Raw genomic sequence first — 64,779 nt, forward strand, 5'->3', positions numbered from 1 at the left:
AACAAAGAATAAAATAACAGAACTATGGTCAGAACGTGACAGATATATATGGTAATAGTTCTCTTTGAAAAAACATTTAATGACAGCATGCATTTTTGTAGGCATTTCATGTCAGCTGTGTCCTGGACATTGTTGATTGTAAGTCATAAAACATTTGAAATGAACATATTGAAATGCCCCTTGCCTCAAGTATCTTGTTTAGTCCTTTTAGTACTTCAAACCAATTTGTCAAGTTTTAAATATTCATTCAACGTTCAAAGCATCCTGAATACACCGGACTTGTGATTGTATTTTCATTCCATTCTGGTCAAAATCGTATATGTTCGCTTTGCTATTTTCTAATACTGAACATAGCATACCCCTTCTTAACATTTAACAAGTTGACCCCTGGTTATGATAGTGATAATAATGTGTCTGTGTCTTTCCCCAGCTCCGTGGCTTGAAACTTCCCACTGGCTTGACTCCACCCTTCCACCAGTGATTCTTCCCCTTAGCAACCACACGGTGAAGACATTGACTAGTAACCAGTCCTGTAGCGGTGAGGATGAGGTCTTTAAATACAGAGCCTACACCGTCACCTATCTACTTGTGTTCCCTATAGCATTGCTTTTCAACAGTGGAGCGCTGTTCGTGTTCCTGCGACTGAAGTCCAAACGCTCTCCCTCTTCCATTCTCATGACCAACCTTGCCCTATCAGACGCATGCTTCTCCCTAACCCTGCCGTTTCGATTGGCCTACTACTTCAGGGGCGCTCACTGGGACCTCCCTGATTGGCTGTGCCGACTCTGTGTGTTCTGCTTCTACCTCAACCTCTACACCAGGTACGCATGTGCACACACACTGCAAAACAGCTATTCACTAAAAAACACACATACACACACACAGTTATTATAATGTGAGGTGACCCTGCTTGCCCAGAAAGGCACCTAACTAATAAGCTATATTATTATTCCCTTTCCCTATAGCATTCTCTTCCTGACTGGACTGAGCGTGCTCCGTTGGCTGGCCGTGCTGAAGCCCCTTCATCATCGAGCCTTGGCCACGCCCCACCGAGCTTCATTGGCCTGTTTGGGCATCTGGTTGTTTGTGGGTGGAACTTCGGTACCCTTCCTATTTTCGGGGACCAGGGTGAGGGCGGGACTAACACGCTGCTTCGAGCCCCGTAACTCCGCCTCCTGGAAGAGGATCTTCATTCTCAACTACGTGGGCGTGACATTTGGCTTCCTGATCCCATTCGTCACCATCCTTGGTTGCTACAGCAGCATCATCCGCCGACTGACAGCTACAGCCATAAGCCAGAAGCTACAGACAGGAAGCCTGAAGAGTAGCCATGGGAGACGTCATCGCCAGTCTCTGTGTCTAGTCGCCATGGTGATCTGCACATTTCTACTGTGCTTCCTGCCCTATCACGTGGCTCGCTCGATGCACCTGCACGCGGTGGTGGGCGGGTGGGGCTGCGTTGTTACTGCAACACAGCAGCGGGTGTTGGTGGTGACGCTATGTCTGGCGGCGGCCAACAGCGTGCTGAACCCTCTGTTGTATTACTGTGCCGGGGAGTCCTTCAGAACGACCATACGCAATGCCTCGTCACGACGACGGTCCCTCTCCTCCCTCACTCAGGGCAGCTTGCTGAACTCTCACAGGAAGAGGAGTATTCCAACAAAACTCACAATGCTAGCCACACCCCTCGCTCAACCCCTATCCCTTCCTGAGTCCATACCAGACACACTCAGCCCTGTGAACAACAGTCCATAAAGGATTCAAAACCTCTCCAGAATCAGAGACACTTTTCTGCATGTGTAAAATGGAGCCCTGAAGCCTGAACCAGAAACACACACACTCACCGAAGACTGAACCCTAACATCCTCTGGGAACATAAGACACTAAAGGTTACTACTGTACAAGCGCCACTCTGTTGATCTACGTGCGTGCATGCACGTGGGTGGTTGGATTCTTGGAGTGGCAGAAACATTTTGGTAACATGATATCCCAATTCCATTCACAAGGGGACGATAGAAATGTTTTTTTATTTGTTTATTTTAATTTTGTAAACAACAAGGAAGAGTCACTTTCCCTTGCTAATAGTAGCCAGCCATTACCTAGCTGGCAGCCTGGCTAGCTGGCTTTTGCCTGGCTAAAAACATAGCAAGCTAGCCTTTTTAGCTTTCTCATCTTCATGTGATATAAATCAGAAAAAGTCACATGGCTAGCTAGTTGGCTACTGTCATGACTGTCCTGTGAGGATCACAAAGGGTCAGATCAGCTTGGCAATGGTTGACAATAACCAGACCTTATCTCACCCACAGAAGAGGTGGGGGGGAACTGGGCCGGTTTGACAGTTCACACCCTGTTGTAAGTTACAGGAGAGGGGGGGGGGTCTCGTTCTCCCCCTCCAGTAAAATCCACAAGAGGAATCTCTTTGTTAACAGGCTTTTCCTGACGAAACTCTAACAGGGTAAAAAGTGGACACTGGAACAATAATTCTAACATAAGAATGTGGGTAATGGTCAGTGGGGAGCTAATGAAAACTAATGTCATAATGGTTTTGATTTTGTGATGTCGTTAAAAATCATATGGACGAAATACTGTAACTTGGAAAGTATATCCCCTTTATCTGCCAAGTTTCCATCCAATACGTTGTGCATATAATATGAAAAGATGAAAGTATTTTTTGTTAAGATAGGGACATGATTTTAAGAGCCATAATAGAAAATAGTTTTACATAACTTTGTGCATAGTAAGTAGCCACGCCCCAAGTGAGGTCAGAGAGCATGTCAGACTGACAGAACTGTCCCCTTTGGCCAGAGGGCATAAAAGGACTGATAACATAGATTAACATTAGACCAGGAAAGACAGGGAGTTGCAGCCCACATCTAAAGTGGTATAAAAGCTGAATCTCAGAGACCAGGAAATGTGAGGCGGGAGCTACATGTTTGAAATGGTTGCAACATTGAACCTGAATACGAGGTGAAGAAATAAACTCACCTTCCTTTAGACCAGAGAGAAGGCGAGCTGCAGGTCATTTCCATCGTGGTGCGAATCCTGAATAACAACATGAGGGGGAAAACAAACTCCCCTCTCAGACAATCACTGAGACAGCTGATTAGCTATCTTGAGTCAAATATCTAGAAAAGCAAAGTGAGACTATCCTACTACGCTCATCACCAATGGGAACTGTCGACATGTCTGGCTAGCTATCTTCCAGAGTGAACAACAGTAGAAGAGGGGGAAAGGGAAGATCCCTTTCGGACAATCAGAGCCATACAGCTTGCCAATGAAAAGCCAACAACCTTCCCAAGGAGGGATGGTTCCGACCGATAAAAGGCTCTCACATGTAAATACATTCATGATTTCTTGTTCAAAATGGGCAGCGGTTCGTGTGCAAACTATATGATTACTGTGAGAACATTTATTGACGATATGACATTTATTGACGATATGTGTATTTTTCTCTCCCTCTCTCTTCCTCTCCATGTCGTTGTGTAAAAAGCCACCATATTGTAAAAGTCCGCTAGGGACCTTTGTCTCATGTATTAAGTGTGTATGTTAGCCTGTTATTATTTAGTTAGCTAGTAAATAAATAATTAAATCAATTTGTGTAGTACTGAATCATGAGTAAGGCTGGGGTTTTTGCAGATGCATGAGCTTCCGAATTAGGATATGATAAGATGCCCTGATCTGTTTCACCTGTCTTTGTGATTGTCTCCCCCCCTCCAGGTGTCGGCCATCTTCCCCATTATCCCCTGTGTTCGTCTTGTTTATTCAAGCCTACCAGCGTTTTGTGTCTCAGCTCCTGCTTTTTCCAGTTTCTCTTTTTCTCGTCCTCCTGGTTTTTGCCCTTGCTTGTCCTGACCCTGTACCCGCCCGCCTGACCACTCTGCCTGTCCCTGAATTTTCCTGCCATCCTGTACCTTGGCCTCTACTCTGGATTATCGAACCCCTGCCTGCCTTGACCTGTCCGTTTGCCTGCCCGTTACAATAAACATTGTTACTTCACACAGTCTGCACTTGGGTCTTACCTTGGTACCTGATATATACCTTAGAGTTTAATTTTTGAGATGGTAACTGTTTAAACAACCTCTTCCGTGGTGTCTCAAATCCTAATGAGTTAATTGTTACATGATTCATTTAATTGGGTAACAATTAAACATAGTGGATTAAATAAATAAGTCATCAGATTAATGAACATAAAGTCACGACACCACAGCAGGTTCTACCATTTCACAATAGCCTGTAATCACTAGTTATTACATGTATTATTATTATTAAACAAAATACATTTTTGGGTGGATTCTTGTTATCTTCTCATTTGTGGTGAAAGCAAAAGAATGGTCTCTTGTCCTCCATTGCTTACAAGTTTGCTAAACACTGCAAGCTAGCTAACCTTTTTGCTTCCCATATCGCCATGTGAAATAACCAGATTTATAATGAAACATACAGTATGCCCTGGAAAATATTCTTATACAATGAGTGTACAAAATACCTGCTCTTTCCATGACATAGACTGATCAGGGGAATCCAGGTGAAACTATGATCCCTTATTGATGTCACTTGTTAAATCCACTTCAATCAGTGTAGATGAAGCGGAGGAGACAGGTTAATGAAGGATTGTTAGGCCTTGAAACAATTGAGACATGGATTGTGTATGTGTGCCATTCAGGGGGTGAATGTGCAAGACCAAATATTTAAGTGCCTTTGAACAGGGTATGGTAGCAGGTGCCAGGTGCACCGGTTTGTGTCAAGAAATGCAACGCAGGGGCCTCTCGAGTGGCACAGTTGTCTAAGGTACTGCATCGCAGTGCTAGAGGTGTCACTACAGACCCGGGTTCAATCCCAGGCTGTGTCACAACCGGACGTGATCGGGAGTCCCATAGGGCAACACACAATTGGCCGAGTGTCGTCCTGGTTAGGGGAGGGTTTGGCCAGGGGGGGCCTTACCTGGCTCATCACACTCTAGCGACTCCTTGTGGTGTGATTTTGGTTGTTAGTTGAATGGTATTTCCTCCGACATATTGGTGCATCTGGCTTCTGGGTTAAGCGGGCGGTTGTTAAGAAGCGCAGCTTGGCGGGTCATGTTTCGGAGGACTAATGACTCGACCTTTGCCTCCCGAGCCTGTTGGGGAGTTGCAGAGATGAGACAAGATCGAAAAAAGGGGTAAAAAAAATTGTTTTGGTATTCGCGCTCAACAGTTTCCTGTGTGTATCAAGAATAGATATTCTTAAATCTGCTTAAAAGTGCAGATAGTAGTGCAGATAAAAATAACTTTTGCTGTTAAATTCCCATGTACCGAATGAAAAATACATGTTAAATGGGTTTCCATTGCATTTTCAACTATAATGATAGTAACAAAAACTGTTGCGTTATATTGCGAATGTCTTGGAATGTCTTTGGTCTTGGAACATGCGCTTTAGCCAACAGCTCGCAGATACAGTGCAGGTAGACTACCTACATGCTGAGATTATTATGGATAACAGCGATATTATTTGCATTTGTCAAACTTCAGCCAAGCATCAATCATCATGACACCAGAATAGGAGCATCAAGCTCATCACCTTGCACATTCACTACCCTCTGAAGTTCATCACAATTTATTTAATCTGTAACCTAATAAACTGCATGGTTTCCAGAGTCGTAGAGGGAGGACAACATAACATATCATCACGTGACTTTACTTCGATATGAAGGTTATTAGATCAATATTTGCGCATAAAGGTGTTTCCACCACAATTTCTCACATAATTAATTTTAATAAATTTTACCAACACAAATAGTGAATAGATCCTTGCGACATGGGGCCGTGCATTATCATGCTGAAACATGAGGTGATGACGGCGGATGAATGGTACAACAATGGGCCTCGGGATCTCGTCACGGTATCCCTGTGCATTCAAATAGCCATCGACCAGCAAACTGCTCGCCCACACAAACATTGGCACAGACACATGCATACACACACACACACACACACACACACACACACACACACACACACACACACACACACACACACACACACACACACACACACACACACACACACACACACACACACACAACACACACACACACACACGATAACATACGCACTATACATACACATGGATTTAGTACTGTAGATATGTGGTAGTTGTGGAGTAGGGGCCTGAGGGCACACAGTGTGTTGTGAAATCTGTGAATGTATTGTAATGTTTTTAAAATGGTATAAAGTGCCTTAATTTTGCTGGACCCCAGGAAGAGTAGCTACTGCTTTGACAGCAGCTAATGGGGATCCATAATAAATACAAATGCACAATGCCATACATGGTCTGCGGTTGTGAGGCCAGTTGGACCTACTGACAAATTTGCTAAAACGACATTGGAGGTGGCTTTTGGTAGAGAAATTAACATTTAATTATATGGCAACAGCCTTGGTGGACATTCCTGCATTCAGCATGCCAATTACACGCTCCCTCAAAACTTGAGACATGTGTGGCATTGTGTTGTGTGGCCTTTTAGCACAAGGTGTACCTGTGTAATGATCATGCTGTTTAATCAGCTTATTGATATGCCACAGAAATGCTCACTGACAGAGATGTAAACAAATTTGTGCACAAAATTTGAGATAAATATTTTTGGGTTGCATATTGAACATTTCTGTGATCTATTATTTCAACTCATGAAACATGGAACCAACACTTTACATGGTGCGTTTATATTTTGGTTAGTATTTTTTACAATGGTGGAGGAGTGCCAATTTGTAGTCATTTTTACAATTTGTATTTAAAATGTAACCTTTATTTAACGAAGCAAGTCAGAGAAACCCGGTCGACGCTGGGCCAATTGTGTGCCGCCCTATGGGACAAACAAATCACAGCCGGTTGTGAGATGCAGTGCCCAAAAGCCATGGTGGTGACGCGCGGCTCCCGCAGCGTGTCGACGCCAGCCTTGAGGATGACCCAGGGGGCGAGGCGCAGGTCGATCCGGATGGAGGCTGTGGAACTCACTCAGCAGAAATTAGTCCAAGATGTCCCCCACCGGCACCCAGCACCTCTCCTCCAGACCGTACCCCTCCCAATCAACGAGGTACTGCAGGCCCCCCACCCAACGCCTAGAGTCCAGGATGGAACGCACCGTGTACGTCGGGGCCTCTTCGATGTCCAGAAGGGGAGGAGGCACTGGACCAGCTACCACCGGCCTGAGGAGAGACACATGAAACGAGGGGTTAATATGATAGTAAGGGGGAGCTGTAACCTATAACACACCTCGTTTATTCCCCTCTGGACTTTAAATGGCCCCAGCTCTCTCCTTCTGCCGCCCACCAGCCTGTTTCAGGGATTCCTCCAACGCAGTAGCCTCGGTCTGACTGATGCCACGGTACCAGGACCGGCTGATAGCCCAACACTCACTGAAACGGCGACAGGTTCATGGAGGAGTGGCGGAGTGAATTTTGGGCCATCTCGGCCCATGGGACGAACCTCGCCCACTCTCCTGGCCGGTCCTGGCAATACGACCGCAGAAACCTACCCATATCCTGGTTAACTCTCTCCACCTGCCCATTACTCTCGGGGTGAAATCCCGAGGTCAGGCTGATCGAGACCCCCAGACGCTCCATGAACGCCCTCCAAACCAGGGACGTGAACTGGGGACCCCGATCAGAAACTATGTCCTCAGGCACCCAGTAGTGCCGGAAAACGTGTGTAAACAGGGCCTCCGCAGTCTGTAGGGCCGTAGGGAGATCGGGCAAAGGGAGGAGATGGCAGAACTTAGAAAACCGATCCACAACGACCAGGATCGTGGTGTTCCCCTGTGACGGAGGAAGATCAGTGAGGAAGTCCAACGACAGGTGTGACCAAGGCCGCTGTGGAACGGTGAGGGGCTGTAACTTCCCTCTAGGCAGGTGTCTAGGAGCCTTACACATGGCGCACACCGAACAGGAGGAGACATAAAACCCTCAAGTCCTTGGCCAAGGTGGGCCACCAATACTTCCCCCTAAAATCTGCACCGTCCTGTGTGGGCCCACCTGATCAATCTGTCGCGAACACCAAGCGGGACGTACCTCCGACCAGCTGGACACTGTGGTGGAGTAGGTTCTAACCGTGACTCCCGCTCAATGTCCGCGTCCACCTCCCATGCCACGAAACAAGAGGCCGGAAGTACGGGGGTGGGCTCGATGGACCACTCGTCGGTATCATAGAGACAGGACAGTGCGTCGGCCTTAGCGTTACGGGAACCTGGTCTATATGAGATGGTGAAACGAAATCTTGTGAAAAACATCACCCACCTTGCCTGGCGAGGATTCAGTCTCCTCGCCACCCGGATGTACTCGCCGCCCGGATGTGGTCAGTCCAGATGAGAAAAGAGTGTTGCGCCCCCTCAAGCCAATGTCTCCACACCTTCAGAGCCTTTACCACAGCCAGCAACTCCCGGTCCCCCACATCATAGTTTCGCTCCCTCGAAAAGAAAGCACAGGGTCGAAGCTTCAGTGGCGTGCCCAAGCGCTGTGATAGCACAGCTCCAACACCAGCCTCGGACGCGTCCACCTCCACTCTGAATGCCAAAGAGGGGTCCGGATGAGCCAATACGGGAGCATCGGTAAACAAAGCCTTCAGACAACCAAAAGCTCTGCCCGCCTCCGCCGACCACCGCAAAAGCACCGGCTCCCCCTTCAGCAGTGAGGTAATGGGAGCAGACACCTGCCCAAAACCCCGGATAAACGTCTGGTAGTAATTGGCAAACCCTAAAAACCGCTGCACCTCCTTTACCGTACCGCAATGCGGTCACACTCCATCACCACTCCAGATGTGGAAATGCGATACCACAGGAAAGAGACGGCTTGTTTGGAGAACACACATTTCTCGGCCTTGACGTACAGGTCATGCTCCAACAGTTGCCCAAGTACCCTGCGCACCAGAGACACATGTGCGGCGTGTGTGGCGGAATAGATCAGAATTTCATCAATATAATATACCACACCGTGCCCGTGCAGGTCCCGGAGAATATCGTCTACAAAGGATTGGAAGACGGCTGGAGCATTTTTCAACCCATATGGCATGACGAGGTACTCATAAGGTCTGCGTCCGTGCAAATGATTTATAAAAAATAACTTGAGGAGGCGGATGACTTGGAGGGCCGAATGTACCCCTATCCCAGAGATTCGGTGACATATGTCTCCATAGCCACTGTCTCCTCCTGTGACAGGGGATACACATGACTCCTGGGAAGTGCGGCGTTTACCTGGAGGTTTATCGCACAATCCACTCAACGATGAGGTGGTAATTGGGTCACCCTCTTTTTACAGAAACCCAATGCTGGATGATTCTCTTCTCATCAATCCGTCATCAATAACACAATGAAAATTTCGAATTATGTATTAAATTGGTAAAAATGTAAGGCCATGTGGCAAATAATAATGCAGGCACTGGGGATGAGGGTGTGAGCATGTGGGTCTGGGCAGATGAGATGTAATAGTTGTTTCTGTGCGTCTGTAAGTTCAATTGTTGTTCGTATGTGTGTGTTATGTTTGTATCTAGTGTGGGGGCAATTTTTTTTAAATTAAGACAAAAAATGAATGACAACACCTTGTCTTGAATGCAACCATCTAATCCAGCCTACAACAAGGGGAGACACAAATTGTAAAATATGATGTCCATCTAGTCTGAAGGAGGAAATTATTGTCCCCCAAAAAACCTTCCAGTGGATCTGGTTTTAAATGTACTTAAGTAGGCTACTGTGGGAAAAATACTACATTTTCATACTTAATTAAAAGTAAATGCTATACATCAAATTCCAGTTAAAGGAAACCAGACGGCATGATTTTCTTTACAGAAAGAGAGGAGAATACTAGTCTTTCGAACACCAGCCACTGTGTAGTCAAGTGTGTCGCGCGTCAGCCAAGTAAGGAGGGCGGGACTAGACGCCCTTGATCCAATGAACGAGCACTGTGAGAACGTGATGCGATGACGTAATGAGGCGAACAGAGAACGCGCAAAATTCGAAAGTGGACCGGAAGTAAAATCAACCGCAGGTCCGCAGACAGCAGGAGGATCCTAATGTTTTCTTTCTTTTTTTTAAGTATATTGTCCGTTGGCTAAATTTTAGATAGGCTACATTACGTTTTTATTATATGTACGTACTAGGTTGGAAAGTTCATTCGTATTCTATCTCTGTTAGTTTGCTTGCAATGAATGTGTTGAATTATCCAGGGCAAGATAGCTAGTTGACTAGCTGTTATTGCTGCTCATAGCTAACGTACCAGCTGATTTTGTGATTCTAAAACTGATCCTGCTGTGTCAATCTCTGTTGGATTAGGAAAGAGTCAAGGCGTCGGTATGTTTAAATTCAAATATCAAGGGAGTGTGAAAGATCTGGCGTCTCTCGATCCAATGACCAGTCGCTGCTCCCGCCTCAACCACCTACTGCAGGTGAATATTACTGTCTGGTGTAGCTACTTGATGTACTGCCTTTATATATGGGCTAGTAAGAGAGAATAATCAAAACAACAGTAGAAATACATACTCCTAATCATTTGGTTATAAACTTTCTAGCGACTAATATGGCTAATTAGCTCAACAGTTCAATGCAGATAAAGGTTCAGCAAGGTCTGAGATGGTCGTTGGCAAGCCTCGTTTAATTGATAAGAATGATTAATGTATGCCCCTGTTGCTTTAACACTCCAGGGAAAGACATCCAACCATGGCCTACAGGGTGGGGTGAATGTGACGAGGGAGGAGCTGTTGGACGCTCTGCTCCTTCTCTACCAGGAGTGCTCTTCCCCAGACCTGATGAAGATAGAATATGTGGCCAACTTTGTCAACAAGTGTAAGCATTTGATTTGCATCTATCATTTACTACTGAAGTGTTTTAGTAGTAAAGGATATCATCTTATTATACTCCTATGTTTAATAGGGATGGGTATTTTACATGTTTTGACTGTTGGAGTACTTGCTTGTAAAACAAATGTGTGTGCATTTGTCTATAGGCCTATGCCAACAGTGTGCAACAATGCCTAATTTTTCATAACCATTACAGATAACATGGCCCATTTATATATTCAGTCAAGAAAAAAGCAAGTGCCGTTTTAATATTCATTTATTGAAACCGTAATATCAACTGGTTATATCATATTGTGGAACACAATCTTCAGAACCTCAGCAGTGGCGCTTGCTTGTCGAAGCCTATTGCTGTGTAATAGCATAGCCTTGCTTTGTTAATTTAGCAGACAATAGATTCTTATTTCCTTTAGCCCTTATCACAGTCAATTTTATAGAAGAAGAAAAATATTGTGTAATATAACAGAATAAAATAGAACCTCATATTTTTCCCAAGTGACAGAACAGTTAGACCGTGCGAAGGGATGCGCATCTCACGTCTGGAACAGTTATTCTCAGTGATCATTTGAAACAGGGCTCAATTTGGCAAGTTGAAATACCTTTTTTCAGGGTTACAAACCAAGATCTGTTTTTTCGATATACAGGCATTCAATTTAGTTTGTCCTGCCTGTTCTTTGGAGTTTTCTAAATTGGATTAACAATTCCACATTGAACTCTGCATGGTGGTGAATTATGGCCATGACATCAGTTTGGTGAGTTGGCCTATGCTTAATGATTGTGATGAAAATGTAGTTTTTGTTTTAATCAAACAAATGTTTTTGCGTATTTTCAGTTTCGAACTTGTCTATGTTTAGGGTGGTTATAAGCTAAGCTAACCAATTCTTAATGGCACTAGCAGTTTGCAAAGGAGCCTACGCGGATAATAGATAGGAAGCAATTAGTCCAAAACTGCAGCTTGTGGTTGGAACACATATTTTCCTACTTCATTCAACAAGTCCATTTTGAATTTGTGAACTGTCATCATTTGGCAAGGAATGTAGCTTGTGTATCCCATTAGTTAGATAATGTTTTTATAGGCATTGATTTCTGGAGGCCTAATGGGAGCTTGTATGCTCACTCAGCACATGTGTGTGTGTAAGGAGCGGTCAGAACGCAGTTGAGTGAATGAGACACTGAGAGGAAAGGGAATTTAGGGAGAAGAACTTGCAATGCTTGGCTTGGTTTCTTTTTTGTTGTGCCCCTGCAAATGTACATGTACAAATGGAACACTAGAGTCAAAGCAAGTTTATGTTGTCTTCTAGGTGAAATTACACTTGCCTGTTTGGGCAACCACAAAGCGCATTGCACAAAATAGTTTGACAGTATTTGTTGAAAAAAGTTATCTCTGGTTAAAGATTGAGCTTTGACGTCTGTTCGAATACTCAATTACTAATGTTTAACTGTGTATGTGTGTGTGACTCTCAGACTCTGAGGTGGTGTCAGAGTTACATGAGTTGCAGCCTGGGTTGCGGGACTTTGAGAAGCGCGGGGTGGTTGGACGAGGCCGCTTTGCTGAAGTACAGGTGGTCCGAGAGAGATCCACAGGAGATGTGTGTGCCTTGAAGGTCATGGAGAAGGCAGGCCTGCGCTCCAAAGAAAATGTAAGCTACACAATTTTTCACTCTGCTCCAAAAATAGCTATTCGTTGTGGGGGTGGGTCCTCACTTCCATGTAAATCATAGAATTTTCACTTAGTCATGCGTCAATGTCGAAGAGAGACTTTGAAAGTCAACTTAAATGGAAGTAAGTATACACCTTTGACTGAGGAGTCAATCTGTGAAAACTGTACCATGTTTGGAAAATATCCGTTGTTTGTGGTTTCCTGAAATGTAGTTGACAGGCAGGTGCATTCCCTTCCTCTGTAACTCATGTTCTGTTCCTCCCTCAGGTGTTCTATGAGGAGGAGAGGAAGATACTGGCACTGAGCTGCAGCCCCTGGATCCCACGGCTCCTGTATGCCTTCCAGGACCAAGACAATGTCTACCTGGTAACAGTATTGAAATACATAGGTTATTGCCTATGAATTATTTGTTGTGTGATTGACACCACAATGCAATATCAATATTCGACACAATTTGTCAAATCTATAGATATTACTAGCGAGAATGCCCCTAAGACAACGCTGAAAATGATGGCCATGGCCACTCGTCTGTCTCGCTCGAAAACATTCCGTCGACCTTGCTTTCACAGAAAAGTCTCGTTAAAAACAAGGCAATTTGGCTGGGAACAAATCAGATTCCAGATTGGTTATGGGTCAGTACAGCGGTGGGCAATCTATGGCCCTAGGGCCAAACGTGGCCTGTTTTGTACTTCAATATGGCCTGGGACCCTATATTTACATCCGTAGTTAAATGAATTCATCATGGCATTGCGCTCTGTCAATCCAAATGGAACCCGGGTTGCTTTTCAATTTTCTTACATAGTCTCATGCCTCTCCACTGCTATCCATCAGATGTCCAATAGATGGCGTCATGTACCATATTTTGTTTTGGGCTGATAAACAGTACTATAGATTTTCAAAACATGTTATCGAAGCATAGTGTTTGCAGGGTATGGATGCCGCCATGTCTTCCTTTTCATAACAACAACAATAATATAAACCGAATGCATGCATAAATAGCATCTATAGACCTTAGTAGGCCGATAGTAAATAAGAATTTGTTCTTAACTGACTTGCGTAGCTAAATAAAAATAAATAATCAAATTGGTTTTGTTCAAACCGTTCATTAGTTTAATTTTCGTTCCTTTGCAGCCTTCTTTGAGCCGCTATTACAATTTTGTGGCTTGTAATTCAATTTCGAAATCCCAAATGTGTCCCTTCAGCCAAAAATTTGGCATTTTAGTTGTTTTTTTCCCACTTTACCTAATCAGTACAATTGTGTGTTTCCCTCACTGTACTCCGTTTGCTGCTGGAACGCTCTGTCCACTTCTTCCTGTGAATTTAGTGGGATTAGAATATCCAAAACAAATGCCAAGTGAGCAATGCATTGCTGCTCGGAAAGCGAACTGAGTGGCTTAAATTAGAAATGAGTTATTTTCCATGTCTGCTTCAGCTCAGTCAGCCCCCACTCCCAGCTCTGATCTCTGCCCACACTTCCATACTGAGCCCAGAGAAAATACAAAGAATCCATCTCTACCCAAGTGTTAGACTGCTCCAAAGTGTCTCTCAGTACCCTGTTGCTAGGTAACCTCTTTAGAATGCTGCTGTTCATTCAGACTCCCCGACCATTCATGCGCTGCGGTATGCTCCTCCTCGTTGCTGAACTTTTAACACCCCTACTGATAGCTGCTGCCTTTATTGCTTCCTGTTTATATTTAGAATGCATGGAACAACGGCAGCACTGGTAGAATTAATTAGAAACGGTTGCTTTGTTATTTTCTACTCCCTATATATAGCCATGTTATTTTTACTTATTATTTATAGTTGTTATTCACAGTGTATTTATTCCTCACTATTTATATTTTTTATAAAAATGTTATCTTATCTTTAACTCTGTATTGTTGGAAATGGACCCGTAAGTAAGCATTTCACTTTTAGTCTACAGCTGTTGTCTACAAAGCATGTGACAAGTATTTCAATTTAATTTCCAGACACATTTTGGAGCTCTTGGTGGTTTAATATGGGACCAATGACCATAGAAACTGTGTTGTCTGCAATGTGGCGTGGTGATACTTGTCTTTTTTCGCAGGGTTTCAAATAAACACAAAATGAATGAAGCTGTTTGGCCAGGCTGTTGCAAGACAGTTTCCTGTTTGTCTGAAAACATGATTGTCACGTTACTATGCACATGGCCGTGTTTGTGTTTAATTTCCGTGTGTGTGTGTTGATAGGCGATGGATTACCTCCCGGGTGGGGACCTGATGGCCCTGATGAACAGATATGAGGAGCAATTTGACGAGGCCATGGCCCAGTTTTACCTGGCCGAACTAGTGGAGGCCATCCACGCTGTGCATCAGATGGGTTTTGTCCACAGGTGACTTCCAAATTCCACACTTTTAATACACTCAAATGGGCTTCACACCTCTGTACCGCTAATGTGAATCCCCAGAATAACAACGTGACTACTAGTGTCAATGTTCATATACGGTTAATACACCACAGGTATAAGAGAGAAATCCTTCTCGCTCTTTGTAAGATCTCTCACCTGCGTTTAGGTCAAATTGTTTTGTCTGGTCTCGCTCCTCCTTGTCCTTCTGTTCCCATTCGCTTTCTCCTGCATTCTCTCACATCCTCCTCGCATCTTTGCTGTTGCAGAGATGTCAAACCAGAGAATGTGCTCATTGACCGCACTGGGCACATCAAGCTGGCAGACTTTGGTTCAGCTGCCAAGCTCACTGCTAATAAAAAGGTAAAAGCTCACACATCAGAATGAATATACTGAAGAGGATTTCTTATTTTTCCTATTGAATGTGTGAGAAGGTTGTGCCGCAAAAACAAAACAAAAAGCTCATGGAACTACCAAGTTGCTGGCTCCATTGAAACAACATGTGAAACCTGTGCAAGGGATGGATTACTACTCAAACATTGGGTTATAACATAATGCAATAGCAGTTACAACTTCCACATAATAACATTAATTTAGAGATTATTCATGAGGTCAGAGTAACTGAGATGGCTGTTTTGCAGGTGTTTACCCCCAGGGCATCTGTCGGAACGCAGGACTACCTGTCCCCTGAGGTGTTGGGGGCTATGAACGGGGGGTCCCAGTGTAGCTACGGCCTGGAGTGTGACTGGTGGTCACTAGGGATCATCGCCTACGAGATGATCTACATGAAGTCTCCGTTCACCGATGGCACCGCCACCAAGACTGCCCACAATATCATGAACTTCCAGGTAGGGTCCCATTATTATATCTAATACGTACTGTCTGATACTTCTTGCACTGGTCTGGAAGTCTGTAAAAAGGTATGGAATGATAAAGAACTGGTATCCTGGAAAAGTAGGTCATTTTTATTTTGAATCTGCTGGGGGGGGGGGGGGGTTTACCTGACAAATGATGTATGAGGCTGTCCGCTATCTCTTCAGGCAGTCTAAAGGGAAAATAGGCGTAGCAATTTTACACCAACTACAGTAGTCATATCAAAACATTTAGTGATTCTTGACAACCTTAGCTGCCACAGAGTTATCTGAATTCTATGTTTAAGACCGTTGTGACTCTGCATTCTGTCCCTATCGTTTTCCTCCCAGCGTTTTTTGAGGTTCCCCCAGGATCCAAAGGCAAGTAAGCACTTTGTAGACCTGATTCAGAGTCTACTCTGTGGAGCGCAGGAGCGGCTAGGCTTTGAGGAGCTCCGTTGTCACCCCTTCTTCTCCACTGTGGACTGGAACAAGCTGAGACAAGGTGAGCCCTGGCCCCCTCCTAACTGACCAGGGTCGTATTCATTAGCCACCAAATGGAAAACAAGTGAACTTGTCCAATAAGAAACACTTATTTTCATTTTCCGTTTGCGAAACGTTTTCAAACTTATCCGTTGAGTGCCCTGATGAGTACGACCCTGGTTATAAGCTGATCATGGTCCTCTCACCTCAGCCTTGTTTATGAATGTGTGTCTTACATCTGTTAAGTGTTGCAAGGTAGAGAAGAAAAACTAGGGTTTGATTCGGTTTAAAGGGATAGTTCACTCAAACTTAAAGCTGGCATGGTTTTCCACTTAGCTTGGTTGTTGATTCACTAAGACAGTTTTTGGATATACAGTATATTTTGCTTACTTCAGTAAATGGTTTGTAGAGCTCTTTCTTATTGATCGATGGAATGCACACACTTGAAATACAGCACTCAAGCGCTTTCCATGCTTCACTATACTACTAAAGGAAACAAATATTGTACACAGTATACTACGTACAGCGTAATGTGTACACACACACACACAGAGCTGCTGATCTCTCCTCAACATCCCCCCTCTGGACTAAGCTGGCCTCCTGCCAGACCGTAGCGAATCTCATTATCTCACAACTACTGATGCCACTACTACTGTGTGTGTGTGTGTGTGTGTGTGTCTGTGTGTGTGTGATCCCCAGGAGAGCAGGGAAAAGGCTGGACATAAAGCCTGACACTAGGATGAGGGAATATATTAATGAGATAAACGCTTGTGTGTTACAGCTCAGAATCACTCAGCATTGACACGTGGTGAGAATGTCATGAGAAGAATGCCAGAGCCTTTGATTGACCAGATATGTGAAATTGCCTCATTGATGCTCACAATATCATATTGTTGTCAGGGTAAATAGATGAACGACTGGAATTAGAATTACTGTGGACTATTCTATTTCTGGAAGAGGATTTACTGGAATATCTTTCCTTTCATGGAAGAGCTGTGATTTGTGGACCCTGATTGAAAGAAAATTGTTGCTGAATTCAGTAAGAAATGGAGTCCCGTGTCCAAGTACTTGATCATAGAGCTCCTTTGTTTCATTGACATTAAAACACAGCATCAGGATGTTTTGGCGCAGCGGTCTAAGGCACTGCATCTCAGTGCTAGAGGCGTCACTACAGACACCCTGGTTCGAAACCCAGTCTGTATCACAACCGACCCGTGATTGGGAGTCCCATAGGGCTGCGCACAATTGGCCCAGCGTTGTTCGGGTTTGGCCGGTGTAGGTCGTCATTGTAAATAAGAATTTAAAAATTATTTAAAAAAAAAATTGACCTGGGTGGCTATTCACCCACCTAGCTTAATGGGCTATTTGTCAAATATGCTGATCAAAGGAACCTTTGGGAATCCAAATACTGCCTCTGCTTTAAAATGCTCTTAAAGACTACCATAAGATGGTGTGATTGGTGTGCGTCTTAAATGCGTGTGTGTGTTGTGCAAATGTATGAGGCTGGGCTTGTTAATGGTTGAGTGAGTGCAGATAGAGCGCTAGACTATAGGGCTGTGCTTTGGCGGCTATGGCTCCAGCTGATTAGACCGAGCTGCTGCAGTGAGAGAGAGGGAGACGCTACAACGTATGTATGGGAGGGGAGGGGGGGAAGAGCAATTTATGAGTGTGTGTGTGAGAGAAGGAGTGTGTGTGAGAGTGCGCGAATTGCTGCGCTACAGCCACATCGCATGTTTCTTCTCCTCACTTCCCCCGTTTTTTGTATCTGTTGACTCTTTCCCGGCGTATCTCTCTCGCTCATTCACTCTCTCTCCCTCGTTCGTTCTTTTCTCCCTCCTCCCGCAGCCCTCCCTCCCTTCGTGCCGACACTCCGCGCCGAAGATGATACCTCCAATTTTGAGGAGCCCCCGGAGAAGCCTCGGCCCCGGCGAGCGGATGCCCAGCGAGACCCCCTGCGGCCGGGCTTCCAGGGCCAGGACCTGCCCTTTCTAGGCTGGTTCTTCAGCAGGGCGTTGACAGCGCTGGCCAAGACTGAGTAAGTACTGTACCTTGACCTGCGTCTGTCAGCCGAACCCCTCTGCTTGATAGGCGCCATTCACAGGTGGTGGCAGGTCTGATCTGCCTTGAGTAACGCCACGGCAACGCTCTCCAGGTATCATCCAACCATGTCTTTCTATATGCTGCCTGAGTCTATAGGCAGTTTTTTTCCTGCAGTGGCAGTGCTTGGCTGGTGGCTCTATTATGGGCTTGGTGGCTATGTGCTGTGTCAGACAGAATGAGGGGAACTCCTCTCTCTCCTTTCTCGTTGGAGACAAGCCCCTCTTTCATGCGTTCATCCAGTCATAAACACAGACCGGATTCTGACTGTTTTCACCATTTGAAAACAGAGCTCTCTGATTGAGAAAGGTTGGGATAAAGAATGAGACGAGAGGTTTGTCGTCTACCTCTGACTGCTGTGGAGATCAGACACACCAGAGCTGAATGGTAGGAGAACGTAGCTTGCGGATGTTATTGGACTATCAGAGCTGGTTGGTATTCCGGTGAGTGTGTCGATGGCGTGCGCTGCTGTGAGGTGGAGGAGACCCTCCCCTCTCTCCCCTCCTCAGTTGTGTGCATGTTATGGTGCTCTGCCTTTGTTATTGCCGCGCAGTGTATAATGGCTTTGCCAAATTAACAGCGGTGTGGTTTGGTTGGTAATTGACTCAACTAGTCAGTGGCTTGCTGATTCCCTAATAATGTTGCCCCTGGTTGATTTCTAGCACTGACTGTTCCCTGTGGCAGGTTAATTGCAGAATCTGTGGGTGATGATGCAGAAAAGGAACAGAAAGAAGAAAAGGAGCACAAAAAATATGAAACAAAGGGCAGATTAGATTAGTCAGAGAAAGGAGGGATGCAGATTGGTGGAGAGAATGTATTTCTATGGAAACGAGGATGTTTTTTTGACCCATCTCTGTATGTCTCTCTTTCTCTCTTTCTCGCGCTCTCGTTCTCTCTCTCCTCCCTATTTTACATTCATATATTTTATTTTCTCTCCCACGATGCTGCATCTCCCTAAGACACGGTGATCTGTTTTTGGTTTCATTTTTTGCACTTCTTTTAATGGTACCAAACAAGCAGCGCAAACAAGACACAGAAGCTGATTGTGTTAACATATGAGGGCTTGTTGTATATTAAACTGCTCATTAAGCCCAATTAGGGAAAAATGCAGAGCAATCCAGGCAAATGGTCATTTGTTTAGCATAGTGGAAGCAGATGGGAGCTCCTGTAGCTGACAAGTGCTAACATGTAACCACACAGAGCCTGCCCAGCCATCCATCCTGGCTATCTATGAAAATGCAGCCAGCGCTGGCTGTTGATCTATGATCTCTGCACAGTGTGATGGAGGCAGTGATGCCCATCCTGTGTGTTTTGCTGTTCGCCAGGCACCGTCTCTCCCAGGGGCATTGTGATGATGAGGGAAGTATGTTGCTCAGTACGCATTCAAGGAAAACTGGTGCTGATTTTTATGGATGCGTGTTATGTCATGTACCTGTGTTTTTGGCATTTCAATGTATCAGCCCGTTTCAATCTGTACTCATGTAATGGTGGTCCTGAGCGCTCTAGGAAATGTGCTGTTGTGTTTACATTGCAATTTTTCTCATGGTTTGTTTGTCGGACCATATGTCGTTATGTAAACAAGATTCTGTGATTGCTAGACATTGACTTGTTGCGGATAAAAGGCTGTGCATGATGACGTAGTGGACATGAAAATAACTTTTGCGGCAAAATTCCTATGTACCGACTACAAGTTCAATGGGTTTCCATCGGATTTTCAATTCAGATGGTTTTGTCACGCAGAAAGTGTTCAGACCCCTTGACTTTTCACAAAACAATTACGTTATAGCCTTATTTTAAAATGGATTACATAGTTTTCCCCCTCATCAATCTACACACAATACCCCATAATGACAAAGCAAAAAACATATTTTAGAAATTTTTGCAAATAATTTAATTTGTAAAAAAGTTATAAAAAAAAATAAATGAAATATGACATTTACATAAGTATTCAGACTTTTTACTCAGTACTTTGTTGAAGCACCTTTTGGCAGTGATTACATCCTTGAGAGTTCTTGGGTATGATGCTACAAGCTTGACATCTATTATTGGGGAGTTTCTCCCATTCTTCTCTGCAGATCCTCTCAAGCTCTGTCAGGTTGGATGGGCAGGGTCGCTGCACAGCTATTTCCAGGTCTCTCCAGAGACGGGTTCAAGTCTGGGCTCTGGCTGGGCCACTTAAGGACATTCAAAGACTTGTCCCAAAGCCACTCCTGCGTTGTCCTGGCTGTATGCTTAGGGTTGTTGTCCTGTTGGAAGGTGAACCTTCGCCCCAGTCTGTGGTCCTGAGTGCTCTGGAGCAGGTTTTCATCAAGGATCTCTCTGTACTTTGCTTTGTTCATCTTTCCCTCGCTCCGGACTAGTCTCCCCGTTCCTTCCGTTGAAGAACATCCCCACAGCACAATACTGTCACCATCATGCTTCACCGTAGGGATGGTGCCAGGTTTCCTCCAGACGTGACGCTTGGCATTCAAGCCAAAGAGTTCAATCTTGGTTTCATCAGAACAGAGAATCTTGTTTCTTATGGTCTGAGAGTCCTCCAAGCGGTCTGTCATGTGCCTTTTACTGAGGAATGGCTTTAGTCTGGCCGGTCTACAATAAAGGTCTGATTGGTGGAGTGCTGCAGAGATGGTTGTCCTTCTGGAAGGTGCTCCCATCTCGACAGGAACTCTGGAGCCCTGTCAGAGTGACCATCGGGTCAACTCCCTGACCAAGGCTCCCTCCCCCCCCCCCGCCAATTGCTCAGTTTTGCCAATCAGCCAGCTCTAGGAACAGTTCTGGTGGCTCCAAACTTCTTCCATTTAAGAATGATGGAGGCCACTGTGTTCTTTGGGACCTTTTTTTTGGTACCCATATCTGTGCCTGTACACACTTCTATCTCGGGACGATACGGACAATTCCTTCTACTTGGTCTTGGCACGTGTGCTCTAGCCAACAGCTTGCAGATACAGTGCAGGTAGCCTATAGCCTACATTATGATATTTTTATGAACAAAAAGGTTTGACAAACTGCAGCCAAGGATCTGTCATCAGAATAAGACCCTAGATTTTTATTGGAAAGGAGAATCAAGTTCATCACCTTGCACTTTCACCACTCTGTGAAAAGTGTAGCCTCATAAACTGCATGGACCACACAACATACAGTGCTTTCAGAAAGTATTCACACAACCTTTTCCACATTTTGTTCTTACAAAGTGGGATTAACATTTTTATTCTGTACAGGCTTCCTTCGTTTCACTTAGGTTTAGGTTAGTATGGTTGAGTAACTACAATGTTGTTGATCCATCCTCAGTTTTCTTGTATCACAGCCTTTAACTGTTTTAAAGTCACCATTGGCGTTCATGGTAAAAATCCATGAGCGATGTCCTTCCTCTCCGGCAACTAAGTTAAGGACGCCTGTATTTGTAGTGACTGGGTGATTTGATACACCATCCAAAGTGTATTTAATAACTTCACCAATAGGTGCCCTTCTTTGAGGCATTGGAAAACCTCCTTTGTCTTTGTGGTGTAATCTCTGTTTGAAATACACTGCTCAACTGAGAGACCTTACAGATAATTGTGTGTGGGGAGGAGATGGGTACAGAGATGAGGTATTCATTCAAAAATCATGTTAAACACTGTTATTGCACAGAGTCCATGCAAATTGTTAATTAAGAAAACTCCTGAATTTATTTAGTCTTGCCATAACAAAGGGGTTGAATACTTTTTGACCGAAGACATTTGAGCTTTTCCTCATTATTTTTTAAATTACAATAAATAAAAAAACAATTCCACTTTGACATTATGGGGTATTGTGTGTAGGCCAGTGACACAAAGTCTCAAGTAATGTTTAATTCAGGCTGGAACACAGCAAATTGTGGAAAAGGTCACACAGTACCAGTCAAAGTTTTTAGAACACCTCTCATTTAAGGATTTTTCTTAATTTTTATTATTTTCTACATTGTATAATAATAGTTAAAACGTCAACACTATGAAATCACACACATGGAATCATGAGGTAACCAAAAAAGTGTTAAACAAATCAAAATATATTTTATATTTGAGTTTCTTCAAATAGTCACCTTTTGCCTTGATGACAGCTTAGCACACTCTTGGCATTCTCTCAACCAGCTTCATGAGGTAGTCACCAGGAATGCATTTCAATTAACAGATGTGCCGCCTTAGAAGTTAATTTGTGGATTTTTTTTCCTTCTTCATCCGTTTGAGCCAATCAGTTGTGTTGTGATAAGGTAGGAGGGTATACAGAAGATGGCCCTATTTGGTAAAAGACCAAGTCCAGATTATGGCAAGAACAGCTCAAATAAGCAAAGATAAACGACAGTCCATCATTACTTTAAGACATGAAGGTCAGTCAATATGGAAATGTTCAAGAACTTTGAAAGTTTCTTCAAGTGCAGTTGCAAAAACCATCAAGTACTATGATTAAATTGGCTCTCATGAGGACCGCCACAGGAATGGGAGACCCAGAGTTACCTCTGCTGCAGAGGATAAGTTTGTTAGAGTTACCAGCCTCAGAAATTGCTGCCCAAATAAATGCTTCACAGAGTTCAAGTAACATACACATCTTAACCTCATCTGTTCAGAGGAGACTGTGTGAATCAGGCCTTGTTCGAATTGCTGCAAAGAAACCACTACTAAAGGACACCATTAAGAAGAGGAGACTTGCTTGGGCCAAGAAACACGAGCATTGGACATTAGACCGGTGGAAATTTGTCCTTTTGGTCTCGAGTCCAAATGTGAGTTTTTTGGTTCCAACCATCTTGTCATTTGTGAGGCGCGGTGTGGGTGAACGGATGATCTCCTTATGTGTTTTTCCCACCATAAAGCATGGAGGAAGGGTTAAGGTGTGGGGGTGCTTTTCTGGTAACACTGTCTATGATTTATTTTGAATTCAAAGCGCACTTAACCAGCATGGCTACCACAGAATTCTGCAGCGATACACCATCCCATCTGGTTTCGGCTTAGTGGGACTATCATTTGTTTTTCAACAGGACAATGACCCAACACAACTCCAGGCTGTGTACGGGCTATATTTTACCAAGGAGAGTGATGGTGTGCTGCATCAGATGACCTGGCCTCCACAATCCCCCGACCTCCTCCAAATTGAGATGGTTTGGGATGAGTCGGACCGCGGAGTGAAGACTGTTGAAAAAGCATTCCAGTTGAAGCTGGCTGAGAGAATGCCAAGAGTGTGCAATGCGGTCATCAAGGCAAAGGGTGGCTATTTGAAGAAACTAAAATATAAAATATTTTGGTTACTGCATGATTCCATATGTGTTCATAGTTTTGAGGTCTTAACTATTTCTACAATATAGTAAAAATAAAGAAAAACCCTTGAATGAGTAGGTGTTCTAAAACTTTTGACCGGTAGTGTAGTTCTTAACTTGTCTACATTTGGCAAGTTTACCAACAAATTTGTGCTTTCCATCAGGCCCGTCGTGGCATTTTGTTACCTGACATGTACTTGGATGGAAACCTGTTTACTCACAGCTTTTATATAGTAGGGAAATACATTCTGTAACAGGAAATACAAATGGTTAAAACATAATGCTTTTTGATGAAAGCTATAAAAACACGTTTTCCATCGGAGCTGGCCAGAAAAGTGACATGTGAACAATGGATCAATATCCCTGTGCATTTCATGAGTTTTATACATAGCACTTCATTTCTCTGATATAGTCTACTGTATCTGTAGTGGTGAAGGTAAGACACTGGGAGCAAGATTAGCCTTCAATTTTAAAATATAGCTTGAAGAGGTAGACCTAAACATCATGTGTTTAGTCATTTGCCAACAAAAACATAGGCTTCATTGTTTTGGGGGTTATGATAATAACGTCACTTGTTTTTCTAAAGGGAATTGTTCCATCCTACAAATTCAAGCGGTTGATTTATTGTAACTTCCCTTTAATATCTTAATTAATATCTTGATTACTATGTTAATCATCCCTCATCTTATTGCCACAAACTAAGCTTCTAAGCATGAGGATTGACTTCAAAGTCATTGTCTGCCAAATCCAATTTAACTTTTCAGTTTGACTCAACGTAGTCAAGATGGACAGTCATTGTACCAAATTATATTGAGAAGAGAAATGGGCCTAGTTTGCTTTGAATTAAATGGCATTAAAAATGTGTTATTATTGAGCTTGAATTGCAGTCATGTAATAGCCTAGTCAATGTCCTATAGTCTGGATTGAAGAAACTATTGAATGCCAGTTAGAATCTGACATATTTGTCAAACTCGTGGAGCACAACCCTTTGCATTCAATTCAAAATGAGATGTGAATGTTTTGTCAGAATGGTGCAATGAATGTGTTCTCCCATATGCCTTGTCCCAGGTCAGTGGCTTCAGGCCTCAACTCTCCTGCCAAAACCAACTCCATGGAGAAAAAGCTTCATATTAAAAGCAAAGAACTTCAAGAAACTCAAGACAAATGTCACAAGGTACTGTGCTGCTTAATTTTTTATTTTTTTATTTTTTTCCTGGAAATGGGCCACATGTAAATGATTCTGAATGGTGGTCTATATCTAAAGTCTCCAGGCACTATTTAACCTGAATGTAAACAAATCTTGACACTCCCAACAGTATTCACCTTCTCCGATGAGTTGTTTTTACACACTGATTTTTAAATGATGATCTTATTGAAATATCTCATTGGAATCCGAGAGAATTAGGAGGTTGTCGTGGAGTTTTAAGGTCCATACGTCAGCGTAGCATATGCATGGCATACTCTCTAGATGGATATTGATTTGAGTGCTATAATAACCAATATAGTAAAAAATCTGCTTTTTAACCCAATTCATTACTGTTAATTAATTATGTATTGATTAACAGATGGGGCAGGAGATCTCTCGTGGCATTTACCGTAACATGGGGCAAACGTTGAACTCCTTTTGAGTGACTATCTCGTCTCATTTGACAAAATGTGTACAACTCTGAGAAATATACATTTCTATATACAGTGGGGAGAACAAGTATTTGATACACTGACGATTTTGCAGCTTTTCCTACCTCCAATGCATGTAGAGGTCTGTCATTTTTATCATAGGTACACTTCAACTGTGAGACGGAATCTAAAACAAAAATCCAGAAAATCACATTGTATGATTTTTAAGTAATTCATTTGCATTTTATTGCATGACATAAGTATTTGATAAAGCAGAACCTAATATTTGGTACAGAAACCTTTGTTTGCAATTACAGAGATCATACGTTTCCTGTAGTTCTTGATCAGGTTTGCACACACTGCAGCAGGGATTTTGGCCCACTCCTCCATTCAGACCTTCTCCAGATCCTTCAGGTTTCGGGGCTGTCGCTGGGCAATACGGACTTTCAGCTCCCTCCAAAGATTTTCTAATGGGTTCATGTCTGGAGACTGGCTAGGCCACTCCAGGACCTTGAGATGCTTCTTACGGAGCCACTCCTTGGATGCCCTGGCTGTGGATTTCGTGTCGTTGTCATGCTGGAAGACCCAGCCACGACCCATCTTCAATGCTCTTACTGAGGGAAGGAGGTTGTTGGCCAAGATCTCGCAATACATGGCCCCCCATCCATCCTCCCCTCAATACGGTGCAGTCGTCCTGTCCCCTTTGCAGAAAAGCATCCTCAAAGAATGATGTTTCCACCTCCATGCTTCACGGTTGGGATGGTATTCTTGGGTTTGTACTCATTCTTCTTCTTCCTCCAAACACGGCAAGTGGAGTTTAGACCAAAAAGCTATATTTTTGTTTCATCCGACCATATGACCTTCTCCCATTCCTCCTCTGGATCATCCAGACGGTCATTGGCAAACTTCAGACGGGCCTGGACATGCGCTGGCTTGAGCATGGGGACCTTGCGTGCGCTGCAGGATTTTAATCCATGACGGCGTAGTGTGTTACTAATGGTTTTCTTTGAGACTGTGGTCCCAGCTCTCTTCAGGTCATTGACCAGGTCCTGCTGTATAGTTCTGGGCTGATCCCTCACCTTCCTCATGATCATTGATGCCCCACGAGGTGAGATCTTGCATGGAGCCCTAGACCGAGGGTGATTGACTGTCATCTTGAACTTCTTCCATTTTCTAATAATTGCGCCAACAATTGTTGCCTTCTCACCAAGCTGCTTGCCTATTGTCCTGTAGCCCATCCCAGCCTTGTGTAGGTCTACAATTTTATCCCTGATGTCCTTACACAGCTCTCTGGTCTTGGCCATTGTGGAGAGGTTGGAGTCTGTTTGATTGAGTGTGTGGACAGGTGTCTTCTATACAGGTAACGAGTTCAAACGGGTGCAGTTAATACAGGTAATGAGTGGAGAACAGGAGGGCTTCTTAAAGAAAAACTAACAGGTCTGTGAGAGCCGGAATTCTTACTGGTTGGTAGGTGATCAAATACTTATGTCATGCAATAAAATGCAAATTAATTACTTAAAAATCATACAATGTGATTTTCTGTATTTTTGTTTTAGATTCCGTCTCTCACAGTTGAAGTGTACCTATGATAAAAATTACAGACCTCTACATGCTTTGTAAGTAGGAAAACCTGCAAAATCGGCAGTGTATCAAATACTTGTTCTACCCACTGTACAACTCTGAAAAATAAACCTTTGAGTCACGGTATAATAGCTAGCTTCGGTGTCCCTTGTGGCTTCCTTCCTAGATGGAGCAGGAGATCTCTAGGTTTCAGCGCAAGATGACTGACCTGGAGTCAGTTCTGCACCAAAAGGATGTGGAGCTCAAAGCCTCTGAGAACCAGAGGACCATCCTGGAGCAGGACCTGGCCACCTACATCACTGAGTGCAGTGTGAGTACCTAATGCTATGTGTCCATCCAAACTATCCTTACGGTTACAGCCATTTTGCTAGAAAAGTAATGTGTTAACTCTGTGTTCAAATATCTAGTTGCATATCAACACAGTTGAGTGCATATTGGACAGTGGAGTGTCTCTTACATTATTTTTCTTCATTGCAACCTTGTTAATGTGTCCCATATAGTTTAGTATATGCATGACTGATGATAATGCGGTGTCGTCATGCATTTCTCCATTTGATTAGAGTAGACCTACCGCATTATAGGGTGATATATTTGAATGCGTGATTTATTTACTGTGTGTGCGTGTGTTATTTGTGCGTGTGTTTCCACAGAGCTTAAAGCGCAGCCTGGAGGCAGCCCGTGTGGAGGTGTCTCAGGAGGATGACAAGGCTCTGCAGCTGCTGCATGACATCAGAGAGCAAAGCAGCAAGCTGCAGGAGATCAAGGAGCAGGTAGAGTCACACTTCAACTTTGTCTTCACTCCATCAACCCCTTCCTTACCAGTGAACCGCATGCTTACTGAGTTTTCACCCAGAGGGCCGTACGTATCAAGCATGCGAGAGCAGGGCTCTACAGTGCAACCATTTTACTTGCAAATGCGCCGAAATACTTTGCTGTGCGGAATGGAATTGTATTTTAGAAGCTATGTCTAATATCGCAAATATTTTTAATTGTGCGCCTACATCTTTCAACGTAGCTGCACACTTGTTCCTTGTAAAAACAAGTCAGCATAGAGCCCTGCAGAGTATGAGTTGGATCAGGTCATGATGTGAAGGGCCAAAACTGATCTTTAATACATACAGCACCAAACCTACTAACTAAAGTTGTGTCCCAAACTCAAGACATGTCCTCTAGAGGTTCTAGTAAGGGAAACGCCATTTTGGAGACTTTCCCAAAATCTAGAACACAGACAATTTACTCCTATGTCTATGATCAGGACTCTTGCATTTCAGGGAAGTTAGGAACCAATATACCCAGGCAGTTAGGAAAGCAAAGGCTAGCTTTTTCAAACAGAAATTTGCTTCCTGTAGCACAAACTCCAAAACGTTCTGGGACACTGTAAAGTCCATGGAGAATAAGAGCACCTCCTCCCAGCTGCCTACTGCACTGAGGCTAGGAAACACTGTCACCACCGATAAATCCACGATAATTGAGAATAAGCATTTTTCTACGGCTGGCCATGCTTTCCGCCTGGCTACCCCTACCCCGGTCAACAGCCTTGCACCCCCCATAGCAACTTGCCCAAGCCTCCCCCATTTCTCCTTCACCCAAATTCAGATGGCTGATGTTCTGAAAGATCTACAAAATCGGGACCCCTGCAAATCAGCTGGGCTAGACAATCTGGACCCTCTCTTTCTAAAATTATCTGCCGCAATTGTTGCAACCCCTATTACTAGCCTGTTCAACCTCTCTTTCATATCGTCTGAGATCCCCAAAGATTGGAAAGCTGCCGCGGTCATCCCCCTCTTCAAATGGGGAGACACTCTAGACCCAAACTGTTACAGACCTATGTATGCCCTACCCTGCCTTTCCAAGGTCTTCGTAAGCCAAGTTAACAAACAGATCACCGACCATTTCGAATCCCACCTTACCTTCTCCGCTATACAATCTGGTTCCCGAGCTGGTCATGGGTGCACCTCAGCCACGCTCAAGGTCCTAAACAATATCATAACCGCCATCGATAAAATACAATACTGTGCAGCCGTATTCATTGACCTGGCCAAGGCTTTCGACTCTTGTCAATCACCACATTCTTATCGGCAGACTCAATAGCCTTGGCTTCTCAAATGACTGCCTCGCCTGGTTCACCACCTACTTCTCAGACAGAGTTCAGTGTGTCAACTTGGAGGGGCTGTTGTCCAGACCTCTGGCCGTCTCTATGGGGGTGCCACAGGATTCAATTCTCGGGCTGACTCTTTTCTCTGTATACATCATTGATGTCACTCTTGCTGCTGGTGATTCTCTGATCCACCTCTACGCAGATGCCACCATTCTGTATACTTCTGGCCCTTCTTTGGACACTGTGTTAACAAACCTCCAGACGAGCTTCAATGCAGTACAACTCTCCTTCCGTGGCCTCCAACTGCTCTTAAGTGCAAGTAAAACTAAATGCATGCTCTTCAACTGATCGCTGCCCGCACCTGCCCGCCTGTCCAGCATCACTACACTGGACGGTTCTGACTTAGAATATGTGGGCAACTACAAACTCACACTAAGCATCTCCAATCCAGAATTAAATCTAGAATCGGCTTCCTATTTCGCAAACAAAGCATCCTTCACTCATGCTGCCAAACATACCCTCGTAAAACTGACCATCCTACCGATCCTTGACTTCGGCGATGTCATTTACAAAATAGCCTCCCAACACTCTACTCAGCAAATTGGATGCAGTCTATCACAGTGCCATCAGTTTTGTCACCAAAGCCCCATATACTACCCACCACTGTGACCTGTATGCTCTTATTTGCTGGCCCTCGCTTCACATTCCTCACCAAACCCACTGGCCCCTGGTCATCTATAAGTCTGTGCTTGGTAAAGCCCCGCCTTATCTCAGCTCACTGGTCACCATAGCAGCACCCCACCGTAGCACGCGCTCCAGCAGGTATATTTCACTGGTCACCCCCAAAGCCAATTCTTCCTTTGGCCGCCTTTCCCTCCAGTTCTCTGCTGCCAATGACTGGAACAAATTGCAAAAATCACTGAAGCTGGAGACTTATATCTCCCTCACTAACTTTAAGCATCAGCTGTCAGAGCAGTATACAGATCATTGCACCTGTACATAGCCCATCCAACTATCTCATCCCCATATTGTTATTTATTTTTTGTCTCCTTTGCACCCCTGTATCTCTACTTGCACATTCATCTTCTGCACATCTATCACTCCAGTGTTTAATTGCTATATTGTAATGACTTTGTCACTATGGCCTATTTATTGCGGTAGAGACCTAACCTCACCTCATTTGCACACACTGTATATAGATTTTTTCTATTTTGTTATTGACTGTACGTTTGTTTATTCCATGTGTAACTCTGTGTTGTTGTTTGTGTTGCACTGCTTTGCTTTATCTTGGCCAGGTCGCCGTTGTAAATGAGAACTTGTTCTCAACTTGCCTACCTGGTATAATAAAGGTGAAAAAAAATAATAATAATGTAACATCCTGCAAGCACTGAATGGTCATTGAGCACCTTAGTTCATTTTGTAGCCTGGGCCTAGCCAGTCCAGTGTTACTTTTCCACTCTCTCATATCTACATTATAAGGTCATAGGGTCATCACACAGAATCCCTTTTCATATTTGCAATGCATAATGCATATTTTTTTATTTAACCTTTCATTTCACTAAGGCAAATCATTTAAGAGCAAATTCTTACTTTACAATGACGGCCTACACCGGCCAAACCCTCCCCTAACCCGGACGACGCTGGGCCAATTGTGTGCTGCCCTATGGGACTCCCGTTCACAGCCGGATGGGATATAGCCCGAGATCAAACCAGGGTCTATAGTCACTCCTCTAGCACTAAAATGGAGTGCCTTAGACCGCTGCGCCACTCGGGAGCTGGATGTGCTCTTTAATACAGTATATGTGCTCTTTAATACAGTATCATTGCACTCATCACGAACTGTACAGTATCATTGTACAGTATCATTACCTTATTCTGTGACCCTTCACGTAAATACTGGTCGACAAATGAGGCTCATACCCACACACTTTGTCATAGAGAGTATGGCTTTATTATGCGGTCCTTTGTAGTAGAGCTGGGAATTGCCATGGACCTCGCAATATTATCATGATACTTAGGTGCCGATACAGTATGTATTGCGACTCTCACGATTTTATATGTTTTGGGATTCGATACTTTTATTTTATTGGGATTCGATGTTCTGAACATTTTGTTAACCATATGTCTGCTGTAGAGGGATGAGAGAACACGTTTTGATCAGTCATGGAAATTAAGTCTCTGAAAACAAATTGACTCCGAGTTTTGGTAAAGGTACAGCCAACTAGCAAAAATAATATTGCGACATTGTCAAAACGATACGATATATCGTAAAAAATAATATCCAGATATGCAACGGTATTTATGTATTCCCCCCCCCCCATCACTACTTCATAGCTCAGTTGGTAGAGCATGGCAATTGTAATGCCAGGGTAGTGGGTCCGATTCCCGGGACACCCATATGTAAAATGTTGCACGCATGACTGTAAGTCGCTATGGATAAATGTGTCTGCTAAATGGCATGTATTATATTTATTACTCTGTGTCCCTTTAAACAAAGATACAAGGAGGCACACACACACACACACACACACACACACACACACACACACACACACACACAAAATCCTTTGTAGAAACTAGCCTAGCGTACCTCTGCAGTCTCTAACTCTCTGGTCTGGTGTGAATCTCTGGGTGATTGTCTGTTGTCTAGGAGCCAGTGATTGGTCTAGGAGCCAGTGATTGATGCCCTCTGAGGCAGGCAGCAGTGTGAGAGAGTGTTCCACACCCATAGTAGGGATCAGCAGGCTTAGTAAGCCTCTCTTTGTCTGTGATTCATCCTCTCCACATGCTCATATACTATAGAGCGGCAGGTAAGAGGCTTTTAACCCCACCGTCTCAATGAGAGGCTCATTCTACTGCTGTTAGTATAACAAGCCAGCTCTTGTCGGATATTATCAACAATATTATTAGAAGCGGGTATGTGTGAATCATGAAGGGGAAAAGACTAAAGAGGATTTTTGTTTTGACGGTGTGATGATTATAAGGATGATGTTTTCCGTCCTGAAGAGTGGATGTCATTATAGTAATTATAAAATCTTTTAAAATCCTCCACGACAACTCCGCAGAAATGATGAGCCAGTCACACACACACACACACACACACACAAATTCATGAGACTTTAATTCCCAGGGGCCCAGAATATGTTCATCTTGGCCTGCATACATTTCCCTGTGCTCCAGGAGTATAATGCCTAGCTAGAGGAGACAGACACGCACACCCTGAACCCTTGTCTTTCTCTGTGCGCCCGGCCGTAGGAGTACCATGCCCAGCTGGAGGAGATGCAGGTCACCATCCGGCAGCTGGAGGAGGACTTGTCTGCCGCCAGGCGCCGTAGTGACCTGTACGAGTCAGAGCTCCGAGACTCCCGGAACACCAGCGAGGAGCTCAAGAGGAAGGCTGTGGACTACCAGCAGAGGATCCAGAAGGTGTGTGAATACTGAGTAGGACCTCCATGGAGGTGAATGCAGGTGCAGTCGGAATGCTAACATGTCGGATTTCTGTCCCCAAGGCGAAGGAGCAGGGTAAAGCTGAGGTGGAGGAGCTCCTTTCCAAACTGGAGAAGGTATGCCGTCCTGTCCATGGGTGAACTGTATTGTGGAGTACTCTTCAAAAATCTTTGGGTGTCGAATCGTCGTTTTGTATAGTCCCATAGAGAATGAAATGGATAACATCAATAATTGATGTATTGCCTTGCACTGATGCGTTTTGGCCTCGGTCTTCTGCAGAGATTAGGTCCCATTATTAATAGATACATTTCACACATTGACATTACAGTCAGCTAATCTTTCGTACTGTTTTTCAGACCAATGCGGAACAGCAAGTGAAAATCCTGGAACTCCAAGACAAACTCTCCAAGGTATATTTTCTAAAGTACACACACACACACACACACACAGGGGTCCTGGATGTCACCGTAGAATAGCTTCGTGAGCCCAAATGAATGGTTAGTCATCAGCTGTCACCACTGTGGTCCAATAGGCACATACAGTTGAAGTCGGAAGTTTACATACACTTAGGTTGGAGTCATTAAAACTCGTTTTTCAACCACTCCACACATTTCTTGTTAACAAACTATAGTTTTGGCAAGTCGGTTAGGACATCTACTTTGTAAACTTGTGTCCCACTGGGAATGTGATGAAAGAAATAAAAGCTGAAATAAATCATTCTCTCTACTGTTATTCTGACATTTCACATTCTTAAAATAAAGTGGTGATCCTAACTGACTGATTTGTGAAAATGTAATTGGCTCAGGTGTATGTAAACTTCCGACTTCAACTGTAGCTATGAATAGCTTCTGATGTAATCAGTCATTGACATTCACAGTTCACTGAAGTTGTGGGTACAAACGTTTCTTGGCTAAATGGCAGTGCCATTTATTTATATTGTGTCATGCCCTTGCTGCCTGTGTTCTTTGGAATAAAAAGGCATGAATCCTAATGGGCTTTGTTGTCTCCACACAATGTCTAATTTGACTCTTGACCCCCAGGCGGTGAAAGCCAGTACAGAAGCCACAGAGCTGCTGCAGAACATCCGGCAGGCTAAAGAACGTCTGGAGCAGGAGCTTGAGCGGCTGCGCGGCAAGGCCGACCCCAGCGACTCCCTCCGACGACGTCTCAGAGAGACCGAGGTACGGTTGCTCATGTGTTGTGTTTATGTAAAAAATGTATTTGTTTTGAATTGTAATGATTTATTGTGTTACATCCATGTACTGCGTTTCAGTCACAGGAGGTTGGTGGCACCTTAATTGGGGAGGACGGGTTCGTGTTTATGGCTGGAACGGGATTAGTGGAATGGTATCAAACACATGGTTTCTATGCGCTTGATGCCATTCCATTCACTGCGTTCCAGGCGTTATTATGAATCGTCCTCCCTCAGCAGCCTCCACTGATTTCAGTGTTGTTGACAGTCATGTGGCTATTATTAAGAACTTGTTGTGTGTCCTGCAGGAGGGCAGGAAGACCCTGGAGAACCAGGTGAAGCGTCTGGAGATGGTGGAACGACGAGAGAACAAGCTGAAGGATGACATCCAGACTAAATCCCAGCAGATCCAGCAGATGGCTGATAAGATCCTGGTGAGAGCCAAGGGATAAGTCCCCTCTTAATACCCTGACCCCCCCCTCCACTCCTCTATCCCTCTCTATACTACCTTTATCCTAGAGCATAGATTAAAGCATGCACACACACACACACATAGGGAATGTCCTGCTTGCTGCCCCATGGCATGCACACACCCATTTCTCTCACTTTGGATGTCCCGCCTGCTGTCACGAGCCACGAAGAAACCACGGCTCACACAGGCGACGTCTTTCTTGACGCGCACCGGCCCGGGCTGCATGCCAACATGAACGGCCACCGCTACCACCGTGTCATGGATAAACAGCTCTTCCAAGCAAGTGTCTCTGTCATGGACTGAGTGACAGTGTGGATAGTGCTTTCATACATATTTTGTTGTTTCATTTTGTAGGTCTTTGTTGTTACCTTGCATGATATATGGTGTGTGTGTGTTTGTTTGTACAGGAGCTGGAGGAGAACTTGAGGGAGACCCAGTCAACAGCCCAGCGGATGGAGGCTCACCTGGTCCAGAAGGAGAGGCTCTATGAGGACAAAATTAAGGTAGAGAGGACTTTTTAAGTCAGCCTGCATATCATGGTCTCAAGGATATCTTTATGTATTGAAAAGTGTGGCCAAGTGAGCGTACTAGTGACTTGGCTTTCTCTGTCCCCCTGAACTAGGTGTACTGTTCGATTGGGCACACCATAGCAAAACAGTTTGCAACAGAAATAAATACATCTGTGTTCTTATTGGACAAGGTCAGGTAGTACCTTCGCATTGCACTACTCAGTTTCAAAACATTTTGAACACTGCCCAGGTTCTGGAGGCCCAGATGAAGGTGGACCTGGCAGACAAGGAGAGCCTGGAGTCCAAACGGGCCCAGCACGAGGAAGAGGCCCGGGAGAAGTGTAAACTCCTCAGTGAACAGAAAGCGGTAAGGCCAATTTTCATAAGGAGTAATAAAACTAATACATTGTGTTTGACTTCTTTCTCTCTGCCAGGCTTATCAGTTCTGCTCAAGCAGGGAAACTGTGCTGAAAGACAAAAAAATGAAACAAGGTGCAGCTGGAGAAGTTAACTAGCATACTTGCTTTGTACTTTTTAATTGACTGCGCTCTTTGATTGTCGCCTGTTCCTTACTATATTGCTGCGCAAAGCTGTGTATATTCTCCATAGAGTACTTGCAGGGCAGTACAGTCCAACACTGTTTGCTTTTTGTGAGGGGGGAAATCTCTGCGAATATCAATGTGGTGACTGCAGCTAATAGAGGAGATGGGAAAATTGTATGACTCACATAGGCTACATGTTATAGAACAGCAGTGAGCCAATTAGACTCCCAATTATGGGGCCGTGTGGGCGAGAGCCTCCGAGACTTCTGCCACAGCTTTTGTTTGTTTGAGGACAGATTCTCTGACATGTTTATGGGCAAAGTTTTTTTTTTGTTTGTTTTGTTTGGCGCTCCACTCAATTTGTCGAAGGGAATGCTGTCAAGACTGCGATTTTAATTCGGAGTATTCCATTACATGGGGTCACTCTGCAAAGTCCAAGCTTAAGTCTATAATCTAGTTAACGTGATAGACTTGAGTTATCTACCGCTAATAGGCTTTATGATCAGAGCCAGACAACATTTGACATTGACAGAAAGGGTTTTTGGTCTGAATGTAACATTAGCCTATGTATTAGTTTAGCCTTAGCCTGCATTTCAGTACAGGGCAAGTCCACGGTAACAGAGCAACACTGAGACTCAGATTTTTCACTTTAAAATGTACGTCAAAACAAAAACCAATGATTGCCAAGTTAAACGAACCATACAACTGTATACACAATCACATCGTTACCTCATCCCACCGTTACCGTCGAATTGCTCTACAGTAGCTACATTCAGAGCCATATATTTAATGGCTTTTATATTTACTCCCTGTCTGAATATATGGCTCTGGCTACAAATTTCAACCACCAAAAAAGTTTTTTTTCTTCCAGATGTCTATTTTCATGGAAATGATAAAAAATCAACACATATTTTTGTGTGCGATGTACAAATGCGGTCAAATATATTGTCACCCTTGCATTTTACATTAGAGTGCAATGGAGCAGAATGTTCTGTATTTTTCTTTTCAAAACTTATCACAGGTGAGAGAGATTACTCAGTAAACGAGAATCATTGCCTGTGCAAACATATACTCGTGTAAACACCCACAGTTTTCAATGTCAACTTATTTTAGAAGAAAGACTGCAAGGGTGCTGATACATTTGACCACATCTGTAAGCTGTAATCGTGCTTATTCGTAAATAGATAGAATCACATTGCATCCATGTCTCAATTATTCACACCCTGGCACAATTTTCACATTATGTTCCCTTAAATTGAAATGGAGGTGGGGGAAAAAGGCCTTAATTTGATTTCATGGATCTAAGTGTGTTGTTTGTGTTACAATTCCCTTTTTCCAGACCATCAACGCCATGGACTCCAAGATGAAGAATCTGGAGCAGCGGATCACCGAACTCTCTGAGGCCAACAAGTTAGCCGCTAACAGTAGCATCTACACTCAGAAAAACATGTGAGTACCAACAGTAGCATCTATACCCAGAACAAAAACATGTGAGTACTAACCGTAGCATCTATACCCAGAACAAAAACATGTGAGTACTAACCGTAGCATCTATACCCAGAACAAAAACATGTGAGTACTAACCGTAGCATCTATACCCAGAACAAAAACATGTGAGTACTAACCGTAGCATCTATACCCAGAACAAAAACATGTGAGTACTAACCGTAGCATCTATACCCAGAACAAAAACATGTGAGTACTAACCGTAGCATCTATACCCAGAACAAAAACATGTGAGTACTAACCGTAGCATCTATACCCAGAACAAAAACATGTGAGTACTAACCGTAGCATCTATACCCAGAACAAAAACATGTGAGTACTAACCGTAGCATCTATACCCAGAACAAAAACATGTGAGTACTAACCGTAGCATCTATACCCAGAACAAAAACATGTGAGTACTAACCGTAGCATCTATACCCAGAACAAAAACATGTGAGTACTAACAGTAGCATCTATACCCAGAACAAAAACATGTCAGTGCTAACCGTAGCATCTATACCCAGAACAAAAACATGTCAGTGCTAACCGTAGCATCTATACCCAGAACAAAAACATGCGAGTACTAACCGTAGCATCTATACCCAGAACAAAAACATGTCAGTGTGGCGGTCTTTAGAATAGCTTTATTTTCCCATGAGGGAACTTCTTATTTGGAGTGGTTCAAAAGACATTAAACATAGCAGGCCACGCAGTACACCTACTAGGCACAAATCGTAGTCTCACCAGACAGACATACCCGCCTGAGGACAAAGTTACACAAATAATAAACAGCTAGGACAGGGCTGATAAGAAACCCAATATCTCATTATACAAATAAACATATTTAATATACCAATGATCCCAAACTCTGAGTGATGTTTCACATTTTTACTCAGTGAAGATGTACCAGCTGAATACATAGATTCAATACAGTGCAGTGTCCATTAATACCCTTAGCTCTCACCCCCTCCCTTCCACAAAGATGTACTTCAGTACTTTTCCATCACCCAGGATTTCTCTGTGCTCCTCCCGTGCATATCACAGGCTTATCATTCAGGAGAGGCCTTGAGTTATCGGGACACATTCCTGCAGTCAACTACATAATTACACTTCTCATACACAGAGATTTAACCTAACTCTCATTTCTATCTCTAAGGATAAATCAAAAATGGTATATTCATACTAAGAGAATATAATGATATAAAACAGTAACTTACAATCTATCAGGACAATACAACATTTTAAACCTTCATGTGCAATAGTGTAGGACTTCCCTTGGTTAGCAATCTCAGGCTAGCAAAACCAAAGAGTTGGTGATCTTGTAGCAGTCTGATGTAGCATTGCATTATGTTCACAGCAACATTTATGGAGATGAGTAGCGGCTATAGACAATCCATGCCCCTCAATCCACTACTGTCTCCTCCCCCGCCGACTTGTTGCCCCAGCTAGCCCCTCTCGACAGAGTAGCTAGCTAGGCTCTCTCTGCTAGTGGCAATTGCATCCTGCATGGATACCTGGGGATCAGACAAAATGCTAAACGATCCTTTGGTTGGCACCTTTTTATGTTGTTCATTAGTTGGTATTACCACTTCTATGCACTGCACATGCATTTTTACATATATTGTATGCATAAAGTCAAAGTCAACAAAACAGACAGGAGACGGAACTGACACCAGCCATCACCATTACAGCACCAGAAAACCAAATTAAAAAAGACTCCACACCTAACTAAACTCCATCTCCCTCAGTTCTCTTTAAATCATATCATTCCCACCCTATCCCTTCAGAGAACCAAAGTTGCATACGTAACCAGACAAGTTTACAGTTGTTACCCAAAGAATGCATATTTTGGTTGAAACCTCAATGGTCTCCCTCTCTCTGTCTGACTGTGGTTGTGGCAGGAAAGCCCAGGAGGAGATGATCTCGGAGCTGAGGCAGCAGAAGTTCTACCTAGAGTCCCAGGCGGGGAAGCTGGAGGCCCAGAACGCCAAGCTGGAGGAGCACCTTGAGAAGATGAGTCAGCAGGAGCAAAGCAAGAGGAGCCGTCTGCTGGAGCTGGAGACCAGACTCCGAGAGGTCAGAGTTGAATCAAATGTATTGATCCCCAGAGGGGAATTTGGATAAATAGGGAAGAAGCCAGGAAAGAGAAGGGCCCCCTGTATTGTACACAGTAAGACTATGGGCTGGCTTCCAAGACATTGATTAAGCTGAGACAATGAAGCATATTTGTGCTTTTGAAATTGCTTTTGTTGTCCAGGGCAAAGCTTAATCAGTGTCTGGGAAACCAGCCCAAAAAGTGTTGACTTTGGCTGGCATTTACACAAAGCTACTTGCATGCATCTTCAGTTTCAAGTAATACAGTGCCTTCGGAAAATATTCAAACTCCTTTCCACATTTTGTTACGTTACAGCCTCATTCTAAAATGTATTAAATATTATTTTTTTCCTCATCAATCTGCACACAATACCCCATTTTTAAATGTATATTATTTTGCCCCTTTTTCTCCCCAATTTCGTGTATCCAATTGGTAGTTACAGTCCTGTTCCATCGCTGCAACTCCCTACGGACTTGGGAGAGGTGAAGGTCGAGAGACGTGCGTCCTCCGAAACACAACCCAGTCAAGCCGCACTGCTTCTTGACACATTGCCCGCTTAACCCGGAAGCCAGCCGCACCAATGTGTCGGAGGAAGCACTGTACACCTGGCGATCGTGTCAGCGTGCATTGCGCCCGGCCTGCCACAAGAGTCGCTAATGCGCAATGGGACAGGAACATCCCAGCCGCCCCATGGGTCTCCCAGTCCCTGCCGGCTGCGTAAGAGCCTGGACTCAAACCAGGTTCTCTAGTGTCACAGCTAGCACTGCAATACAGTGCTTTAGACCACTGTGCAGAAAACAGGTTTTTAGACATTTTTGCTAATTTATTAAAAATTAAACACTGAAATAAGACATTTACATAAGTATTCAGACCCTTTACTCTGTACTTTGTTAAGCACCTTTGCCAATAATTACAGCCTTGAGTCTTCTTGGGTATAACGCTACAAGCTTGGCACATCTGCAGATCCTCTCAAGCTCTGTCAGGTTAGCTGGGGAGCGTTGCTGTACAGCTATTTTCAGGTCTCTCCAGAGACGTTAGATCGGGTTCAAGGCTGAGCTCTGGCTGAGCCACTCAAGGACATTCAAAGATTTGTCCGGTTGGAAGGTGAACCTTCGACCCAGTCTGAGGTCCGGAGTGCTCTGGAGCAGGTTTTCATCTCTCTATACTTTGCTCCGTTCATCTTTCCCTCAATCCTGACTAGTCTCCCAGTCCCTGCTGCTGAAAAACATCCCCACAGCATGATGCTGCCACCACCATGCTTGGGATGGTGCCAGGTTTTCTCTAGACGTGACACTTGGCATTTAGGCCAAATATCTTGGTTTCATCAGACCAGAGAATCTTGTTTCTCATGGTCTGAGAGTCCTTTAGGTGCCTTTTTGTAAACTCTAAGCGGGATGGCATTTGTGTATTTTACTGAGGAGTGGCTTCCGTCTGGCCACTCTACCATAAAGGCCTGATTGGTGGAGTGCTGCAGAGATGGTTGTACTTCTGGAAGGTTCTCCCATCTCCACAGAAGCACTCTTGAGCCCTGTCAGAGTGACCAACAGGTTCTTGGTCAACTCCGTGACCAAGGCCCTTCTCCCCTGATTGCTCAGTTTGGTCAGGCGGCCAGTTCTAGGAAGAGTCTTGGTGGTTCCAAACTTCTTCCATTTAAGAATGATGGAGGCCACTGTGTTCTTGGGGACCTTCAATGCTGCAGAAAGTTTTTGGTATCCTTCCCATGATCTGTGCCTCGACACAATCCTGTCTCGGAGCTCTATGGACAATTAGTTCGACCTCATGGCTTGGTTTTTGCTCTGACATGCACTGTCAACTGTGGGACCTTTTTATATAGACAGGTGTGTGTCATTCCAAATCATGTCCAATCAATAGAATTTAACACAGGTGGACTCCAATCAAGTTGTAGAAACATCTCAGTGATGATCAATGAAAACAGTACCTGAGCTCAATTTTGAGTCTCCTAGCAAACGGGCTGAATACCTATTTAAATAAGGTATTTCTGTTTTTTATTTTTAACAAATCAGCAAAAATGTCTAAAACTGTTTTTGATTTGTCATTATGGGGTATTGTGTGTAGATTGCTGAGGATTTTTTATATTTTTTTTATCCATTTTAGAATAAGTCTCTAACTTAACAAAATGTGGAAAAAGTCTGAATACTTTCCGAAGGTACAGTATTTCACCTCAAGCACTGTTCTAAAGAAACAATTCATGAAACAAGGTGCAGTTAATTTATCCACACCCTTGTATTATCCGATCAAATCCAAAGCAATGCCATGACCCTTTAACCTCTGACCCGTCAACCTTTGGTGTTCTAGATGGGCCTGGAGCACGAAGAGCAGAAGCTGGAGATCAAGCGCCAGGTGACGGAGTTGACGTTGTCGCTGCAGGAGCGGGAGTCCCAGATTAGCGGGCTGCAGGCGGCACGCCACGCCCTGGAGAACCAGCTGCAGCAGGCCAAGACAGAGCTGGAGGACACCACCGCTGAGGCCGAGGAGGAGATCACTGCCCTCAGGGTGAGAGGAAAGGACGTTGGCAGACGTTGTCAACCTGCACAGCTGTACACACACACACACACACACACACACACAACCTGTCATGTAAATCACACCAGAGGTCAAGACTTTTGTTTTATTTTTTTCAGGCCCACAGAGATGAAATCCAACACAAGTTTGACGCCCTGAGAGACAGTTGCTCAGTAAGTAAAATTTATTGGAATTCCAATTGCAGTGAATGTCAATATAGATTAGAATGTGCGTTTAAGCAATGATTGAACTCCGTTCAGTCGTTGCTTTTGTTCCTCACCTCCACCATCACCAGGTGATCACAGATCTGGAGGAGCAGCTGACCCAGCTGAGCCAGGAGAACGCCGAGCTGAACAGACAGAACTTCTACCTGTCCAAGCAGCTGGACGAGGCCACAGACGAGACGGACGACCGCCTGCAGCTGGGACAGGACGTGGACCGCCTCCGCCGCGAGGTGGCCGACCGAGAGATGCACCTCAACAACCAGAAACAGGTGACGGACGTCTGCTCATCATTTGTTTCCTGTACCTTCCAGAATGTTTAAATGTTTGATTACGTTCCATGACTGCTTGGTCACTTAGAAATGTCCTTGTTTTTGAAAGAAAGGCAAAAAAAATGGTCCATTAAAATAATATCAAATTGATCAGAAATACAGTGTAGACATTGTTAATGTTGTAAATGACTATTGTCGCTGGAAACGGCTGATTTATAATGGAATATCTACATAGGCGTACAGAGGCCCATTATCAGCAACCATCACTCCTGTGTCCCAATGGCACGTTGTGTTAGCTAATCCAAGTTTCTGTGAAGAGGTGACTCCGGGATGCTGGCCTTCTAGGCAGGTTTGCGAAGAAAAAGCCATATCTCAGGCTGGCCAATAAAAATAAAAGATTAAGATGGGCAAAAGAACACAGACACTGGACAGAGGAACTCTGCCTAGAAGGCCAGCATCGCGGAGTCACCTCTTCACTGTTGACGTTGAAACTGGTGTTTTGCGGTTAACTATTTAATTAAGCTGCCAGTTGAGGACTTGTGAGACATCTGTTTCTCAAACTAGACACTCTAATGTACTTGTCCTCTTGCTCAGTTGTGCACCGGGGCCTCCCACTCCTCTTTCTATTCTGGTTAGGGCCAGTTTGCGCCTTTCTGTGAAGGGAGTAGTACACAGCGTTGTACGAGATCTTCAGTTTCTTGGCAATTTCTCACATGGAATAGCCTTAATTTCTCAGAACAAGAATAGACTGACGAGTTTCAGAAGAAAGTTATTTGTTTCTGGCCATCAATTAGCTTTTAAAATGATAAACTTGGATTAGTTAACACAACATGCCGTTGGCACACAGGAGTGATGGTTGCTGATAATGGGCCTCTGTGCACCTATATAGATATTCCATTAAAAATCTGCCGTTTCCAGCTTCAATAGTCATTTACAACATTAACAATGTCTACACTGTATTTCTGATCAATTTGATGTTATTTTAATGGACAAAAAATGAGTTTTTCTTCAAAAACAAGAACATTTCTAAGTGACCCCAAACTTTTGAACGGTAGTGTGTATATACACAGACTCGGCATAGGAAGTGACTAGTGTATCACCTCGTTATTGCAAACGAGAATGAGTTCTCAACTTCTCAATGACTTACCTGGTTACATAAAGGCAAAATCAAACAAGTGACTGGTGTGCCTGTAGAACATTGAGACTCTGAAGACGACGTGCAGCATGCTGGAGGAGCAGGTTGTGGAGCTGGAGAGTCTGAATGATGAGCTGCTGGAGAAGGAGAGACAGTGGGAGGCCTGGAGGGGAGCCCTGGAGGACGAGAAGAACCAGGCCGAGAGGAGGACTCGAGACATGCAGCGCCTGATGGACAACGAGAAGCAGAATAGGTAGACACGCCCACACGCACGGCAGATTATCATACACACGTCAAGCAAGGGACATGCATGCATGCGCACAAGCCTCATATATGCACACATGTCTTACACGCTTCATACATAAACACATACACACATGCATGACACACACACACAATACAGTACATACAAAGGTGCTCATGTCACATTTACATATGCAAATGCCTTCACACACACACACTACAAACCTACTGCTACCCACACACAGCTGTGCACACACAGGGAGTGTTAATTTTCCATGTGTGTGTAGGTTGCGTGCGGACCAGCGCAGTACCGAGTCCCGCCAGGCGGTGGAGCTAGCGGTCAGGGAGCACACGGCGGAGATCGTGGCTCTGCAGCAAGCCCTGAAAGAACAGAGACTGAAGGCCGAGAGTCTCTCTGATACGGTGAGTCTTGTCTATAGCATGACACTAGCGACGGCAGGTCCATGGGTTTGATTCTCGCTGGGGTCGCATATGTAGAAAAACATCATGTACACACTGTGCCGAATCGCTTTGGATAAAAGTGTCTGCCAAATGCCATATATTATATTTTTCTACACAATCTTTGAACTTGTGGTTGTGTGTATTGTCAGCTGAATGACCTGGAGAAGAAGCACGCCATGCTGGAGATGAACGCCCGCACCCTGCAGCAAAAACTGGAGACGGAGAGGGAGCTGAAGCAGAGGCTGATGGACGAGGTAGAGAGCACTCCGCAAACATTCACACAAACATCAATAAATACGCAATATTGAATTTCATTTAAGTACGCCTTGTCCGAGCCAGGACAGCCCATAGGCAGGAGCCTGTCTCCCGTTTGTAGTGTGAGGCAGCTTAATGTACAGGTACACCCCTGGTCAGGACGCTAGTCCAATTTACACAAAAAGTTACAGAAAATAGCTTTTCGATTGTCTTGGAATGATGTGTGTTGGTGTGGTGACCTCCCCACCACAGCAAGGCAAGCTACAGCAGCAGATGGACCTACAGAAGAGCCACATCTTTCGTCTGACACAAGGCCTGCAGGAGGCTCTGGACCAGACTGACCTGCTGAAGACTGAGAGGACTGACCTGGAGTACCAGCTGGAGAACATCCAGGTAACATTACACTCAGTCCCACTCAGACCGTTTTTAACACCGCTGAGCCCAGCTGTTCTCAGCTGGCCTGGGTCGTATTCATTCGGCACCAAACAGACTGAAAAAGGGAGGTACTATGTGGTCTTGTCCAATAAGAAACGCTTTTTTACGTTTTTTTGAAACGTCCGCCGTAGTTGCTGGAATGGCTCAGCTCTTACAGCTAATTCCATGTGAGACGTTAGCTGGTAGCCTGATGCATTTATATTGACATTGATTCTTTCTCCCGCCACAGGCTGTTTATTCTCATGAGAAAGTCAAGATGGAGGGCACCATTTCTCAGCAGACCAAGCTGATTGACTTCCTCCAGGCCAAAATGGATCAGCCCACCAAGAAAAAGAAGGTGAGAGAACGCCGCGATGACGGCGAATGGCGCAGTCTGCATAGGGAGCAGATGGTTGTTGTCCCTGGACGGAGACACACAGGCTCAAACACACACACAATACATCTTAATGTTACTGCATGTGAAATGAATGCCACACAAGTCCGTGGCTCCTTCTGAAACTCCGGGTCCCTCTAACTCGAACTCGAGCTCCCTCTCTCTCCTGCCAGGGTATCTTCGGGCGGCGGCGGGATGAGCTGGCGCCCAATGGGAACGGGGCTGGGGGTCCCGGGGCCCAGGCCCAGCCAGCACTGCCCATGCAGTACAGTGACATGAAGGTGGCCCTGGAGAAGGAAAGGACACGCTGCTCAGACCTGGAGGACGCCCTGCAGAAGATGAGGATAGAGCTGAGATCACTAAGAGAAGAAGGTGGGTGGTGTCGCCAACAATCTTATTACAAGACATACGCCCATATTCATAAAGCCTCTGAAAGCAGGAGTTTTTATCTAGGATCAGGTCCTCCCTGTTCATGCAATAAGGGACGGGCCAGTATACCACGGCTAAGGGCTGTTCTTATGCACGTGTAACCGATGTGAAATGGCTAGCTAGTTAGCAGGGTGCGCACTAATAGCGTATAAATCGGTGACGTCACTCGCTCTGAGACCTTGAAGTAGTTGTTCCCCTTGCTCTGCATGGGCGGCGGCTTTTGTGGCGCGATGGGTAACGATGCTTCGAGGGTGGCTGTTGTTGTGCAGAGGGTCCCTGGTTCGAGCCCAGGTAGGGGCGAGGAGAGGGACGGAAGCTATACTGTTACACACAACGCAGCGGGGTGTGCCTGGATATAGCCCTTAGCTGTGGTATATTGGCTGTACACCACAAACACCGGAGGTTCCTTATTCCTATTATAAACTGGTTTCCAACGTAATTAGAGCAGTAAAAATAAATGTTTTGTCATACCCGTGGTATACAGTCTGATATACCACGCCTGCCAGCCAGTCAGCATTCAGGGCTCGAACCACCCAGTTTATAATATTAATTATTATCGAACAGGCCAAACTGATCCTAGGTCAGCACTCCTGTGAGTTGTTTGTGAATCCATGCCCTGATGATTGTCATAGTGTTTGGTTCAAATCCTTGTATCCCTTCCTTGAACTTCTCACTGATCTGACATATTAGGGAGAGCAGTCCAGTGGAATGCTTACTTTATTTACCCTGTCTTCTTCAGGGAAGTGAGGACACATTTTTGGAAGTATTTCAACAGGGTGATTGTATATTAATGATGGAGACGATGTACAGGAAGCAATGTTTCTGGTGTGTCGAAGTGTGCCAGGTACTGCCAAATGCTTAACGGTTCCTCCCTCCCTTCCAGCGGCCCATTTTAAAGCCTCAGAGCACGCCCCGGCCACGCCAGCCTCCGCCCGCCAGCAGATCCTCATGTCGGCCATCGTCAAGTCCCCCGAGCGCCAGCCTAACCCCAGCAGCCTCCTAGCACCCTCTAGCTCTGCGCGATGCAAGGAGAGCTCCACGCCCGAAGGTAAGTCCCACAGCCCCTGCTCTCGGTGTGTGTGTCTCCTCTCTCTATCTCTATATATAGAGAACTCTTAATTTTCTTTCTCTCTCATTCTGCTCACAGAGAAGCGAAGGGTAACTTTTGAAAGTAAGTGTATTCCCAGTTTGAAACTGTTGTGAAGAGGTAACCATCTTCCATCTCATTGTGCTTGTTGTATTCATCAAGTAAAATGTTAGTTGTCACATGCTCCAAATACAACAAGGCTTCCTTATGAGCTCTTTCCCAGCAATGCAGTTAAAAAGCAAGAACATTTACAAATAGATGACAATAAAATAGTAACACAATAAAATAACATTAACAAGGCTATATATAGCCTATACACAAGGCGTACCGGTACCGAGTGTACTGGTGTACGAGGTAGTTGTGGTGATTGATTGATTGAGGTAATACTGTATGTACAGTTGAAGTCAGAAGTTTACATACACTTAGGTTGGAGTCGTTAACTCGTTATTCAACCACTCCACAAATTTTTTGTTAACAAACTATAGTTTTGGCAAGTCGGTTAGGACATCTACTTTGTGCATGACACAAGTAATTTTGCCAACAATTGTTTACAGACAGATTATTTCACTTTAAATTCACTGTATCACAATTCCAGTGGGTCAGAATGGATTTACATACACTAAGTTGACTGTGCCTTTAAACAGCTTGGAAATTCCAGAAAATTATGTCATGGCTTTAGAAGATTCTGATAGGCTAATTGACATCATTTTAGTCAATTGGAGGTGTACCTGTGGATGTATTTCTAGGCCTACCTTCAAACTCAGTGCCTCTTTTCCTGACATCATGGGAAAATCAAAGGAATTCAGCCAAGACCTCAAAAAAAGAATTGTAGACCTCCACAAGTCTGGTTCATCCTTGGGACCAATTTCCAAATGCCTGAAGGTACCACGTTCATCTGTACAAACAATAGTACGCAAGTATAAACACCATGGGACCACGCAGCCGTCATACCGCTCAGGAAGGAGACGCTTTCTGTCTCCTAGAGATGAACGTACTTTGGTGTGAAAAGTGCAAATCAATCCCAGAACAACAGCAAAGGACCTTGTGAAGATGCTGGAGGAAACAGGTACAAAAGTATCTATATCCACAGTAAATCGAGTCCTATATCGACATAACCTGAAAGGCCGCTCAGCAAGGAAGGAGCTACTCCTCCAAAACCGCCATAAAAAAGCCAGACTACGGTTTGCAACTGCACATGGGGACGAAGGTCATACTTTTTGGAGAAGTCCTCTGGTCTGATGAAACAAAAATAAAAATGTTTGGGCATAATGATCATCGTTGTGTTTGAAGGAAAAAGGAGGAAGCTTGCAAGCCGAAGAACACCATCCCAACCGTGAAGCAGGGGGGTGGAAGCATCATGTTGTGGGGGTGCTTTGCTGCAGTAGGGGCTGGTGCACTTCACAAAATAGATGGCATCATGAGGAAAGAAAATGATGTGGATATATTGAAGCAACATCTCAAGACATCAGTCAGGAAGTTAAAGCTTGGTCGCAAATGCGTCTTCCAAATGGACAATGACCCCAAGCATGCTTCCAAAGTTGTGGCAAAATGGCTTAAGGACAACAAAGTCAAGGTATTGGAGTTGCCATCACAAAGCCCTGACCTCAATAGAACATTTGTGGGCAGAACTGAAAAAGCGTGTGTGAGCAAGGAGGCCTACAAACCTGACTCAGTTACACCAGCTCTGTCAGGAGGAATGGGCCAAAATTCACCCAATTTATTGTGATAAGCTTGTGGCTATCCGACACATTTGTGTTAAACATGTTAAATAATTTAGGCAAGACACTCAATTAGTATTTGATAGCATGTAAACCTCTGACCCACTGGGAATGTGATGAAGGAAATAAAAGCTGAAATTAATCATTCTCTCTGCTATTATTCTGACATTTCACATTCTTAAAATGAAGTGGTGATCCTAACTGACCTAAGACAATTTGTACTTGGATTAAATGTCAGGAATTGTGAGAAACTGAGTAAATGTATTTGGCTAAGGTGTATGTAAACTTCTGACTTCAACTGTACATTTTGGTTTGGTGATTGATTGAAGTACTATGTACGTGTAGAAAGGGGGTAAAAAGCAGAACGTCTGGGTAGCTGTCTAATTAACTGTTCAACGCTTATGGCTTTGGGGTAGAAGCGGTTCAGGAGCCTTTTGCTCCCAGACTTGGTACTCCGGTACCGCTTGCTGTGAGGTCGCAGAGAGAACAGACTTCAACTTGGGTGGCAGGAGTCTTTGACTATTTTTAGGGCCTTCCTCTGACACTGCCTGGTATAGAGGTCACGGATGGCAGGGAGCTCAGCCCAAGTAATGTACTGGGACGTGTGCACTACCTTCTGTAGCGCCTTGCGGTAGGATGATGAGCAGCAGCCAGTCAAAATGCTCTCAGTCGTGCAGCTGTATAACTTTTTGAGGATCTAAGGGCCCATCTTTTCAGCCTCCTGAGGTGGAAGAGGCTTTGTTGTGTGCTCTTCACGACTGTGTTGGTGTGTTTGGACCCTGAGTCCTTAATGATGTGGACACCGAGGAACTTGAAGCTGTCTCCACTCCAGCCCCGTCGTTGTGAATGGGGGCGTGTTCGGCCCTCCGTTTCCGGTAGTCCACCATCTGCTTCTTTTGTCTTGCTAATTAATGTCAAGGGAAAGGTTTTTGTCCTGGCACCACATTGCCAGGTCTCTAACCTCCTCCCTGTAGGCTGTCTCATCATCGTCGGTGATCAGGCCTGCCGTCGTTGTTAGGTACCAGTGTGCGGCAACACAGTTGTGGGTGAACGTGAAGTACAGGAGAGGGCTAAGCACGCACCCCTGGGGGCCCCTGTGTTGAGGGTCAGTGTGGCGGATGTGTTGTTGCCTACCCTCACCACCTGGGGGCAGCCCGTCAAAGTCCAGTATCCAATTGCAGAGGGAGGTGTTTAATCCCAGGGTCCTTAGTTTAGTGATGAGCTTGTAGGGCACTATGGTGTTGAATGCTGAGCTGTAGTCAATGAACAGCATTCTCACATACAGTACATGTTCCTTTTGTCCAGGTGGGAAAGTGCATTAGAGATTGTGTCATCTGTGGATCTATTGGGGCGGTATGAGAATTGGAATGGGTCCAGGGAGTCTGGGATGATGGTGTTGATGTGAGCCATGACCAGCCTTTTTTGAAAGCATTTCATGGTGTCAGATGTGAGTGCTACGGGGGCGATCGTCATTTAGACAGGATACCTTGGCGTTCTTGGGCACAGGGACTATGGTGGTCTGCTTGAAACGTGGGTATTACACACTGGGTCAGGGAGAGGTTGAAAATATCAGTGAAGACACTTGCCAGCTGGTCAGAGCATGCTCTAAGTACGTGTCTTGGTAATCCGTCTGGCCCTGCGGCCTTGTGAACATTGATCTGTTTAAAGGTCTTACTCACATTGGCTACGGAGAGCGGGATCATCCCCCTCCCTTCAACTGGTTCATGGGGCACATTTACAACGCTAGTCTGCATCTGAGATGCACGTGATGCTGGGCCGGTTATTGACTGAAGGAACAAGTATTAGTATTTAGTAGGCAACAATATGGAGGCAAGAATAGAGCGTGCTTCAGAAGGCTCTCAGGAAAGGCCCCATGCCAGTTGGTAAACAGTGTGGGGTTGGCTCTCGGCCAACGCCCTCAAAAAGCAAAGACGAGGTTGCGGTTCAGGACTTCTGGTTTACAGTTGTCAAGACCCAGCCCCTGCTGGATTAGGGCCCCAGCAGCACTTTAGACTGGAACATAAAGTGTGTCCTTTGACCAGCCTTTCTTTCTGCAAAGCGAAGTAGATCTGAAACCATCTCTTTTACAAATACCATAGTTAAAGTACATAAACCCATTGCCATTTGCATGAATCGACTCTAGAACTTAAAATATGCACGTGCAGAAAATTAATTGCTATGCCTCATATAGTACTCTCTTTGTCTTGCTGTCAAAACATTTTTGCTTTCTCTTGTCAGGAGCTTTTAAGTGACAAAAACAATACGCAAACTATGTGCATGACCGCTGCAAAACTCACTCATTCTAGTTTTCACTCATTGTCACTCTGTTGTTGTAGAGTACGGGCGTCGCGTGAAGGAGAGGATGCACCACAACATCCCCCATCGCTTCACCGTGGGACTCAACATGAGGGCCACCAAGTGTTCTGTCTGCCTGGACACCGTGCACTTTGGACGCCAGGCCGCCACCTGCCTAGGTTAGCAGTCCTAATGAGCTTTACTGCCTTTCTTTCTCATTACTGCTACCATAGCACTGCTGTTGCGCTCATGAGCAATGTCCCAGACCACTGCATTATGTTCATTAACTAACTGTGTTTCAACTATTTCTTTCAACCAAACTTCCCTTTCTTGTGGCTATTACGTTGAATACGTTTAAAAAACATTTTTTATTATTCCCGACACTCGTGTACAGGTATGAAGATGCAATGCAACAAAGTACTTGTTTTCAGCCAACATAACTGAAGAAAATCACTCCTCCACAATACATGTATTTCCTTCTCTCTCTTCCTGGTCTTCTGTAGAGTGCAACACCCTCTGCCACCCCAAGTGCTCGCCCTGCCTCCCTGCCACGTGCGGCCTGCCGGCGGAGTACGCCACCCACTTCTCAGAGGCGTTGTGTCGGGAGAAGGCCAGCTCCCCTGCCCTGCAGCTCAAAGAGGCCGCTGGCCACGTTCGCCTGGAGGGATGGATGAAACAACCCAGGTCTGTGTTCTCACAGGAGCATCTTTATTGTGGACATTCTTCTGTTTCTACCTACCTTACCTTGCTTTATGTAGAGCACTTTGAGAATTTGTTGGAAAGTGGTTTGAAAATCAAACGTCTTCCTCCTCCTTTTCATCTTTCTTGGGCATGAGCTCTGGGTAGCGCCCTTGACAGGGAAAATGTAACACCTCTGAATTGTGTGTGTGTGTCTCTGCAGGAACTCCAAGCGTGGCCAGCAGGGCTGGGAGAGGAAGTACGTGGTGCTGGATGGGACCAAGGTGTCCATCTACGACGCTGAACCCAGAGAAGGTACTGCTCCTTGACTTAACTCGCATTTCTCTTTCACCAGACTGTTTTGGCAGCGTCTTCATGACCCTTGCCCTCCTGGATCATATTCATTAGACAACAGCCTAAAACAGAGAGGGTTCTACCTGGACTTGTAGCTGGCCTGGTAGCGTTGCAAAACGTTTTGCTACCATGTGCTCTAGTAAATGTACTTCTGGTGTGTTTCCAGACTCTCTGAAGCCAGAGGAGGAGTTTGAGCTGTGTCTTCCTGATGGAGAGGTGACCATCCACGGAGCAGTGGGAGCCTCGGAGCTCATCAACACGGCCAAGTCGGGTACAATGCACTTATAGATACTGTACACATGTAGATTAGAGTCCACCGGTGTTTGTCTTGGGCAGCAATAAGTGCTGGTACTCGTTTTGTGCCGGTACTGTTTATATTTAGGTGCAGGAGCGCCACAATACGTGTGAGCTAATGTTCTATAAGAGGAACAGGAGCTCAAGCAGTAGAACATTTGAGGTGCCGGTACTCGGCTCCGGTGAGCTCCTGTCCAAGTCAAGCACTGGGATCCACCTGCCTAATGCACTTGGAGATCAGAGTAGAACTTCTGTTTCCCAGAAAACTCCACCTGGAACACACTAAGTTAATGAACACCTGACCTCTCCCTACATCCTATCTGATGACTCTTTGCAGGAGTAATTGCACAGTCGTCAAGTAGCTAAACTGCTGAGCCTGCCGCTGTTGTTTTGTATTTGAATGTGATCTGTAGTCTCTGTCCCTTCACTCTCGTATCTTGCTTCTGTCTGTGCTTCTGTCTGTGCTCCTGTCTGTGCTCCTGTCTGTGCTCCTGTCTGTGTGCAGACACCCCGTACATCCTGAAGCTGGAATCTCACCCACACACCACCTGTTGGCCCGGCCAGTCCCTGTACTTCATGGCTCCCAGCTTCCCAGACAAGCAGCGCTGGGTGGCTGTCCTGGAGTCAGTCGTAGCCGGCAGCAGGGGCTCCAAGGACAAGGTGGAGGCTGACGCGGTGAGTGGACGTATATCTCGAAAGCCGTCTTCAATCTCTAGTCAGGTTGATATTTGAAGTGTTGTTACTTTCGAGGTCTGCGCCGGAGTTCTCCTACTAGTTTACAGATGGAACCCACACTCAAACATGAGAGAGCAAGACTTTCTTGGTGTTTGCCGAGAGAATAGGGTGTACTCCCACTCAATAGTGTCTCTTTCTCTCCCCTCCCCACCCCTTTCCCTCTCTCTTTGTCTGCATGTTGTCCCTCTACCGTCTGTGTCTGTGGATGTTGTCAATGATTTTATGCGTGAATACATATTTTACACACGCTGTATGTGTAAAATACACTGGGGTGTTGTTGACCACACTGTAGACAGCTGTTCCTAAAAGACAGAAGAACCTCTCCCCACTGGTCCAGGTAAAGAGCTGCACGAGCCTCTGCCTTATGCTTGGGCCCAAGCGTATGCTTTGATTGACAGAGCATGCAGTAAACACACTTACTGTATACATACCCATGCACACACGCTACACATTCAACGTGTCAGTCACACATATAGTGCAAGCACCCGCTCTCTCGACCCTGAAGAGCAGCCACATACCCACACAATGCAGCACCCATGCAGCGCATGTATGTGAGACAACACTGCTGTGCAGCTTTGTCCGCCGGCGCCGTGCGTGCACGTCCAGAGTCTCAATCGCCACACCCGCCCATGCAGCCCTGCGATACAATTGATCGATGGATTGGTCGATCAATTGGTTTGTCTGGTGTACCATTTTCATGTTGATATCTTCCTGTTTTTCTTTTCTTGCGTGAAATGTTGTATGGAAATCAGAACGTGCTACATAACTAAAATCGTTGTATTTATTGCAAACTCACCCCCAATTGCCCATATCCATCCCCGTGTCGTCACCTGCTTCACCCCTGCAAACCACTTGCCTCTGTCACGTCCACTGTGTCCTGCAGGCTATATGACCCTCACAACGTCCTGCGTTGACATTAGTAGATACTGGGGGCTTTGTCTTGGTAGAATGCAAGGTTAGGTTTTACATGTCACGATTCCCTGACCTGGCCTGTGCTCCTCTCCCTCTCCGACGACAGAAACTGTTGGGTAACTCTCTGCTGAAGCTGGAAGGAGACGACCGACTGGACATTAACTGTACCCTGCCCCTCACTGACCAGGTACGTGTGCGAGTTTTATGCAGGATGGTGCTTCACTATGCATACAGAACCAGGAAACGTACCCAGGGAAAATGTTACCTAAAGTTTCACATTGGCTTTCTCTCTCCCCCGCCATAGATAGTTTTGGTTGGCTCTGAGGAGGGTCTGTATGCCCTGAACGTCATTAAGAACAGCCTGACTCACATCCCCGGCCTGGCCTCCGTCTTCCAGATCCAGATTATCAAGGAGCACGACAAGCTGCTCATAATTACTGGTCAGTATTGTACTATTATAGGCTTTAGCTTCATGAGCTACTGGAAACATGGTCTTGAAAAAATGGACCCCATTTCCTATACCAGGTATATGCGAGTATCAAACCCGGCTTGCCTGCGGGCCTACAGACTTGTGTTAGCTCCCCGAGCTAAAGCCTGATAGAAGGCATGGGCTCTGGGAGTTCAAATCTGTCTTCAGGTCTCAGAATTTGTCCTTAGCTGGCTCGCCTGCTTAAATAAAGCTTAAATAAACAGGCAAGTTACTCAGCATGTGAGTGTAGTTCACTGAACCATCTACGCTACAGTACTTGCAGTTTAGCAGTACTGCGATTCTGAATCGTGTTGGTATAGTGCAATAACTGTTGAAACTGATCACAAATGTGTTATATTGGATGGAGGATGCAGTTGGTACTGTATGTGTTTGTTTCTGATATCTGTACCATGTCCCGTCCAGGAGAGGAACGGGCCCTGTGTCTGGTGGAGATCAAGAAGGTGAAGCAGTCTCTGTCTCAGTCCCATCTCCCAGCCCAGCCAGATCTCAGCCCATACATCTTTGAGACCGTCAAGGGATGCCACCTCTTCTCCTCTGGCAAGGTGAGCCACCGATTTGCGATTCTTAACTTTTCTTTGTGGATTTTTCACCTTATCGAAATAGGACGAAACAATGTTGTTTCAATCATCATTGTTTCAATCATAGCAAATTATTCAAGCACCTTTTCATGTTGTCTGTGCCTTCCTCGAAACTGTGGACACAACTGATTACGCCGTATTTCTGGAGTGATAGTTCTCCCGACTGTGTTGTTATTGGCCCTTGTGCAGATTGAGAATGGCACGTGTATCTGTGCCGCCATGCCCAACAAGATCACCATCCTGCGCTACAACGACAGCCTCAATAAGTTCTGCATCAGGAAAGAGATTGAGACGTCAGAGCCCTGCAGCTGTATCCATTTCACAGGCTACAGCATCATCATCGGCACCAACAAGTTCTACGAGATGGAGATGAAGCAGTACGTGCTGGAAGGTAGGTCAGCAACTCATCACACAGGATACAACATGTTCAAGGTACACTGTTACCTCGGGATAACTAGGGTGTTGTTCATTAGGCACCAAACACACTGAAACAGGGAGAGAATACCTGGGTATTTGTTGTATAATTGGTTGATTGATTGGTGTGGGGACCTCTCTCTTGCAGAGTTCCTGGATAAGAACGATGTGACGTTGGCCTCGGCCATCTTTGCGGCCTCCTCCCACAGTTTCCCCATCTCCATCATCCAGGTCACCCAGGCACCGCAGAAAGACGAGTACCTGCTCTGCTTCCACGGTCAGACATGTTTCATACACACTTCTATAGGCCACGCGTGTGCGTGCGCCTTTGTCTTTCCGTTAGGACAATGTGGTGCCGGATATTTGAGAAATTCACCGGACCCATATGCATTGGCTGCATAACCTGATTAGGGGCTTAGAATTACCGAAATCACATTTAGATTATGGTATTTCAGCTTAACAGAACATGCAACTCGAGGATGCAATGGCGTGTCATTCCTACCTAATTCTGATGCGCACTTTGAAGATGTTAGAATAACTGTCCACGTTTACTTTTCCTCAGACAACAAGATGAGTAACGAACAGCAGTTGGCCTAGGCTATATAAAACAAATATTAAAAACCAATTAGGCTGATCCAACCGATCAGAATGTTTAGCTTGAAATGTTGATTAACTATTATTTTTTCACGTTATAAGCGTAGCAGTGCACACAAGGCAGTAGACTGTGCGACTGACACAAGCTCACTGCACGTGTGAGTGGTTTAATGTGATAGAAATGAAAATATCCATTAGCAATTTAGAGTGGAGATCTAAAGATGCAAACACTCGTATTGGTTGCTAAAATGACTAGGATTGTGCCTTTGGCTACTGGACAATGAAAGTAAGTTGATTTGAAAAGCAATACAACATGAGAGAAATATGTTACTGGTTTCAATAGAATATGGAAGTCTCAATAAAATAATTGCCTCCAAGTTTTATGGTCGGATTTTGGCTAGGCTACTTTGAAGCAAGGTAAAGCATGCCTCACAATATGAGGTAAAAAGTTTCAATTTTCAACCAATTAAGTATGTTTTCAAATGCATACTGCCTCCAACTCATTGCAAAGTGATGTGTGATGTGCGGAAGCCTGCTTACTGTTTCCAATGCACTTGAATGGCAAAGGGAAGCGCGCTTCAGTTACCAGTAGAGAAATAAAAGAGTAGATGTTTTTAATCATGGTCATAAACTGTTTTTAACACGCGATTGCCTTTATAATTGTTGCGCAATGATTGGGCTTACATTTATAAAAGCCCGTTTCACTCCCGAAACAAATTAACTAGCTGTTTGAGGAGCTATAGCAACAGCTCATCCGCTGACAGATTATCCGCTCAAGCTAGGCTCTGTATCTGTAGGCTGTGTGCGTGTGATAATATAAATAATGACTACGCGGCTCATTTAATTCCACAAAATTATGCAAATGAACTTATAGGCCGATACACATGTCCGGTCAAATGTATTTCCATCGACTGGTTTTTCCATCAATGAATAGGCTAAAAAGACTTTATTTCCTTTTTTTTATCCGCTTTTAATTTTTTTACCGGGTCAAAAGCTGTTTTTTTTACAGTTTAAAGGAAACCCTGGTGCGTGTGTGAGGGAGGGAGAGTGCCTATGACTGAGTAGTGTAGCCATGCTCTGATGACTGCTAAAAAATGTCCGTTATATTCATTTCCACATAGTTTGCAATGCATACCAGCAGTATCACGTATTTCTATTGTGGTGATTCCTTATCCAGAGTTCGGGGTGTTTGTGGACGCATACGGACGCAGGAGTCGAAGTGAGGACATCAAATGGAGCCGTCTGCCTCTCTCGTTTGGTAAGTCAAAATCATTTTACATCGGAAACCATCATCTCGGAGTGATCCTAACCAAAGCATTGAAGAATTGCCATCTAGTAAAGTGTTATAATAAGACATTATTGGGGCTTGTAACACAGTGCTCCTCTCTATATCAGCCTACAGAGAACCCTACCTGTTTGTGACCTACTTCAACTCGTTGGATGTGATCGAGGTCCAGGGCCACTCTGCTCTAGGGTAAGATCACCTCACTGATCCTTTACTTAACTGCAACCCTGAGCTAGTTAGCATAACATTGTAAGGAATAAACGGTGGGTATTGTGTCTTGGTCAGGGCCCACTCGTACGCTCACCTGGACATCCCCAACCCGCGCTACCTGGGCCCAGCCATCTCTTCCGGAGCCATTTACCTGGCATCGTCCTACCAGAACAAGCTCCGGGTCATCTGCTGTAAGGGCAACCTGGGACAGGAGGGGGAGCTGCAGAGGAATGGCTCTGGACGCAGGTACGTTAATATGGCTCTTTCTTCTGGGATTTGGAGCAACAATGGGGATCCTTCATTCTGTCACTGCACCTTCTGTTGGCTAAGCTGGTTAGTGGAGGCAGGATTGGGGCAGTCATGGTTACAGTGTGACTTCAGAATGACTTCCCTTCTCTCTAATTTCGCCCATTGTTTAAATTCCACCAGGAATCACTGAAGTTCACGGTGATGGTGTGGAGCTTCTCACAGGTGGCACACTTGCTGCATGGGTTGGCATACAAATGACATACAGTAGGTTGGCATACAGGTGGCATAGGTTGGCATATAGGTTGGAGTACAGGTGGCATAGGTTGGCGTACAGGTGGCATAGGTTGGTGTACAGGTGGCATAGGTTGGCGTACAGGTGGCATAGGTTGGCATACAGTTGATATAGTTTGGCAAACAGGTGGCATAGGTTAGCATACATAACTGGGGAACTATCTGGTGATGGTGTTCCATCTGCTACACCATCTGAGACCTGGATTAATACTAGCCTCTGTTCTTTGCAGGAGGAAGATTTCATTTTTTATTTGTAACAAAGCCTAAGTAAGGCAATTTTTATTCAAAATGGCCCCTGTGTGATGTTATAATAAAATATTTAAAATAAAGTATGGACACTTCTTGTATTTTCTGAGACTTCCTATATCAACCAATCAAGCACCTGCATTAATGTACATAATATTGCAGTGATTGTGTGTTTAGAGTTAGCTGATTTGACCACCGTACCATATAGTCCTTTATGATGTTTAAAGGACAGTAGAGAGGGTTCATTGCTATTTTTCCTCATCAAAAATACAGTACTAAGACCGAATTCGAAAAAGCCATCCCAAATGTAATTTGTCAACCCTCATTCAGCCTTTATCCATACATGGAAAAGTGTTGTACTCTCTCTGTGCAATTTAGGGCTGAAAAATGAGTGTTGATTATAACGCTAAATGAAGTGTGGGTGTGCCACCTCTGCAGGTCATGGATGGAAAAAGACCAGCTACAATTTTCATATCATTGATTCCATAATCCTCTGTGGGGCTATAGAATTGGAGATGTGACTTCTGGAGCTAACATGGTGACGATATGACTCAATCTCTTTAGCTCGCTATTCATTGGTGGAACCAAATGTGCAGTCAGCCATGTCTCATTTTTCTCCGTTGCACTTGCTCATTCTAGTCTCCTACTGTGACAGAGTGTGGCTAACAAATTACCTGTCTGCATTATCTCCAAGGATTTCAATGAGAATTGCTTTCTCCACATCCAAAGCCGTTGCTCGCTGCAGTCATTATTTCATTTTACAGAGCTATTAAGAGTATTACACTAGCCATAGTTTTGATTGACATAAGCTTAATATGCATTTACACTGACGTTAAGAACACCTGCTTTTTCCATGACATAGACTGACTAGGTGAATCCAGGTGAAAGCTACGATCCCTTATTGATGTCACTTGTTAAATCCACTTCAATCAGTGTAGATGAAGTGGAGGAGATAAGTTAAAGCTTTTTAAGTCTTGAGACAATTGAGACATGAATTGGGTGTGTGTGTGTGCCATTCAGAGGGTGAATGGGCAAGACAAAAGATTTAAGTGCCTTTGAACTGGGGTATGGTAGCAGGTGCACTGGTTTGTGTCAAGAACTGCAATGCTGCTGGGGGTTTTTCCACGCTCAACAGTTTCCCGTGTGTATCGAGAATGGTCCACCACCCAACAGACATCCAGCCAACTTGACACAACTGTGGGATGCATTGGAGTCAACATGGGCCAGCGTCCCTGTGGACCGCTTTCGACACCTTGTAGTCCATTCGCCGATGAATTAAGGCTGTTCTGGGAGCAAGTGGGGGGGGGGGGGGGGGGCTGCAACTCAATATTAGGAAGGTGTTCCTAATGTTTGGTTCATACAGATAGTGCCCCTCTCACGGTTCTTGTTCATACAGATAGTGCCCCTCTCACGGTTCATGTTCATACAGATAGTTCCCTTCTCACGGTTCTTGTTCATACAGATAGGTCCCCTCCCACAGTTCTTGTTCATACAGATAGTTCCCCTCCCACGGTTCTTGTTCATACAGATAGTTCCCCTCCCACAACCCCAGCAGTACACTATGCAATGCTTTCTAGACAACATCTCTGATGGTCTAACAAAATGTTGACCCTGTGATCTTTGTCATGTGGTCCCCGGCCCTCTCCATCTCCACAATGGGTCTCTCCACCCCCTTTCCGTCCGCAGCCCCAACAAGCGTGGGCCGCCTTCCTACAATGAGCACATCACCAAGCGCCTGGCGGCCAGCCCCGCGTTGCACAGTGACCCAGGCACGCCGCGCCGCTACCGCGAGGCCCGCACCGAATTCCGCCGCGATAAGTCGCCCGGCCGCCCGCCGCACTCAGTGGAGAGGGAGAAGTCTCCCAGTGGCAGGATGATGATGGACCCCCGTCTGGCCAGATCTCCAGGAAGGGCCATGGGGGGGGACCTACGCCTCGACCGCTCCCCAGGGAAGCTGATGGACCGGGACGTGAGGAGGGAGAGGTCACCCGGCCGGGGGTTCGAGGAGCAGCAGCCTGGAGTTCGTCAGAGACTCCACACCAGCTCCGGTCGCACGCCCCTCACCACGGTCAACAAGGTGAGACAGTAGACTATGTACAGAATACTTCCCAGAGTCCTATGTACTTCCCTTGCCCACATTACAGGACGTAACTTGAGTGGCATTGGGTGCATTACTTTTGATCAAAGGCCTATGGTCCCATGCTCTGTCTTTTTTTTAATAGTTTCTATGGATATGCTGACTCGTGTATTTTTCAATACGACGTTCCTATTCCAGTGATATTGTTACGGAACCAATAACTAGCCTATGGATATTGTTACACTCGTTAAGGGTCTTAGGCCTAGTTAACCGGTCTGTAACCTGAATGAATGTGTGCATTTATGTGAGAAATCAGTGTATGCGCCTAGGTGTTGAATGTACAGCTCTGTCTCTCTCAACCTCTTGGTCGGCCAGTCCAAACGGATTATTATTTGTTTTCGATGGTGACGAAAAAGGAAAGTGCAAACAGGCATGCCCAAACAAGATTCAAAACCAAACGAAAGGCCTCATTGCCACCAAACCAACCAGCAGCCTCACGGCTCTCCAAGCTGGCACTCTGACTGATCACATCAATTGGCAGCACCTGATGTGCTATTCAACCAGGCTCAGCGCATGGACGAGATTGCTGCAGCCCCCTGGGGGAATAGTGTGGAAGTGTATACTGGATAGTGGGTTTGCCTATCTCCTAACACTAACCTTATCATCTGACCCTATTTGTCTCTGATCTTTCTGTACAGGTGTGGGATCAGTCATCTGTTTGAGTGACAGCAGCGCTACATCAGTTAGAAGAGTGACATCCCCAGCTCAGCACATCACTCAGTTCTTACCAGGGTTTGGGAAGAGGAGCGGGGTCAGAATACTGCATCACCTAGAGAGCCCAATGGGAAAAGCAGCTAAAGTGTTGATGACCTACTGTCGAAGCTGAATGTCATGTGTATGGGTTTTTACTAGAATAAATAATAAAAAATAATAATAATGTTGATATACATTAACAAATAAAAAAAAGTATCCATCATTTAAAGTTAGCAAGGACCAAAACATAACAGTTGTCACAAACACTGACAAAAACGCTTGGAATATCTGCAAAATTCAATCCTGGAAATAGCACTTACAGATGAGGCTTCAGAGTTTAGAAACACAACGAAATGTTCTCCTGGATTTGCTCTCACCCTGTGCATATCAGCTAGATCAGTGGTGGGCATCTCCTAGGCAGGCTTTTGTTACAGCCCAGCACTAACACACCTCATTCAAATAATCAACTAATCCTAGTCTTTGATTTACATCAAGTGTAATTAGGTGTGTGTGTTAGAGATGATATGGAATAAAGTCTACACACACACACACAGCGGCCCTCTAGTATTGGTCCATCCCTGAGCTAGATGACTACAGCTGACACACTAAAACTGCGCTACCCACAATCCCCAGCACCAGCTGGCTCTCGGGCCTTTATAAATCATCACGATGCTATTTGACACTGTAAATAGGCAGACTTAGGTTTAGTCCGAAATTGCACCCTACTCCATATATAGTGCACTGCTTTTGTCAAAAGTAGTACACTTTAAAGATTAGGGTGCCATTTCAGACTGAGCCTGACTTTTTATAGATACTGAAAGGGAACCTCAAGGCTGGAAAAGCCACGTCTATTTTTGTTAAAGAGAAAAGTGATTGTTGTGTGTCCTCTTGAATGTCAAATGAATATTATTCTTTTAAAAACGTCCTTTATCGAGTGAGCATTTTGCCCTGGTCCCATCTTGTGTAATGCACTTCCACGCGCAAAAGCAAACTTACATGCGGCTTGAGAAATCATTAAGCTTACAACCCACTACTTGAATATTTCTCTTTTTTTTACCCCAATCTCCCCGTACCTTGTGTATACATACCCTCGAAATTGTTGTTTATGATCGATCGGTGCATAAAATAATGTTCTTTGATTAACTGATTCTTACGGCATGGATGTACTTAAATGAGAATGGAAAATACATATCCTATGATCTTCAACTTCATTTCAGTGAACTACATGCGATTCGTCACTGTAGCATGAGCGATTTAAAGAAAGAAATCTACATGTTTTAGTTAGCCTTCAATTTCCATTTTCTTTCAAATCCTCCTGAGCTATTATGAGCGACATTTTCCTACTGCTAAACACCTCTCATGCAGCAAGAACAAATATGGTATTTTCAGTCACATAAGCCTACTCTTTATACTTTAATATATCTACTTACTTTTGATTTACTTATTCTTGATATAAAAAATAATTCTGTCATTTTTTTAATTTATTTATATTCAACCAAATTCAGTGTAGCACTGAAAGGTCACGTAGCAAATGCTTTTGGAACAGATTTTGGCCTACATGTGCAATAAGAAAGCTTTTGCTCACATCCTCTACACACAGAAGCAGACATTTTTCGTTTTTACTCCGCATCAGGGTGGGAGTGAACAGGGTTGTAAATCGATTTTAATTTCAGGCTTGCTTATCAATTTACCATCTGCTACATAAGTCCAGCCTTCTACTGTTTCAGATTTCAGAAACTTTGCTGGAGCAAAATACCAGTGATGCACAGATATGAGCTAAACTTTAGATATGTGCATTTTGAGGATTCTGTTTAGACGAGGAACATGTCGCCCTGTGCTCGATATGAAGATATTGATGTCTTACAAATGCTAACAAAAGATGTACTAGCTTTCCCTGTAGAGTTTTGTCACACAATATTAAACATAACCACTGTTTAATTGCTGGCGTATATCCTGTGTGGCCTATGTGGAATCGTGCGAGAGAGAAAGAGCGATTGTGTAAGAAAGAGGGAGAAAGAGATTGTGTGTTTATGTCCAGTGTGTTAGGGTAACAATGCACATTTGGTATTCACTAGCTGCCCCAGCCTCACTGTGACAATGCCTTCCCATTCTGGATCCACTGGCATGTAGAGCAGCAGCGGCTATTTGTGTCTTAAACTGGGAATAACTCTGAGGAGAAAGACAGCTGCCTGTGCCCGGGAACAATTGTTCATCTGAGGGGTGTGGGTGAGTGAATGGCAGTCAAACTTGAAATGTAATCTTCATACATGTTGCTTTAGAGTTTAGATGTAGACAGCTGTAATTGTCTAAATTAGGGGGTGCTTATACAGTCCTGTTTCACTATATGTACATGTGAGTAACCTGTACAGGTGTGAAATGGAAATGTGTTTTTTGCATATTCCGCTCCCTCTGAGACGCCCTCAGAGAATGAGGTCACCGCCAGGTGATCAGCCATTATCAACGGTGACCCCGGAGAAGTTAACGTTAAATGCTTTGTCAGCTCAGGCATTCGATCCACCAACCTTTTTGTTTATTGGCCCAATACCTCTAACCGCCAGGCTACCTATCTGATTTTACGACCTCAAATAAACAAGTTACTAGAGACTCCTTCCATGCTGTGAAGGGGCAGAGATTATGGCATAAGTGACATATGCTATTTAGACATTGACTCGTTGTTAAACACCTTGCTGAAAGAGAAGATTGACAATGACGAGGTGAAGAAGGCTTTCAGCACATCAGGACCTTTTATATAGACAAGCCCCCCACATTGTTGGGAGATTCTGGCCCTAACACCCTATTCACTGATTGGCACTTTAGCACTTTCTCTTGCCGGCATGACCGAACCTGACAGGAGTGGTACTGGGTGACTTGTGAACTCTAATTGACACATTGTAAGGCGCAGTTCTCCGTCTCAACAGGGTCACACTTAAGTATTGGAACCCAGCTAATGTTGCGCTGCAGAGTTTGGAACGTGAAACTGGGTGCAAATGATTTTGAACATTCTTCCTTTCCTAGTCTCTCGTTAAATTAAGTTTGTTCATAGAAAATACAAATTGACATGGTTTTCCAGCTACCTTGGCTGCTGTTTTTAAACATGTGAAATAGACTCGCTTATGATACAAAGTTGCATGCTCTAAAACAGTTAGAAAGATTTATGTGAAGAGAGAGTTATGCTAGCTATGACCGCTTGAGTGAAGCGTGGGCTCTGTAAAGGAGTGATATGTATAGAAGCATGTGAGAGATGTGACTGGGCTTGCTCCACTGTTAACCCAGCGTGCCAGTCACACTCCCCTGACAGCGGCAGGGCTATAAATAATGGCTTAATAAGCTAATATTTGTCCACACTGGCTTTCATCTTTAAAATTATTGTTATAATGGCCTTAGACAAACAAATGAACATGTAATGACGGCATAAACACACATCTAACAAATTGAAGAGCATAGAGGTAGTGGTAGTAGCCTAGTAGAGGTAGATAGGCTACTGGCTGCCAAAACTATTTTTCGCCGAGCTGTACGGCGCTGGCCTGATTACAGAACCAGCACAGTACAATTTGGGTCAGCATGATGGTGTGAAAAGGGTGTAACCTACTAGGTAATCGGGGCTATGCTTCCGCTAAAACCACAACGACTCAACAGCTGGCTCTTAGTTCCTCTAGTTTTGTCTAGAGTGCAAAGAACCTTAGCGTGACTCTGGACAACACCCTGTTGGTCTCTGCGAATGTCAAAGCAGTGACTCACTCCTGCAGGTTTGTGCTCTACAACAAGGTTCCCCAACGGGCGGCCCGCGGGTGCTTTTATTTGGCCACCCAAGTTTTCTGAGCAAAACCATTTATTTAAATGTTTTATTATTTTCATTGTTGGACTTATAAGACTATAAACACCAGGAAATGAGCTCCAAGGGATTTTAATGTAAGAAGTCCAGTTCCCAAGTATTCCCATGCATAATAGATACATGACCGTATACAAATGTTTTAGTCAAACATTATATATGTTTGGGCTTCTTGCAGTCAATTTGCAGTCGACAAATGATTTGTAATTATATACTTGGTGATTCAAGCCCTGAATGCTGATTGTCTGACAGGTGTGGTATATCAGACCGTATATACCACGGGTATGACAAAACATTTATATGTTATATAACATTTTTAATATGGTAATTACGTTGGTAACCAGTTTATAATAGCAATAAGGCACCTCAGGGGTTTGTGGTATATGGCCAATATACAACAGCTAAGGACGGTATCCAGGCACTCCACGTTGCATCGTGCTTTAGAACAGCCCTTAGCCATGGTATATTGGCCATATACCACACCCCCTCAGCCTTATTGCTTAATTATGTTCCCAACCCTACCTCACACAGGAAGCGGCACAGGTCCTAATCCAGGGCACTTGTCATCTCCCATCTGGACTACTGCAACAGTCTCCTGGCTGGGCTCCCTTTTTGTGCCATCAAACCCCTGAAACTTATCCAGAACGCTGCAGCCGGCCTGGTGTTCAACCTCTCCCATGTCACCCCGCTCCTCTGCACACTCCACTGACTTCCAGTCGAAGCTCACATCCACTACAAGATCATGGTACTTGCCTATGGAGCAGCAAGAGTAA

At 44.7% G+C, this 64,779-nt stretch overlaps 2 protein-coding genes across 3 annotated transcripts in view; both read left to right on the forward strand.

Moving 5' to 3' along the window:
• The window catches only part of LOC139369440 (cysteinyl leukotriene receptor 2-like), a 14,999-nt gene extending 13,244 nt beyond the window's left edge, over positions 1–1,755 (forward strand). The window contains exons 4-5 of the mRNA XM_071108705.1: positions 431–821; positions 966–1,755. Of these exons, the coding sequence (XP_070964806.1) occupies positions 431–821; positions 966–1,755 (1,181 nt within the window). The remainder of the gene's footprint in view (positions 1–430; positions 822–965) is intronic.
• Positions 1,756–9,988: 8,233 nt separating this feature from the next.
• LOC139370921 (citron Rho-interacting kinase-like) lies at positions 9,989–60,594 on the forward strand. 2 transcript variants are annotated; one of them, XM_071110808.1, is made up of 49 exons: positions 9,989–10,105; positions 10,289–10,401; positions 10,657–10,798; positions 12,274–12,449; positions 12,737–12,835; positions 14,680–14,822; positions 15,104–15,197; positions 15,476–15,682; positions 16,037–16,190; positions 18,014–18,203; positions 24,597–24,702; positions 26,893–27,036; positions 27,377–27,496; positions 32,080–32,250; positions 32,334–32,387; positions 32,628–32,681; positions 33,312–33,452; positions 33,772–33,897; positions 34,343–34,438; positions 34,695–34,811; positions 36,326–36,435; positions 38,376–38,550; positions 40,886–41,083; positions 41,212–41,265; positions 41,388–41,585; positions 42,780–42,973; positions 43,251–43,386; positions 43,575–43,679; positions 43,933–44,073; positions 44,345–44,452; positions 44,662–44,860; positions 45,801–45,965; positions 46,065–46,088; positions 50,059–50,196; positions 50,521–50,701; positions 50,919–51,010; positions 51,216–51,320; positions 51,849–52,018; positions 52,371–52,415; positions 53,097–53,177; positions 53,295–53,430; positions 53,883–54,022; positions 54,248–54,449; positions 54,621–54,749; positions 56,244–56,324; positions 56,462–56,540; positions 56,637–56,807; positions 59,034–59,424; positions 60,123–60,594. In XM_071110808.1, exons 2-49 carry the CDS (start codon positions 10,309–10,311, stop codon positions 60,144–60,146), a joined length of 6,399 nt encoding a protein of 2,132 aa, XP_070966909.1. In that variant the 5' UTR covers positions 9,989–10,105; positions 10,289–10,308; the 3' UTR covers positions 60,147–60,594. The 2 variants fall into 2 exon arrangements, with proteins under 2 accessions (XP_070966909.1, XP_070966908.1); XM_071110807.1 differs by lacking the exons at positions 9,989–10,105; positions 10,289–10,401; positions 10,657–10,798; ... (6 more) ...; positions 46,065–46,088; positions 52,371–52,415 and having other exon boundaries at positions 18,033–18,203.
• The last annotated feature ends 4,185 nt before the right edge of the window (positions 60,595–64,779 follow it).

This window comes from Oncorhynchus clarkii, chromosome 17 (genome assembly GCF_045791955.1).
Source record: "Oncorhynchus clarkii lewisi isolate Uvic-CL-2024 chromosome 17, UVic_Ocla_1.0, whole genome shotgun sequence".
NCBI lineage: Eukaryota > Metazoa > Chordata > Actinopteri > Salmoniformes > Salmonidae > Oncorhynchus > Oncorhynchus clarkii.

What these genes read in the sequence shown, in the direction of transcription:
- LOC139370921 (XM_071110808.1), top strand. Translation starts at nt 10,309, where the DNA reads ATGTTTAAATTCAAATATCAAGGGAGTGTGAAAGATCTGGCGTCTCTC. An exon ending in AGGAATGGCTCTGGACGCAG is followed by an intron (nt 56,808 to 59,033) that starts GTACGTTAATAT and finishes TTCCGTCCGCAG; the next exon opens with CCCCAACAAGCGTGGGCCGC. An exon ending in CCCTCACCACGGTCAACAAG is followed by an intron (nt 59,425 to 60,122) that starts GTGAGACAGTAG and finishes CTTTCTGTACAG; the next exon opens with GTGTGGGATCAGTCATCTGT.